Source organism: Zea mays, chromosome 1 (assembly GCF_902167145.1).
Source record: "Zea mays cultivar B73 chromosome 1, Zm-B73-REFERENCE-NAM-5.0, whole genome shotgun sequence".
NCBI lineage: Eukaryota > Viridiplantae > Streptophyta > Magnoliopsida > Poales > Poaceae > Zea > Zea mays.
Window position 1 is genome coordinate 13,770,494 of NC_050096.1, and position 71,464 is coordinate 13,841,957.

The 71,464-nt window shown below is 50.4% G+C and overlaps 1 protein-coding gene across 2 annotated transcripts; it reads right to left on the reverse strand.

The window, feature by feature from the left end:
• Positions 1–29,419: 29,419 nt before the first annotated feature.
• Positions 29,420–36,102, reverse strand: LOC100382452 (uncharacterized). Of its 2 annotated transcripts, none has more exons than XM_008645777.2 (19): positions 35,238–36,102; positions 34,631–34,726; positions 34,419–34,531; positions 34,224–34,290; positions 34,036–34,128; positions 33,541–33,684; positions 33,004–33,092; positions 32,720–32,825; positions 32,533–32,620; positions 32,189–32,307; positions 31,948–32,109; positions 31,642–31,820; positions 31,418–31,530; positions 31,199–31,308; positions 31,003–31,113; positions 30,809–30,922; positions 30,530–30,732; positions 30,105–30,441; positions 29,420–30,008 (listed from the first exon to the last, which is right to left on the reverse strand). In XM_008645777.2, the coding sequence occupies exons 1-19, from the start codon at positions 35,409–35,411 to the stop codon at positions 29,889–29,891; spliced, it is 2,538 nt and encodes an 845-aa protein (XP_008643999.1). In that variant the 5' UTR covers positions 35,412–36,102; the 3' UTR covers positions 29,420–29,888. The 2 variants fall into 2 exon arrangements, with proteins under 2 accessions (XP_008643999.1, NP_001168664.1); NM_001175193.1 differs by lacking the exon at positions 35,238–36,102 and adding an exon at positions 35,082–35,203 and having other exon boundaries at positions 29,548–30,008.
• Between the last annotated feature and the right edge of the window lie 35,362 nt (positions 36,103–71,464).

Genomic DNA, 71,464 nt, shown 5'->3' on the forward strand with positions numbered 1-71,464 from the left:
GAGATGCACCCGGCTTTGTCCCTTAAAACCGGGTGTGACAGAAGTGGTATCAGAGGAAATGTTGACTGTAGGACGAAACCTAGATAGAAATGGACAAACCCTTACCTACTTATCTTACTCTGATTCTTTCTATACTCATCTTGTCTTGATCCTGTCTCACCTTTTGCTATCATACTCTGATTACTCTTATCTTTTCTGCTCTAAGACAAGATGGATTTCACACCTTGGAATCCTACAACTATGAACTTTTTCAGAGATAGGGAACCTAAGATGAAATTAAAATTATTTTCTCTATTAAAAATGTTGGTTGATTGTTCTGATGATCAATGCCTGATTTGCTTCTTTGATTGATTGAAATAGTATAGACAGGCATCTTAGCATGTACCACCATAAGGTAATGTATTAGCGTTAGTAGGTGACACACTAATATACTTAGCTAACAAATCCCCCAAAGTAACATGCCTCGTCTACAATCCTTTCTTTCGTACCCTGTGTTTCTAACCCAGATGGGCTACCCCTATAGTGTTAGAAGAGAGCACTATAGACGTGATTCTTGGTATGTCATGGTTAAGAAAGGCAAAGTTAGTTTATACATTGTGCTAAAGGAACCATAGAACTCACCAGTTCCAAAGGAGAAAGATTTGAAGTTGGAATTGCAGTAACTACCGCCACAATACTAGCGGCATTCTTAGTTGATGGTAAGTTTGTTGGTGACAACATCCGTGTGGTTGAGGATTTTCCGGATGTCTTTCCAGAGGAGTTACCAGGGATGCCACCAGATACGGAAGTTGAGTTTGTCATAGATCTCTTACCTGGAACTGCTCCTATTTCTAAACGGTCATATAGGATGTTTGTAGAAGAGTTAAAAGAACTCAAGAAGCACTTAACGGAGTTGCAAGAGGCTGGGTACATTCGTCAGAGTCTTCACCTTGGAGAGCATCGATTTTGTTTGTACAGAAGAAAGATGGATTGCAAGGGATGTGCGTGGATTAAAGGTCCCTTAATGGTGTCACTATGAAGAACAAGTATCCATTACCCTGCATTGAAGATTTATTTGATCAGATGAGAGGTGCAAGGGTATTCTCGAAGATTGATCTCACCAAATGAAGATTAGGCCATCGGATATTCCCAAGACAACTTTCTCAACCCGATATGGATTATATGAGTTCATTGTTATGTCATTTGGATTAACTAATGCACCAGCTTATTTTATGAATTTGATGAATAAGGTGTTCATGGAGTATTTGGACATATTCGTCGTAGTATTTATCGACGATATTCTTATCTATTCTAAGAGTGAAAGTGATCATGAGGAACACCTGAGATTGGTGCTACAAAAGCTAAGGGATGATCAACTCTACGCCAAGTATAGCAAATGCGAGTTTTGGATTGGCGAGGTGCCATTCCTTGGACATATCATTTCTAATGGAGGGATATCAGTGGATCCTGCTAAAGTCAAGGAGATAGTGGCGTGGAGCATACCCACTACAGTTACGGAGATTCAGAGTATCTTGGGGCTTGTAGGATACTATCGGAGATTTATTGAAGGATTTTCTAAGATTGCTAAGCCCATGACCTCACTTATGGAGAAGGGAAGAGAGTTTAAGTGGGACGAGAAGTGCCAAGAAAGCTTTGATCAATTAAAGAAGAGATTGATGTCGCCCTAGTGTTGGTTATGCTAGATCTACAGAAGGGATTTGATATTTATTGTGATGCATGTGGCCAAGGCTTGGGATGTGTGCTCATGCAAGAAGGACATGTGATTGCCTACGTGTCTCGTCAGTTGTGGAAACACGAATTGAACTACCCACTCAAGACTTAGAACTGGCAGCCGTAGTGCATGCGCTTAAGATTTGCAGACATTATATCATGTGAACCAAGTGCCAAGTGTACACGGATCATAAGTGTTTGAAGTATATATTCATTCAGAAGGATCTCAACCTTAGGCAACGTCGTTGGTTGGAGCTTATTAGGGATTATGATTTGGAGACTCACTATCACCCGGGCAAGGCAAATTTGGTTGTAGATGCCTTGAGTCGAAAGGAGCATGTTCATTCAGTTGTTGTTGCCCAGCTACCCGATGAGATTGTTGAGGATTTCAGAAGACTTAACCTGGGGATAGTTGCTCACACTGAAGGAGTTACTATTGATGTGGAACCTACTTTGGAGCAAGAAATCCGCAAAGGACAAATTGGTGATGCTAAAATACAAGAGATCAAGGATCTTATTACTGAAGGTCGAGGTCCGGAATTCACGGAAGATGAGCAAGGCACCATATGGTTCAAGGACGGGATATGTGTTCCTGAGATTAAAAGCCTTCGTGAGACTATTTTAAAGGAAGCCCATGACTCGGATTATTCAATTCATCCTGGGAGTACCAAGATGTATCATGATTTGAAGCAGAAGTAATGGTGGTGTGGACTGAAGAGAGATGTGGCTGCACATGTGGCTATGTGCGATGGGTGTCAAAGAGTTAAGGCCGAACACCAAAGACCAGCTGGACTATTATACCCATTAAAGATACCCGAATGGAAGTGGGAAGAGATTGGTATGGATTTTATTACTGGATTGCCACGCACCTCGAAAGGATATGATTCTATATGGGTTATTATGGATAGACTGACCAAAGTGGCTCATTTCATTCCGGTCAAGACTACTTATAAGGTATCTCAATTGGCAGAGTTATATATGGCTCGGATTGTGTCTTTACATGGTGTACCGAAGAAGATCATTTTGGATAGAGGATCACAGTTTACCCCCAGATTTTGGAAAAGTTTTCATGAGAATATGGATGCGAAGTTGAATTTTAGTTCTGTCGGCGTTTCGACCCTGGGGGTCCCTGGACCGACGAGTAAATTGTCGCCGCGTGCCCCAGCCCAGATGGGTCGGCGCGAGACGGAGCGCGAAGGGGGGAAGAAGCCGGAGGAGACAGGCGTAAAAGGGGAAACCCGTGGCCTTCGTGTTTGTCCCGCGCCCAGGTCGGGTGCGCTTGCAGTAGGGGGTTACAAGCGTCCACGCGGGAGGGAGCGAGAGGCTTGCGCGAGCGCCGTCCCGTCCTTCCCCGCGCGGCCAACCCTCTGTAAGAGGGCCCTGGACCTTCCTTTTATAGGCGTAAGGAGAGGATCCAGGTGTACAATGGGGGGTGTAGCGGTGTGCTAACGTGTCTAGCGGAGAAGAGCTAGCGCCCTAAGTACATGTCGTCATGGCAGCCGGAGAGGTTTTGGCACCCGGTTCGTGTGGCGTCGTGGCCGTCGGAGGAGCGCTGGAGCTTGGTGGAAGGACAGCTGTTGGGGCTGTCGAGTCCTTGCTGACGTCTCCTTGCTTCTGTAAGGGGGCTGAGAGCCACCGTCGTCATGGAGCATGCGGGGCGCCATCATTACTTGTTTATCGGGGCGAGCCAGATGGGACTCCGGTCTTGTTCCCCGTAGCCTGAGTTAGCTTGGGGTAGGGTAATGATGGCGCCTCCTGTAACGTAGCCCCGGGTTGGGCGAGGCGGAGGCTCCTCCGAGGTTGAGGTCGAGTCTGTCTTCCGAGGCCGAGGCCGAGTCCGAGCCCCTGGGTCGGGCGAGGCGGAGACTGTCGGCTGAGGCCAGGGCTAAGTCCGAGCCCTGGGGTCAGGCGAGGCGGAGTTCGTCGTCTTCCGGGGCTGAGCCCGAGTCCGAGCCCTGGGTCGGGCGAGGCGGAGTTCGTCGTCTTCTGGGGCCGAGCCCGAGTCTGAGCCCTGGGGTCGGGCGAAGCGGAGTTCGTCGTCTTCTGGGGCTGAGCCCGAGTCCGAGCCCTGGAGTCGGGCGAAGCGAAGTTCGTCGTCTTCCGGGGCTGAGCCCGAGTCCGAGCCCTGGGTCGGGCGAGGCGGAGTTCATCGTCTTCCGGGGCCGAGCCCAAGTCCGAGCCCTGGGGTCGGGCGAAGCGGAGTTCGTCGTCTTCCGGGGCCGAGCCCGAGTCCGAGCCTTGGGGTCGGGCGAAGCAGAGTTCGTCGTCTTCCGGGGCTGAGCCCGAGTCCGAGCCCTGGGGTCGGGCGAAGCGGAGTTTCCTATGGCGCCTGAGGCTAGACTTGGCTGCTGTCAGCCTCACTCTGCCGAGTGGCACAGCAGTCGGAGCGGCGCAGGCGACGCTGTCCTCTTGTTAGGCCGGTCAGTGGAGCGGTGAAGTGACTGCGGTCACTTCGGCTCTGTCGACTGAAGGGCGCGTGTCAGGATAAGGTGTCAGGCCACCTTTGCATTAAAGGCTCCTGCGATACGGTCGGTCGGCGTGGCGGCTTGGCCAAGGTTGCTTCTTGGTGAAGTCTAGGCCTCGGGTGAGCCGAAGGTGTGTCCGTTGCTGGAGGGGGTCCTCGGGCGAGACGTAAATCCTCCGGGGTCGGCTGCCCTTGCCCGAGGCTGGGCTCGGGCGAGGCGAGATCGTGTCTCTTGAGTGGACCGACCCTTGACTTAATCGCACCCATCAGGCCTTTGTAGCTTTGTGCTGATGGGGGTTACCAGCTGAGATTAGGAGTCTTGAGGGTACCCCTAATTATGGTCCCCGACAGTAGCCCCCGAGCCTCGAAGGGAGTGTTAATACTCGCTTGGAGGCTTTTGTCGCACTTTTTTGCAAGGGGACCGGCCTTTCTCAGTTGCATTTTGTTCCGGGTGTAGCCCCCGAGGCCTCGGAGGAGTGGTTTGACTCCTTCGAGGTCTTAATGCGTTTCGCAATGCTTCGGCCGGTCTAGTTGTTCCCTCATGCGAGCTGGCCGTAGCCCGGGTGCACGGTCGGGTCCCAAGTTCTCGGGCTGGTATGTTGACGCTGTCAACGGTTTGGCCGGAGCCGGGTTTGCGAGAGCAGCCCCCGAGCCTCCGCACAGGGCGAGAGGACGGTCAAGGACAGACTCGAGTTCTTTACATACGCCCCTGCGTCGCCTTTCCACAAGGAGGAGGGGGGAAAAGCGCCATGTTGCCCTTGGAGGGCGTCGAACATGGTGTCTCTGGTGAGCTGCTAACGGGTAATCCGAGTGGACGCCCGTGCCCCATTTGTTAGGGGTCGGCTAGAGGCCCGGAGGCGCGCTCCAAAAGTACCTGCGGGTGATCTGCTGGACCCGGTCCCCTTTTGACGGGGTCCGAGGGCTCGATGCCTCCCTCTGATGGGATTCCGTTACAAGATCGTTCCCGCTGGTCTCGGAAATGTCCTAGGGTACCTCGGGAGCATAGCCCGAGCCTTGGTTATGTATCGAACGTACCCAGGGTCATCCCTCGCTCTGCGTCTGAGGCGGCTGTGAACCCTTCGAGGGCCAGCCTACGAACCCCTGATCAGTAGTGGGCGTGGAGCCCGAGTGGCCTGAGGCGGTCGTTGAACCCTTCCGAGGGGCCAACCTTTGAACCCCTGACCAGTAGTGGGCGCGGAGCCCGAGCGCTCTGAGGCGGCTGTTGAACCCCTCCGAGGGGCCAGCCTTCGAACCTCTGATCAGTAGGGGGGGCCCAGGGCCCGTTTCCTTCACGGAGAAGGATCCCTTTCAGGGTATCCCCTTTCTCAGTCCCTGTTGTAAGAGAGAGAAATAGGAACAGGAAAAGGATACGAAATCGAATGACGTGGCGTACCTTTTTGGACGCGGTCATTATGGCGAAGGTGAAGCGTCGCCCGCTTCTCTCGCCAAAGGTGCTGCTTGTCCCGCGGCAAAGTTATTGCGGCGGGACGAGTGGTTCGCGGGGCAGCCATTGCGCGTGCGCGAGCCGTTCGAGGAACTGGACACGGGCGCGCCGTCTTCATGCCGTGGGAGAGGGCTCTCCCGATGTCCCAGGAGGGGACGTGAGCTTGGCTGACGACTTGACCGCTGCTTTCGCTCGCCTGCCACCGCCATTACTGCCGGCCCATTTCTGGTCGCATCGATCGTCGCGCCTTCTCCTGCAGCTGACTGACCCGTGACCGATGTGCCTGGTTGGCACTGTTGGGTCATGCGCAGGGTTGCCTCGAGTCGCGGTACTGGTTCCGCAGTTGAGGAGGCACGGTAGTGGCGCGAGTGGCGGTGCGGTTTCTTGCACGTTACGACCGGTGCGCCGGTTGCATGACGCATGGGCCTGGGCCTCCATGCTGGGCGTGTCGAAGTCGAAAGGGTGCGCCCCTTCAGTGCGGTTGCATGCCGCCTGCACGGCGGTCCGCCCTCTCACCCGCTGGTCTGGGCGAAAGTGGGGGAATGCTTTTAACCGCTGGGCAGTTGCGCGCGCCGCGCGTGGTGGTTTGTCTTCTTCTGCCCTGGGCCAGCTTGCATGACGCGTGGGACCCAGCCCCCGTGTCGTAGGGGGAGGACCTTGGAGCGTGTTGGAGAAGACTCAGCCCACGACGACTGAGGACGCAAGTGGGGAGAGTTGCCTTTAAAAGGAGGGCGACCCCCTTGAAGGGCAACCATGTCTTCGCGCTCCCCTCATGCATCGTGTCTTTCCACCTTTCGAGCCCCCAGATGGGGAAGCCCGTGGTTCTTCCGCCTTGTCATTGTTGGGGAAACGCAACTTCGTGGAAGTTGGTACCTTTCAGCCATCGTTCGGCTTCAAGGATTTTCGTCAGGCAGCCCGGCCGCATCCCCTTGCCGGTGGTCACCCAAGACGGTGACCTCCAGTTCGGTGGTGGGGAGAAGCAAGCCAGGCTGTGATCTTGGTCCCGCCCCCAGCTTCAAGGATCTTCGTCATCCTGGCTGGGGTGGGGGCCTGGCTGAGCCGAAGCTCTACCTCCTGCACGGGTCGGCCGACCACCTCTTCTTCCAGCTTCTGGTGGTGGAAACCATCCTCCAGCTCTGTGGAGGAGGCGTCCTCCAGCCATGCCGGGGAAGGCGAACTGTTGCTGCCCAGCTAGGATGCAACATTCCATCCTCTGTCCTCGCTTTCGTGGCGAGGACGGGAGTGAGGGCCTGCCGGTGCGCTTTGGAGCGGCCTGCGCTTGCTGGTGCAGCATTGGTGGACAGGTGGACGTCGCCATCGGTGTCGACATGGTGGCAGCTGAAGAAAGCTTCTCCGCTGTCGGGGCCGTCAGCGCCGCCTACGGACCGACCTCTGGCTCTTTTGGCTTTAATGTCTGGTTCGCGTCCCTTGAGTGGGGACGCGAACGAGAGCCTTCCGGTGGCTGTGTCCGTCCTGGGACCATGGCTGCTGCTGCAGAGGTCGCTGGCGGGTCGCCCGGAGCTTGTTGCCCCGCAGGCTCTCCGGTGTGGAGGTTGTTCATACCCGCGGGGGCGGAACCGAAGTTCCGTTTGTAATGGCACCTTGAGTGCTGGCGTATGTTCATTGTGGCTATCGGGGCCTGAACATGTATGTATTTTCGGCACGGAGTCGTGTTTTTTCTTCATTCCGAGCACTAAGACTCGTCTGTCGGCTATCTGAACCGCTTCACCAAGCGTGAGTTGCCTCGTGCGAAGGTGACGAGTGAGGTATCCTTATCCCGGAGGCGTATGAGTCCCTCGGCTCGGTCGACCTTGCTGTCCGAGGTTTCTCTTGCTTAGTTAAAGAAACCCTCGGCCGCTCTTCGATGAGCCGAAGCCGGAGGTAGCGGTGTCAGCACAGACAGAGGCGGAGTTGACTCGAAAATAAGACTTCGTCGGCCAGAGCCCCGGCCGGGCCGTCCACTGGCGGGACCAGCGTCGGAGTTGAGTTGCCGAGGCCACGAGCCGGGCTGATGTCCTCGGGGGACAACTGGCTGAGGCTTCGGGGTGACCGGCCGAGCCGTCTGCTCGAGCCGGACTCCTGGAAGAGACCCTGGCGGCGATGGCCCGAGCGTGGTGCTGATGTCGTCCTTCGAAGTGGAGATCCTCCGACCGTGTCGCCGTCCGAGGCTAGGTCGGACCGCGCCGAAGGTGTAGTTGACGCCGAGGGTGCTGCTGCTCCCTTCAACCGTCAAGGTCCGAGCCTGCAGGATCGGGTTATCTTGTAGTGTGCGTATGTTTTCTGCGGCCGCCGAGGCCCAAACATACTGACGTCGTGTTGTAAATCTGCGTGTCTTTTCCCCTTGCTTCGAGTATCTGGACTTATTTGTCGGTAACAGAGTTGTTTGTCCAAGCGAGAGTTACTTTTCACGGAAGGTGATGAGTGAGGTATCCGTATCCCGGAGGCGTAGGAATCCCTCGGCTCGGTCGGCCTTGCCGCTTACGTGTACTCTTACTCGTCCGCCGGATTCTGCTGTCGATGTAGTCGAGAAGGCCCGAAAAATCGTTTCGGCAGAAGGGTCTTCGAGCGTTGGGACTTGTTCGATCAGCGAAATCGCTTATCCGAGCGTGAGTTACTTATCGCAGAAGGTGATGAGTGAGGTATCCGTATCCCGGAGGCGTAGGAGTCCCTCGGCTCGATCGGCCTTGGCTGCTTACGTGTACTCCATCGTTTTCAGGATCCACTTTCGAAGTAGTCGAAAAGCACGAGAGATATTCTGGCAGAAAAGATCTTTTTCCGAGGAAAAATTTTGACGCAGAGGGGTTCCCCCCTTCTAGCCCCCGAGGGAGGGTCGGGCTTTTTGCCGAGGCAAGGCCGACCCTTCCTTGATGGTTAGACTTTGTGTGTGAACGAGGTGTATGAACGACTTGAAAGCATCTTAAGGGTAGAAGCGACGTAGCTGTCAGATGTTCCAAGCGTTGCTGTAGACCTCGCCTTGATTGTTGGCCAGCTTGTACGTCCCGGGCTTCAGAACTTTGGCGATGACGAACGACCCTTCCCAGGGAGGCGTGAGCTTGTGCCGCCCTCGGGCGTCTTGTTGCAGCCGAAGCACCAGGTCGCCCACCTGGAGGTCTCGGGACCGAACCCCTCGGGCGTGGTAGCGTCGCAGGGACTGTTGATACCGCGCCGAGTGTAGCAAGGCCATGTCCCGAGCCTCCTCCAGCTGGTCCAGTGAGTCTTCTCGGTTAGCTCGGTTGCTTTGATCGTCGTAGGCCCTCGCCCTCGGGGAACCGTATTCTAAGTCTATGGGCAAGATGGCCTCGGCCCCATAGACTAGAAAGAACGGTGTGAAGCCCGTGGCTCGGCTCGACGTTGTCCTCAGACTCCAGACCACTGAGGGGAGCTCCTTCATCCATCGCTTGCCAAACTTGTTGAGGTTGTTGTAGATCCGCGGATTGAGCCCTTGCAGGATCATGCCGTTGGCACGCTCTTCTTGCCCATTCGTCATGGGGTGAGCCACGGCGGCCCAGTCCACCCGGATGTGGTAATCCTCGTAGAAGTCCAGGAACTTTCTACCGGTGAACTGGGTGCCGTTGTCGGTGATGATGGAGTTCGGGATCCCAAAGCGATGGATGATGTTGGTGAAGAACGCCACCGCCTGTTCGGGCCTGATGTTGTTTAGGGGCCGGACCTCGATCCACTTGGAGAATTTGTCGAGGGCGACCAGCAGGTGCGTGTAGCCCCTGGGTGCCTTCTGCAAGGGGCCGACGAGGTCCAGACCCCACATAGCAAACGGCCAGGTGATGGGTATGGTCTGCAGAGCCTGAGTGGGTAGGTGGGTCTGCCTTGCGTAGAATTGACACCCTTTGCAGGTGCGCACAATTCTAGTGGCGTCGGCCACCGCGGTCGGTCAGTAGAAGCCTTGTCGGAAGGCGTTTCCAACAAGGGCTCGAGGTGTTGCGTGATGACCGCAAGCCCCCGAGTGTATTTCTTGTAAGAGCTCCTGGCCTTCGGCGATGGATATGCATCGCTGGAGGATGCCTGAGGGGCTGCGGTGGTAGAGCTCCTTCCTGTCCCCCAGCAAGACGAACGACTTGGCGCGCCGCGCCAACCGCCGAGCTTCGGCTCGGTCGAGGGGTAGCTCTCCTCGGTGGAGATATTGCAGGTACGGGGTCTGCCAGTTTCGATTAGGCGTGACCCCGCTTCGCTCTTCCTCGACGCGTAGTGCCTCATCTTCGGGGGCCGAGGTTGCCTCTGGCCGAGCCGAGGGTGTCTCGGGCAGAGCTGAGGGTGCCTCGGGCTGAGCCGAGGCCTTCTCGGGCTCGGGCGTGTCGTCGGTCTTGACGGAGGGTTGGTGCAGGTCTCAGGAGAAGACGTCCGGGGAACCGTTGTTCGCCCCGAGGGTATCTTAGCCAGCTTGTCCGTAGTCTCGTTGTAGCGTCGGGCGATGTGGTTGAGCTCGAGCCCGTAGAACTTGTCTTCCAGGCGCCGAACCTCATCGTAGTAGGCTTCCATCTTCGGGTCGCGGCAGTGGGAGTTCTTCATGACTTGGTCGATGACGAGCTGTGAGTCACCGCGAGCGTCGAGGCGTTGGACCCCTAGCTCGATGGCGATGCGCAACCCGTTGACCAGAGCCTCGTACTCGGCCACATTGTTGGACGCTGGGAAGTGGAGGCGTAGCACGTAGCGTAGGTGCTTTCCGAGGGGCGAGATGAAGAGCAGGCCCGCGCCTGCCCCTGTCTTCATCAGCGACCCGTCAAAAAACATGGTCCAGAGTTCCGGTTGGATCGGAACTGTCGAGAGCTAGGTGTCGACCCATTCAGCCACAAAGTCCGCCAAGACCTGGGACTTGATGGCCTTCCGAGGGGCGAACGAGATCGTCTCGCCCATGATTTCCACCGCCCACTTTGCAATTCTACCCGAGGCCTCTCGGCACTGGATGATCTCCCCCAGGGGGAAGGATGACACCCCAGTCATCGGATGAGACTCGAAGTAGTGTCGCAACTTCCGCCACGTCAGGATTACCGCGTACAGCAGCTTCTGAATTTGTGGGTAGCGGATCTTGGTCTCGGACAGTACCTCACTGATGAAGTAGACTGGCCTCTAGACGGGCAATACATGCCCTTCTTCTTGTCTCTCAACCACGATCGCGGCGCTGACCACCTGAGTGGTAGCGGTGACGTAGATCAAGAGGTCTTCTCCGGCAGCGGAAGGCACCAAGATGGGCGCGTTCGTGAGGAGCGCCTTCAGGTTCCCGAGGGCTTCCTCAGCCTCAGGGGTCCAAGTGAAGCACTCGGCCTTCCTTAAGAGGCGGTACAGAGGCAGGCCTCTTTCGTCGAGGCGTGAGATGAAACGGCTCAGAGCCGCAAGGCATCCTGTGACCCTCTGTACGCCTTTCAAGTCCTTGATGGGCCCCATGTTGGTGATGGCCACGATTTTTTCCGGGTTGGCCTCGATGCCCTGCTCGGAGACGATGAACCCCAAGAGCATGCCTCGGGGGACCCCGAAAACGCACTTCTCGGGATTGAGCTTTACGCCTTTCGCCTTGAGACATCGGAATGACACTTCAAGGTCGGAAAGGAGGTCGGAGGCTTTCCTCGCCTTGACTACGATGTCATCGACGTAGGCCTCGATCGTTCGACCAATGTGTTCGCCAAACACGTGGTTCATGCACCTTTGGTATGTCGCACCCGCATTCCTCAACCCGAATCGGCATGGTAACATAGCAGTATATGCCGAAGGGTGTGATGAAAGAAGTCGCGAGCTGGTCGGACTCTTTCATCCTGATTTGGTGATACCCTGAGTAGGCATCGAGGAAAGACAGGGTTTCGCACCTAGCAGTGGAATCCACGATTTGATCGATGTGAGGCAGAGGGTAGGGAACTTTCGGACATGCTTTGTTTAGACCAGTGTAGTCTACACACATCCGACATTTCCCTCCTTTCTTTCTCACAAGCACAGGGTTGGCAAGCCATTCGGGATGGAATACCTCTTTGATGAACCCTGCTGCCATTAGCTTGTGGATCTCCTCGCCTATGGCTCTGCGCTTTTCTTCGTCAAATCGGCGCAGAGGCTGCTTCACGGGTCGGGCTCCAGCTCGGATATCCAGCGAGTGCTCGACGACAACCCTCGGTATGTCGGGCATGTCCGAGGGACTCCACGCGAAAACATCGGCGTTTGCGCGGAGAAAGTCGACGAGCACTGCTTCCTATTTGGGGTCGAGCTCAGAGCCGATCCGGATCCGCTTGGAGGCGTCGTTGCTGGGGTCGAGAGGGACGGACTTAACCATCTCCGCCGGCTCAAAGTTGCCGGCACGACGCTTCACGTCTGGCGCCTCCTTAGAGAGGCTCTCCAGGTCGGCGATGAGGGCCTCGGATTCGGCGAGGGCCTCGGCGTACACCACGCACTCCACGTCGCATTTGTTTGCGTGTCGATACGTGGGGTCGACGGTGATGACCCCGTTGGGGCCCGACATTTTGAGCTTGAGGTAGGTGTAGTTGGGGACGGCCATGAACTTGGCGTAGCATGGCCTCCCCAGCACTGCGTGGTAGGTTCCTCGAAACCCGACCACCTCGAACGTGAGGGTCTCCCTTCGGAAGTTGGAGGGTGTCCCAAAGCAAACGGGTAGATCGAGTTGTCCGAGGGGTTGGACGCGTTTCCCGAGGATGATCCCGTGAAAAGGCGCAGCACCTGCCCGGACCGAGGATAGGTCGATCCGTAGGAGCCCGAGGGTCTCGGCGTAGATGATGTTGAGGCTGCTGCCTCCGTCCATGAGGACCTTGGTGAGCCTGACGTTGCCGATGACGGGGTCGACAACGAGCGGGTATTTCCTCGGGCTCGGCACGCGGTCGGGGTGATCGCCCTGGTCGAAGGTGATGGGCTTGTCGGACTAGTCTAGGTAGACCGGCGCTGCCACCTTTACTGAGCAGACCTCCCAACGCTCTTGCTTGCGGTGCCGAGCCGAGGCGTTCGCCACTGGCCCACCGTAGATCATGAAGCAGTTGCGGACCTCGGGGAACTCTCCTGCCTTGTGATCCTCCTTCTTATCGTCGTCGCGGGCCCTGCCACCTTCCGCAGGTGGCCCGGCCTTGTGAAAGTGGCGCCGAAGCATGGCGCACTCCTCAAGGGTGTGCTTGACGGGCCCCTGATGATAGGGGCACGGCTCCTTGAGCATCTTGTCAAAGAGATTGGCACCTCCTGGAGGTTTCCGAGGGTTCTTGTACTCGGCAGCGGCGACAAGGTCCGCGTCGGCGGCGTCGCGTTTCGCTTGCGACTTCTTCCTGCCTTTCTTCTTGGTGCTGCGCTGAGTTGACGCCTCGGGGACATCTTCCGGTGGGTGGCCCTGGGGCTGCTTATCCTTCCAGAAGATGGCCTCAACCGCCTCCTGGCCAGAGGCGAACTTGGTGGCGATGTCCATCAGCTCGCTCGCCCTGGTGGGGGTCTTGCGATCCAGCTTGCTCACCAGGTCGCGGCAGGTGGTGCCAGCGAGGAACGCGCCGATGACATCCGAGTCGGTGACGTTGGGCAGCTCGGTGCGCTGCTTCGAGAATCGCCGGATGTAGTCCCGGAGGGACTCCCCTGGCTGCTGGCGGCAGCTTCGGAGATCCCAGGAGTTCCCAGGGCACACGTACGTGCCCTGGAAGTTGCCGGCGAAGGCTTGGACCAGGTCGTCCCAGTTGGAGATCTGCCTCGGAGGCAGATGCTCCAGCCAGGCCCGAGCGGAGTCGGAGAGGAATAGGGGGAGGTTACGGATGACGAGGTTGTCATCGTCCGTCCCACCTAGTTGGCAGGCCAGCCGATAGTCCTTGAGCCACAGTTCCGGTCTCGTCTCCCCCGAGTACTTTGTGATAGTAGTCGGGGTTCGGAACCGGGTCGGGAACGGCGCCCGTCGTATGGCTCGGCTGAAAGCCTGCGGACCGGGTGGTTCGGGCGAGGGACTCCGATCCTCCCCGCTGTCGTAGCGTCCCCCACGCCTGGGGTGGTAGCCTCGGCGCACCCTCTCGTCGAGGTGGGTTCGACGGTTGCGGTGAGGGTGTCCGTTGCCGAGGCGATCCGGGGCCGCAGGCGCTGTGTTGCGCGTGCGCCCGGTGTGGACCGAGGCTTCCCGCATGAATCGGGAAGTCGCAGCGCGATGTTCCGAGGGGTACCCCTGCCTTTGGGACATGGAGCTTTCGACCCGTCGGACCGCGGCATCCTCCAGGAGATTCTTGAGCTCTCCCTGGATACGCCGCCCCTCGGTGGTAGATGGCTCCGGCATCGCGCGGAGAAGTATTGCCGCTGCAGCCAGGTTCTGGCCGACCCCACTGGAAGCCGGTGGCGGCCTTGCCCTGACATCGTCGGCGATGCGGTGCTGGATGCCCTGGGGTAGATGACGCGCTTCTCCGGCTGGAGGTTGGCCTGCCCATTCCTGCCCGATGTCCCGGCGGAATGGCTCAAGTGTTCCTGCTCCCTCGTCGAGCCTGGCCTGCATCTCGCGGATTTGCTCGAGCTGTGGGTCGTGACCCCCCGCCGGGACGGGGACCACAGCTAGCTCCCGAAGGATGTCAACGCGAGGCGCAGACCTAGGGGGATCACCGTTTTCCGGCGTACCAAGATGGTTGCCTTTGCCGGGACCCCCTAGATCAACGTGGAAACATTCACGACTTGGGCCGCAGTCCTCGTCGTTGAGGCTGCGGCTACCGTCAGAACAATCGGAAAGGCAGTAGTCGCATGCGGTCATGAAGTCCCGCATGGCACTGGGGTTACCAAGTCCAGAGAAATCCCAACAAAAGTCAGGCTCGTCATCTTCCTCGGAACCCGAGGGCCCGTAGGTCGAGACGGCCGTCAGCCGGTCCTAGGGTGACCACATACAATACCCCAGAGGGTTTGGACTCGCCTCTATGAGAGCGTCCACCGAAGCGAAGTCGCTAGGTGGGTCGAGGCTGAATCCAAAAGGCACGAGATGGGAGTCGGTCAGTACCTCTTGGTCGACGGGCGGTGACGAAGTCGCGTCAGGGGCAGACTACACCGTCGTCTCAGGTACGAGGGTGACGCCCAGCAAGTCCTTTGCGAGCGTGCTGGCGTCGTCCGTTTGCTTGGAGTTGGCGTGTTGCGGGGAGACAGCGCTCGTCTTCGTCTCAGACGCGAGGTCGATGCCCGACGTGCCCCCTGTTGGGGCGTCGGCGCCGTCGACTCGCTCGACAGCCGATGAGATGCCGCCGCCTGCTTGGCCTTGGTTGCCCCGCCTCCTCCTCCGTCGGCGGGGGAGGGGACGAGACAAGCTCGAATGTCGTTCTTCCGCCACGTGGGGAAGACGTCGTCGATTCCGCCGCCGGCGGGTGGATTGTCGGCCGCCATTGTCGCTGTCGCGCGGCGGGGGAAGGAGTATCATGTCGTAGCTGTCGTCGAGGGACATGAACTCAAGACTCCCGAAACGGAGCACCGTCCCGGGCTGGAAAGGTTGCTGGAGACTACCCATCTGGAGCTTGACGGGAAGCTGTTCGTCAACACGCAGCAGGCCCCTACCTGGCGCGCCAACTGTCGGCGTTTTGACCCTGGGGGGTCCCTGGACCGACGAGTAAATTGTCGCCGCGTGCCCTAGCCTAGATGGGTCGGCGCGAGACGGAGCGCGAAGGGGGGAAGAAGCCGGAGGGAGACAGGCGTAAAAGGGGAAACCATCGGCCTTCGTGTTTGTCCCGTGCCCAGGTCGGGTGCGCTTGCAGTAGGGGGTTACAAGCGTCCACGCGGGAGGGAGCGAGAGGCTTGCGCGAGCGCCGTCCTGTCCTTCCCCGCGCGGCCAACCGTCTGTAAGAGGGCCCTGGACCTTCCTTTTATAGGCGTAAGGAGAGGATCCAGGTGTACAATGGGGGGTGTAGCGGTGTGCTAACGTGTCTAGCGGAGAAGAGCTAGCGCCCTAAGTACATGCCGTCGTGGCAGCCGGAGAGGTTTTGGCACCCGATTCGTGTGGCGTCGTGGCCGTCGGAGGAGCGCTGGAGCCTGGTGGAAGGACAGCTGTTGGGGCTGTCGAGTCCTTGCTGACGTCTCCTTGCTTCCGTAAGGGGGCTGAGAGCCGCCGTCGTCATGGAGCATGCGGGGCGCCATCATTACTTGTTTACCGGGGCGAGCCAGATGGGACGTCGGTCTTGTTCCCCGTAGCCTGAGTTAGCTTGGGGTAGGGTAATGATGGCGCCTCCTATGACGTGGTCGGTCCGAGCCCCGGGTTGGGCGAGGCGGAGGCTCCTCTGAGGTTGAGGTCGAGTCTGTCTTCCGAGGCCGAGGCCGAGTCCGAGCCCCTGGGTCGGGCGAGGCGAAGACTGTCGGCTGAGGCCAGGGCTAAGTCTGAGCCCTGGGGTCGGGCGAGGCGGAGTTTGTCATCTTCCGGGGCTGAGCCCGAGTCCGAGCCCTAGGTCGGGCGAGGCGGAGTTCGTCGTCTTCCGGGGCCGAGCCCGAGTCCGAGCCCTAGGGTCGGGCGAAGCGGAGTTCGTCGTCTTCCGGGGCTGAGCCTGAGTCCGAGCCCTGGAGTCGGGCGAAGCAGAGTTCGTCGTCTTCCGGGGCTGAGCCCGAGTCCGAGCCCTGGGTCGGGCGAGGCGGAGTCGTCTTCCGGGGCCGAGCCCGAGTCCGAGCCCTGGGGTCGGGCGAAGCGGAGTTCGTCGTCTTCCGGGGCTGAGCCCGAGTCTGAGCCCTGGGGTCGGGCAAAGCGGAGTTCGTCGTCTTCCGGGGCAGAGCCCGAGTCCGAGCCCTGGGGTCGGGCGAAGCGGAGTTCGTCGTCTTCCGGGGCTGAGCCCGAGTCCGAGCCCTGGGGTCGGGCGAAGCGGAGTTTCCTATGGCGCCTGAGGCCGGACTTGGCTGCTGTCAGCCTCACTCTGCCGAGTGGCACAGCAGTCGGAGCGGCGCAGGCGGCACTGTCCTCTTGTCAGGCCGGTCAGTGGAGCGGTGAAGTGACTGCGGTCACTTCGGCTCTGTCGACTGAAGGGCGCGCGTCAGGATAAGGTGTCAGGCCACCTTTGCATTAAAGGCTCCTGCGATACGGTCGGTCGGCGTGGCGGCTTGGCCAAGGTTGCTTCTTGGTGAAGTCTGGGCCTCGGGTGAGCCGAAGGTGTGTCCGTTGTTGGAGGGGGTCCTCGGGCGAGACGTAAATCCTCCAGGGTCGGCTGCCCTTGCCCGAGGCTGGGCTCGGGCGAGGCGAGATCGTGTCCCTTGAGTGGACCGACCCTTGACTTAATCGCACCCATCAGGCCTTTGCAGCTTTGTGCAGATGGGGGTTACCAGCTGAGATTAGGAGTCTTGAGGGTACCCCTAATTATGGTCCCCGACAAGTTCGGCCTACCTCAGACTGATGGACAGGCTGAAAGGACTAATCAAGTATTGGAAGACATGTTGAGAGCTTGTGCCCTTCAGCATGGTAGTAGTTGGGACAAGAGTCTACCTTATGCTGAGTTCTCATATAATAATAGTTACCAGGCCAGTCTGAAGATGTCACCGTTTGAGACTCTGTATGGCAGGAAATGCAGGACTCCTCTATTTTGGACCAGACTAGAGGAAGACAGTTCTTTGGACCTGAACTTATTCAAGAGGCAGGAGAACAAGTCCGTATAATTCGGGAGAATTTGAGGGTAGCTCAGACCAGGCAAAGGAGCTACGCAGATAATAGAAGAAGATCACTAGAGGTTGAGGAAGGTGATCATGTGTACCCCAAGGTGTCACTCCTTCGTGGAATGAGGAGATTTAAAGTCAAGGGAAAATTGTCCCCTCGCTTTATTGGACCCATTCTGAGTTTTTAGGCAAGTTGGAAAGATGGCCTATCAACTCGAGCTACTTGATAATCTATCTGATGTGCATATTGTGTTCCATGTGTCTCAACTTAAGAAGTGTCTCCGTGTCCCTGAGGAACAGTTACCAATGGAAGAACTTCGTGTTCAAGAAGATTTGACTTATACGGAGTATCCTGTCAAAATTCTTGATACTTTGACTTGAGTTACAAGAAATAAGGTAATAAAGATGTGCAAAGTGCAATGGAGTCACCAAGGAGAAGATGAAGCAACTTGGAAAAGAGAAGAAGAGCTTAAGCATAAATTTTCCCCATCTTTTCCCTCGTTCCTCCTAAATCTCGGGGACGAGATTATTTTTAAGGGGGGGTAGGATTTGTAATACCCAATTTGCAATTTGTTAGAAATAATATAAAAGGAGAAAAAATTCTCTTTATGTGAGTTTGACCTTTATGTACCATCACATATGAACACCATATTTTAAAAAAAACAAATAACTATTAAGATATATGCTACTAAAATATGCATCATGCTGGGTTTTCATGTTGTGTGCATGTTGTGACAACAAAAAAAATGTGACAAGAAATATATTAAGAAAAAAAGCCCAAAAGTGGAATTTAAGTTCTAAAGGAAATTTATAATTTGAGATTGGAGAAAAAAAAGAGAATACTATGCAAATGAGATAAAATAAATACATAAATAAGAATATATTTCCCCTTCCATTAATATTTGAATTGGTACATTTTGATCAATGGTGAATCTCATAACAAGAATTTAAATTCAAATGTGAATTCTAAAAATAAAGAGGAAAAAGAAATCAGATAACGGAGAGATGAAAAAGAAAAGGAAAAAAAGCCTGTTGGGCTGGAATAACTATTTTTGGCCCATTCTGAGCCTGATCCCACGCCAGCCCACCTCTTGATTCTGCGTCTGCCACGCGGGCCCGACCGGCCAGCCCCTCTTGCCGCTTCACTCTGCGTCCGTTGCACTGACGTATGGACCCCAATCGACAGAATCGTCTTTCACCGAGATTGGTTGACCGCGGCAACAAGTCACGCGGGGAATCTGGGATGCCACCGTGAATCTCGTCAGTAGCCTCGCCAAATCGTTGCTCGCGGTAGGATAAAGCTACACTGCGCCCTCCCCCTCTTTCTCTCCACGCACCAGGGGGGATCGAACCTGTCAGCCGCGGTTGACCCCGCCTGGGTGGCCGTTCGTGTGGGCCGTGAGGAAGAGAGGGAGGTGCTCGCGAGGCTGCCATTCAATCGAGCTTAGAAGCCCCGTCGAGTCCTGAGGATAGTATCTGGGTGCTCGCTGTGGAGGTTTGGCGACCGGGGGTCAAGTGTGTGCTCGCTGGGGTCCAAGAACCATGGCGGAGAGGCGCCATCACGTGGAACGGGGATTGCTCATCAGAGCGATTGAATCCTGCCCGCGATCCACCTCATGCCGCGGGCTGGGTACCGTCCGACTCAACGAACACGCCGGAGCATCGCTTCACCGAACCGCGCCCACAGAATCTTCGTCGAGCTTCGTCGCAAGGTCAGAACACCCTACACATGGATGTAATGTATTTTCTACACGAACTCTTCGTGGATCTCGGTCGTGCGTCCTAGGCAAGCTCATCACCTAACTCCAGTGGTGGCGGAACCGTGGCCGGGCTCCCCCTCGGTGTTTACCCGGCGGTCCTCGCTTGCGCGACCGTGCGGTTCATCGGAGGCCATACGGATGCCTGTGTGACGCGCAGTCGTCCTAGACCTGAGCGATAGGAGGAAGATGATCTTTGGCGCGTTGGATGGGTTATACACGGCGGGGATTAGATGTGGGTTGTCCACCGCTGGATCTTTGGCGAACGGGTCGGATTGGAGGTTGTCGTGGGCAGATTCTGGCCCTTGATCGGTAATCCAAGGGTTCGCGTAGAATTACAGGTTCTGACGTCTATGGATCTAATCCATACCGCCCACCATTGATCGAACGACCATGATTGGCCCATACCCCTTCGACCTAGGCATTTTGCGTAAAAGACCCCGTGAAATATCTGAATCAACCCGCCGTCCACTGTAGGGTTTGGCTGAGTCTGTGGATTACTTATGTTTTCGCCCCTGCACTTCTGTTTATTTAGCGCACAGTCCAGACACCTATTAAAACCAGGAAATTCATTTAGAAAATGGTTTTTCAGTTTAAATTAATTGTAGAAACATATTAAATTCCTAGAAAATTCATATTAGGTTCAAATTGACCCATTTTGGTTCCTATAATTTTATAATATTATTGTTTATCAGATAGTACCACTGTTTTCATATGAAAGTCACATTAAAATTTATTTCCTAACTAATCTTATATCAAATACATAAAACCTTAGGAAATTCATAACTTCCCCATTTTAATTCTGAATTGACTCGTTCAAGTTGCGTTAGTCTCGTAGCTTGGCGTAGATCATTGTTATATATTTTTTTCTTATGTTTGGTGTGATGTTAATTTTATCTATACCATGTTTGTTTGTATTGTTACGACTAGCGTGAGGACATGTGTCATCTGAAAAGCAAGTTGGTTCCTGGAATCTCAAGTGCCAGGCAAGTTGTGCCCTTGATTCACTTTTGTTACCCAATAATGTTCTTTATAATCATTTACCATGCATAGGTTTAATTTTGATGGGACCCAATAGGTCACCCTAGATTGTTTATCTCATTACCTTGTTTGCCCCTGAATCATATGGGTAGTTTTTGCTATTGCTTTATATGGTTTTGGGATAATCATTTATTATATCCATGTTCCAGTTATTATGTTATTTATTTATGTTCATGTCAAGATCATTATATTATTGTTAATTGGAACATGGAGCTTAACTTGAGAAACACGTGCCACCACAAGGGAGGAATGGCAACCCTTGGCTGACTAATTAGGAAATCTAGTGGAAGACTACCTTACCCGAAAGGGGCAAGGGCAGTAGGGGAGTTGCATGCAAGGAGGTTCTCGGGTTGATTTTGCTGCGATGGCAGTCAGACGAGGGATTCTTGCAAGTGCTCTTCCCATAAACTATAGCGGGTTTTCGGAAGTTAGTGGAACTTTGTAAAGGCCTCGTAGTGGATCCCTAGTCATTCACCTTGGTAGTGTCTAAGGGTCTAGCTAGCCCTGGCGACATGGGAAACACGGCTTGTGGGTAAAGGGTACAACCTCTGCAGAGTGTAAAACTGGTATACTAGCCGAGCTCGCGGTCATGAGCAGCTCAGGACTCTCCGATGATAAATTTATGGAACCTAAATTCAATTTTGTCATTTGCATTGCATGGGTTATTATTAATTTTGTTCTATTACTTTATTTAAGGTTTGGTATTTACTTACACTTAGTAACTGCTAATAAAATTTTGACCAACTTATAAAAGCAATGCTTAGCTTTGACCTCTACTGTTGATGAGCCTTACACTTCATGAACTCCCACCTTTGGTGAGTTCATGTCACATTATTCCCCACAACTTGTTGAGCGATGAACATGTGTGAGCTCACCCTTGCTGTCTCACACCCCCCCCACAGGTCAAGAACAGGTACCACTTGAGGAGGCGCATGGTGGTTGTTGCGCTGTGTTCGTGAGAGGTCTAGGTCGTCGTCTCCCAGTTGACTTTCTGGCGCCAAGGATGGATTCTAGATCCTGTTATATTTATCTTTTATTTTGTAAGACTTCCGCTATGTATTAAGTACTCTGATTATATTGTGACATTATCTCTATACACTCTGTTATTATATATGTTGTCTTCTTTGGCGCATGTATGAGATGCACCTGGCTTTGTCCCTTAAAACCGAGTGTGACACTTCCCTTTTATAGTTTAAGGGAGGCACATACAAGGATGCTGAGCCCCGACATGCGGGCCCAGGAGCATAATGGAAGGAATACCTTATGTGAGTAACTAATGCTAGTAACGCCTGAGCAATCATCGGGAGTCTTGATGACCGCAGTTCATGCAGCATTGATAGCTGAAACGTGTGAGTAATGGTGAGTAATAGCTCGGCCCACGTATCGTGGACTGAGCATGCCGCCTGTTAGTGGAATGGTCAGACGCACTTCTTATCTGCAATGAATGTGGAGGCGCGCGTAGCCCAGAGGCGCCATGCTAGGTTCCGCCCGTTGGCTTAAGCCGCGTGTAGTATGCCACGTGGCAGCATCGGGCCTCCGCCTGAGCGGGGAGTAGGAGTGTATGCATACAGGTCCGGATCCCACCAGACCAGGTCTGGACACGTGTCAGCATCGGACCCCCGCATGGGCCTTGTTCAAGGCCCGAGTATGTTCTGTCCTGGAACCTTGGGACCCCATTGTGGGCGGCCCGGACCCCATACGGGGGGGTCCGGATCCCATTCCAGGGGTCTGGCTTGCACACGTGGAGGTCCTGGACCAACCTTGGAGGTCCGGACTGTATATCTAGGGGTCCGGCACTCTCCCATGGGGGGTCCGGACTCACTGTTGATGCCTTGGAGTACATCACTTTTGGACACGTGGCGGCTCCGGACCCGCCCATGTGGTGGGGTCAGGCGCTGTTGTGGACCTAGAGTAGTCGCCCGAGGCTGGGGCGAGTCATGGCTTGGTCCCACATACAGCACTTTTACCACGCGACTAAGAGATAGCTGCGTGGATACTGTGTCTTTATACAGTAGCAGGGGTACCCTAGTTTCAGGGTACCGACAATCTTAGCTTTATGATGTTCTTGGTGCCTAAGCAAGTGTCTAGTACCAGACGAAGATCTAGCAGACAAGGTACTTTTGCAGTGTTTGCAAATGGCAGAGACCCTTACCTTCTTACCTTTGTTGTCTACACCAGTTACCTCATCGAAGTCAGCCCATACCCTGGACGTGGGTAGCCTCTTCCTCGTTCGGGTGTCATGAGCAGTGCTACCACTACCAGTGGCAGTGGGTCTCGAAGACCTCGTCACCGTCCCGGTCATGGTCGGTGTTGGCTCCATCGCATCGATGTCGACAACAACATCCACATTGTGATCCTCAAGTGCATGCTCCACCGCCTCAGCGATAGGATCAAGATCCATCTAGGGATTTTGAGCGGCTCCTCCACGGCGTCACCGGCTCCTCAATGGCCTTCAAATCATAGAAAAGCAAGAACAAATGAAAATAAAAAACAAGCAGGAGCACCACATAAGCATGAGCACCAAAAAAGTCATTGTCGACGGGCACCAGTTTAGGGTTAAGAGTTAAGACAGATCCGACTTACGGTTTCGACGGTGACACAACCGACAAGAACGCCGGAGCAAGAGGAAAGATCGCCGAAGTTAGAGTCGGAGCTGTTCAATCGAGGGAACACCGGAGTAAGAGGAGAGGGACGAGCGACGGTGCCAGAGAGCTGGGAATGGGAGGGCGTGTGACTAGGGTTGGCAGCGGGTCGGATTTTGTTCGGGTATAATAATATCCGACCCGAAATTGTACCCGAGACTTCTATAAATATCCATACCCACCAAGCTAATCGGGCGAGAAACTGTACCCGTACCCATGCCCATCGGGTATCCACTAGGTATCGGGTATCCAATGGATATGTTATTGTAGACTAAATAACATTCGAGCAGTGTTATAATAAATACATAAAATATTTTAGTTTCCATCTAAGCACCAATGCAACACGAGAACGAACTTCGATACAATATCTCAACTCATAATTATCACATCCAATAGATTTAAATTCGAGTACAGAAAATAAAAACTTAATGAGTTCATGACAGTTGTCAGTCATAACATTGTCAATATCTCATTAGTCTCGATTACATTACAGTTGACTGTTAACACAACACAAATTAATATTCATTAATCAACAACGCATGCGGGTGAGTTTTTCTAGTGGATGTAGCACATTTAAAGAGGTATATTGATATCTCGGGTATCCACTGGATACCCGTGGGTAAAGTATTTTACTCATACCCAACCCGATAGGACCCGTGGGTGAGTTTTTCTACCTGTATCCATATCCACCGGGCACGAAACCCGCGGTTATCCATACCCACGAGTCCTACTGCCATCCCTACGTGTGACTGACGGTGTAAAGCCGAGGAGGCAAGGATCGAGATATTTTGTCTCCCTCCCGAACGGGCCGTGAATGAGTCGGTGGCTAAACGGGTCGTACTCGGGCCTAGCACGCTGTGCCACACATGCGGTCCAAGCACGACATAGCTCGCGTGTCGGGCCGAGCCGGCACGAGCTTGTTAGCCACCGTGCCAGGCCGGGTGCGTGTCGAGCCATGTTCGTGCTGGGCTCCGGGCCGCATGACTGGCCCGACCCGTTTGGACAACACTAAGAGTGTCCCATTTATTGGTCCCTCTCTCCAACAATGAACTTTGACCCTTCCTCCAACAACACCTTCCATTGATCTTCTCTCGGCAGAGTCTCCAGCACACGCGGGACGGGATCTATTGCCGGCCACATGTCTTTGTTCCTCAGATCAGAATCTGATAGGTGTTGAGTAGATCAGAATCTACTGCTCTGAAGACGAAGAGGTTGAGACGCTCCACGCCGCCTAGGTAGAAATGTGAAGGTCACGTGCCTTGTTTCTGAAGAAACAAACAAAGCACGCACGCGCGCGCGCCCTAACAAGATTTAGTTACAGGCGTCCCATCAGACTGAACGGAGGAACCTGACCAGCTGCGGCGCATGCATCTGGTTCGGATGGATGGATGGATGACCCTCCTATTGCCACCCGACGCCATTGTCGGATCCTGACGTCTCTCTCTCTCTCTCTGCTCGCTGTCTTTTTCCGGGAAGGCGCCGGTGCAGAGAAGTTTCTGATCATGGCCCGCGCGCCTTCGTGGGAAGGGATGGGGACTATGGGAGTGGGAGAGAAACGCTGTTGCTGTTGGGTAACAGGCGACGAACTGCCCCGGCCGTGCTCTCAGTCCCGGCGCTGTGGAGGAGCAGTCCGCGGAAGGGGCGCTCGCTGTCTGGGATCCGATCATATTGACGACGACACAGGTGGCGGCTTCACGCAACGCAACTCGAGACGAGCGGGACAAGGCTTCGTGTTTCCTGGCCTGCTGGCCTGGCCTGCGCGAAAGTGTCTGAATCTTCCCTGGAGCGGTTAACAAATACTCCCTCCGTTTCTTTTTATTAGTCGCTGGATAGTGCAATTTTGCACTATCCAGCGACTAATAAAAAGAAACGGAGGGAGTAGCAGCATCTGAATAGCATAACATGTACACAGCTGAGCTCATGCATAGCTAGCTATTAAGCTGCCAATTCAACCTAAAAATTTAAGTTGATGGGAAGGGAGCGGACAATTTAATTATATTATATTATATTCTAACAATAACAACCGATGATGATGATGTCCCTTCATCCGTTGTTCAATTAGCGGCGACCAGTGCAGTCGAGAAGACAAGAAAAGAAAAGAAAAAGAAATTGCTAGTTGGGATCGCGTTCTGAAAATTTAAAAAATCGGCGGCTCTACCAAACGAGGACAAAAGAAGAATTTTTCTTGTCAGGTCACGTGAAACGCGCGCAGGAAGGGAAAGGGATATGGTGATGCCATGGATCGGCGGCTCATGGATGGGCAGCACAGCAGCCCAGCCAGCACAGCAGGCACATTGTCACTGTCACCAAACCCGTCTCAACGCCCGCGTCACACCTCACCATTTGATTGATTAATTCCCCCCTTTTCCCCATTATCCCAGAAACCATTATTGTTTTCTCTTGCGTGTACCAAAAAAAAAAAGATGGTGGTGGTGATGATGAAGCTTCAAGCATCTAGATCGAGTATCGTTGATTCATCCGTTCATCGGTGGCTACCAATGAGCGAGGCAATGATTGGTTTGGTTCCATTCCATTCCATTCCAAATTGGTCAGGTCAGCTGCTCTGACTGAACCCAAAGTCTGAAAACCGCATTCACCGCCCGCCTCAGGTACGGTTAGGTTCGGTTCGGATAAAACATTGACCCTAGCAGGCCTCAGACCTGCGGAGTACGCAGCTACCATTCACTGATGCTGTGTGGGTGTGGCAGTGCCGGGTTCATGCGCCATATATACATCCATTTCGAGTGAACCGTCACAGAGTTTCAGACAAAGTAAAAAAAAAAAAAATCAGCTGGCCTTACACAGCAGCAGGAGAGAGACAATATTAATATAGTAGTAAGCCATGCATGCACCGCGCTAGCTCGCCCTCTCTGTGCACCGGCCGGCGAACGTGCCGTGACCGGGACCGGGAGGGATGGGTCCCCAGTCCAGACGCTAGGCCCAGAACCGAAACCAAAACAAAGAGTATACATCTCACGCGGCTAGCAGCGTCGGCGTCGCTCTTTCGGTAGTCGTGCAGAGGGAATGGACGATGCAGGAGGCAAGGGGAGGAGCACCGCAAATGCAACGAAACATGGGGACGGACGGACACGGACAGCCCATGTGAGGAGCTGTCGGCGTGGGGGGTACGGTGCAGGGGAGGGGAGGCGGATTGCCGTGCATTCGTCGGCGGGGACCTCGTCCGGCCGCGGATGCTGGGGGCGTAGTGGGCGGCAGCGGCGGCCAGGGTTTAGGCTGGAATTTCCTCTTTTAACAAAATGAAATAACATTTTTTGAAATGAAATTTGTATTTGTTTGCAAGAAATTCTAAATTTTAAAATGTGTCCCCTGAAAACATAAATAACTTATATGCCCTTCCAAGAAAGAAAAGGGGAAATAAGGAAAGACGGCAAATACATAAATCTTATGATATCATGCATGTTACTAAAAAAAAAGCTAAAAAAATTTTGTGGTCAGTATTTGATCGGATGGACTAGCAAACGTTGCAGTCAAATATAAGACTACTTTTACGAGATACCTTTTTCTCAAGAGGATAAAGGTGTGTTAAGTTTGTCTTTTGATTTTGGCTTTTTGCCTTCTAAAGCTAAACAAGAGATAGTGTTCAGAAAACGGTTTTTTCTAAAATAAGACTCTCTGGTAGTACAAAACTGAAAGCACTTTTTGACCTGCTTTTACTGATTTTCGGATGGAACTATGAAAATATATATGGAATAACTTTTAGTGGCTTTAAGTGATTTCCACCGGTTGGTTTTTAGCTTTCTAACGCCTCACATCCTATATAAGTTTTTTTCATAGCTTACAGTTCACAATAACTTTTTTTCACATGCACAACGATATAGACCTGTACCCTCTATCCGGCGGTGAGAATCAGTCTATAAAAAAAATAACATTTACATCCCTACCGCTCCACCGAGCGACAACACCCATAGATAGATGTAAGGATTTAGAGGAGATAATTGGATTTTTGTCACTCACAATGTTGTCTTCTTATTATAATCTATGAATTTTCGATTATTTTTTAAAAAAATGTAAAAAGGAAAAAGATACACGTGTCGTGTGCTGTAGTTGTGCCTGATAGAAATATAGGTCCTGGCTGGCCACTGATCGTGGTCTGTGGAATAGGATGGAGTGGCAAGAGGCCTGGCCATTGATCTTGGGCCCCGTCGGCCTCAGTTGCAGAGACGGCATTTAAACAGGGCGATGGGCTTAATGGGCGGCCCATCTCTGAGGGCCCTCGGCTGCCCGTACGGTTGGGACTTGGGTCCGGAATCCGGATGCTGACCAGCAGCAGCCGGAGCTCGAGCGGTGCCTCGGAGGGGAGTTTATTGGAACCGCAGTGTCCCCAACAACGGGCTTCAGAAAAATGTTATCTCCAACATTGTAATTGGACTTTCGGTATTATAACAGTCTTTCCTTTGGTATTTCAGTATTCTGCACAGACTTAACCGTTGTCCACGTTCATCAACGACTAATCACCCGCAATCCTCCCTTGTTCAACTGAAAGACCCCGTTTCGCAAGACGCTTGGAGCAGACTTCGTCACATGCTCCAGATTCCCACAACAATGGCGACCGCGCTTTCCAAATCCCCCATCAAATCCCACCCTAGCTCGCCCACCACAACGCACATCCATCGCCGAACCCCGGCTTCAACGCCGCGTCGGCTGGCGGAGGGGCGGCGCCTCCGCCGCCGTTGTCGAGTGTTTGGAACGCGACTTCCCTTTCAGGAAACAGCCACCGACTCGCCGCGGCTGGCTGGGTGCGTGCGTGCTTGCCCAGATGCTGGCCTGCCGCTGACCATTTCGCGTGCCTAGATCAGAAGGTTGAAGGCTTCAACTTTCGAAAACCAAGCAAGTTCGAATCAGATGGATGCTCCAACATCAGATGAAAGCATCGGCAGGTCAAATCGAACCATGCCGGACAAGCAGCCACGCGCGCCTACGTCCACCAGATCACAGCACGGCGATGACGACGCCGCCGGGAGCGCGCTGTGCTGCTAGCTGGAGAGCACCCGGGCATCTCCACCAAAAGCACGCCCAGATCCAGCAAGAGCACAGGACTAGCGTTAGGATTGCAAGAATGACCAACCATATAATATCTCCTTACATTGCAAGAGAAGGTTACAGCAGGACAACTACTACTAGCACACTACTAGCGGCAGGATTACAACTAGAGGAGGCGGTGGCAATAACACAGCAAGCAACGGGAGGGGGAACAGAGCAACTAGCCTAGCACGGACACGGACTATTAACTCGCCTTGTTCGAACCGACGAGCTACTACTTAGCCGGGAAAACTTAGCATAGATCCAGACGGACGGATCTGTCTGGGGCTCAGATCATGCCGCACGTCCAGCGAATCGGGCCCCCTCTCCTTTCGCCGCCTTTGGGAGCGGCGTCTCGGGGGGCGGCGCGGTTGCTAGCCAAGTCAGGCGTACACGACGCTGGAGGAGAGCGCCATGAGCAGGATGGCCGCGCGCTCCTCCTCGCCCAGGCGGCGCCTCCGCCGCATCCGCCGCCGCTGCTTCAGCACCACCTTGTCGAACCCCACCGCGCGGAGCTCCACGGTGACCTCGTCCGCCTCCTTGTTCCGCTCCCGCTCCCTCTCCCGCTTGGAGGAGGCGGCGGCCGCCGCCGCGGTGGCCTTCTTCTTCCACTGCGAGTTAGCATGTGACGAAAGCGTCTTGCGAAACGGAGTCTTTCAGTTGAACAAGGGAGGATTGCGGGTGATTAGTCGTTGATGAACGTGGACAACGGTTAAGTCTGTGCAGGATACTGAAATACCAAAGGAAAGACTGTTATAATACCGAAAGTCCAATTACAATGTTGGGGATAACATTTTTCTGAAGCCCGTTGTTGGGGATACTACGGATCCAATAAACTCGAGGGGGGCGATCCCCGTGGCCAGTGCGTGGCCGTCACAGCCCGCAGTGCCGGCACTCGCGGTCGCGGGGGCAGGCAGGGACGCCGCCGGCATGTTCTGCCAGTAATCCGAGCGTTTCGGATCCGACGTCGGGCGGGCATGTTCGGTTGCAAACTTGCAATTGCAAGGGATTGATTCACCCAGACTCAGGGAGGGATTGAGCCATGGCCCATGGCCATGGGTGATGGGTATCTGCTTTCCACCGTGCATATTAAGGGCTTGTTCGGTTATTCCCAATACACATGGATTGGATGGGATTGGAAAAAATTGTGAAGAAGTTTGACTTGTTTGGGATTCAAACCCATCCAATCCCGCTCAATCCACATGGATTGAGAGCTAACCGAACAAGCCCTAAGCGTGCAGCCGCGCATGGACTCGTTACGCCGCACCGATGGGCGATGTCACAAGGGTACGACGGTCGTGCTCACGCCTCGAGTCAAAAGAACTAGGACTCTGTCTGACTACATGGTTGCGAGACAGATAAGACACAAACGTTCTCTAATGTTCTTTCTCGTCACTCCAATTTTGAAGGACAACATTAAGATAGTCTTGTCCTAACTTTTAACCATGAATCAAACAACTTTATTTAAGTGATCATCTCGTCCTATTATTGCACTGCATGGGTCCGCTGGCCTGGCAGGCTGGCACTCGTCTCTGGACGGAGACGCTGGCGGCAGCGGCATGGGTAGTCGTGCCGACAACCCGCAAGTGCGTCAGGGTCAAGGTCAGGTGGGTGGCACATCGTCAAAAAGGACTCCTCGCTCTGTTATTGCGAGCACGGTTGTCGCGTGCGTCGGCCACCCCTTCTTGTTTGTGTTTGCCAGCAGTGATTCCACGTGCCACGCGTCTGTCTAATTACAGTACAGCATTACAAATCAGAGTGCGAAAATCGATTCCTCAGGGTTCATGATTTTCCATGCACTATCAGATCTGAACTTGAGCTTCTGAGAACATCAAAGCCTGTTCTTTTTTTTTCCTCCCCCACCACACACAACACAATTGCAACAACAAAGGCACGATGCACGCTTCACCTGCGTCTTCCTCCGTTTCAAGAAAAACGAGATGTGTCACGGGTAGGTACACAGCTACTACTAACACACAACAGCAAAAGAACGCATGATCAGTCTTCTACTCCTACTCTCTCTACAGCTCCATCCCTGGACCCAGCTGGCCGCTTTGAACAGTTCATGGAGACGTAGCAGAGCACCAATCCTAATCCGGAATCAGACGGACGAATGCTAAACCTCCCTCCGACCAATGCAAGTCGATACTTACAGTTCCACTCTCCACACACATCGGTTTCGGCCTTCAAATCCGTTGCTCGGTGAGTCGGAGAAGTAGGGGCGGGCGGGCAGGCTAAGCCTAAGCGGCGGGAGAGCACACCGCCTCGACCGCCACCCTCTTCGTCACGCTCGGGCAGGGGTCTCCTCCGAAGTTGTCGGGGGAGATGGCGACGACGCATCTCTGGAGCCCAATGCATCTCTGTTCCAGTTCCAACATGAAGGGAGCATGGCGCGATGTTATGTTATTATGGATCTAAAACAACACGCCGCTAAGTAGTTGATCGCGGAGACACACCTTCTCTAGCACAGCGTGAGAGCTAGCCGAGTGGCAGCCTCCCTGCTGGAAGTTGCCGCAGGTGCCCACAGGCGTCCCGAAGCTCGCGAATCTGATCGCGGAGATGGACTGCCCGTGCGCGCACCTCAGGTGCACCTTGGCCCTGCGGTGCTCGCGCTCGCCGTAGCTCTCGATCTGCCACTTCTTGATGTTCGGATGGTCCTCGGACACGTCGGCACAGACGCTCGAGACCGACCTCTTGGCTAGGGCGATCTTCGACGAGTCCCCACCACCCAGTTCCTCCAAGACTACCAGTAGGTTTCTGCTGGGCTGCAGCCAGGACCTTGGCACATGGTACCTACACATATACTACCACAGTTTCAGTTTTGTTGGAGCGATCGAATAGGCGGGTAGGTAGTTCAGGAATCCATCCAAATGTCCCTTACCAACGCTGGGTGGGCTGGCCGCAGCCTGCTTGGCACTTGGGTGCCCGGAAGGTCCCGGTGTAGCTGCACCCTTTGCAGTCCCCGTCTGCATACGCTGTCCAGTAGCGTCCAATGCTTTGTCCGTTTATCCAGACCTGTCCCTTGCCCATGCTGCCCATATCCAAAGCCAATGGCTCGTCCCCGCTGGGAGTCTCGAAGTAAGCCTACAAAACCCAACTGCGGTGACAATCTGTTCATACCTTATAAATGGTATTTACCAACATGACATTCTGTTCATACCTTATACCAGGCCAACGGCTGTTGCTTCTGAGCTATCAGTGACCCTTGCATCCATTCAACTGAGCCTGAGCCTTCTACGGAGTTCAGATTCATCTGCTCGCCTTTCAGGCCAACCTAAGCATGGACAAAGGCAAGCTTAGCTTCTTCCTTGACAATAGCTCATCGACCAAGGCATGTGGTGCTGTTCAACATACCTGATAGGACCAGGTCTGCCAAGTAAGGTCTCGCGAACCTTCATTCAATCCATGAAGCACGACAGGACCACCGACGCCGGTGTTCCACGTCTCATAATGCACTCCAACATTCTGTATCAGGACAAAAGATCTGAATACTCATATACAACGTTATAAGATGACTGTATATAAGACTGTAAGCGGTGAAGGGACGGACCGGCAATCCGCAAGCAACACTCAGTAGTGCGATTTTGTTAGTACCAGCTCGAAGGTTAACATTGCCATTATATTTAATTCTTCGATCCTCCCTGGTACCATACGAAGAACCTACAGGAGGCGCGAAATATAATAAAGATCTGATTTACAAATCACGTCCCACGAGACAGACGACGCTAATGCTCAGATACAGATGTGTTCTTTTTTTTCCGGTAGATACCTTGAAGTTGTCCGTTGACAAAGACATGCAAGGCGTGACCAGCAGACTGAACACTCAGAGACGGAGGCTTGCCACCACCTTGTAGAAAGTTTTCAGATGGGCTTATGTCAACACTGTAGACATTAATAAAACCTCTTCAGATACAAAAACTATATGGAGCAGCTGCCTCTGGTGACATTAATAAGAGCTCTTCAGACATTAACAAGACATGGATACATCATTACCTGGTAATGTACCACAGATAATCACTGCTGTCTCTGGTGACGTTAAGCTGCTCAAGCAAACCAGTTGTGGTGAGCAATGGAGCAGCTGCCAGAGAATCAACCTCCTCATCGTACCTCTCCCACATCATCGATGTGGCACCATCTCCCCACATTTGCATCTGAGATGTCTGAACACCAACCTGCACAGGGTCAAACAATTGCAATCAGGTAAGCCAGGTTATCATACAGTTATGGGGAACAAAAGGGAGAGGAAACGCAAGAAGAGGAGAGTGTGCCGTACTGAAAATAAGCACAATCAAAACTTACTGTGGCACTGTTAAAAACTACATTCTTGCAATCAGGAAGGATGCTAATTGACCAAGGTGGGAGGCTGTATTGCTCATTGTTGAACACAACTTTTGCATGGGAGTTAGAATTGTAGTTTGCAAGGAAAGCTGCACAACCAGATGGAGATCGGAAGACATGGGCCTGATGAAGATGTATGTAAGTGACACACCGACCAATATATGATATACAGACCATTGGGAGAAAGGTTACCAAGACACACCTCTTGCATAGTTCCAAGGGTAGTAATTGTGGGGTCAACAGAAACCAAAGCCTGTTCACATAACTTAACAGCTCTGTGGAGTTCTTTAAGATGACTGTGCTTTGGTTCTCTAATAAGTCCTGAGCATAACAAAGCAAAGAATGAGTATTGGAAAATAACCAAACATATAAATTAAATTACTTTATAAAATGCAGTTACATACAAGCCTGGAAAGGCACCAATATGCTTAGAATGTGTAGCTGCATTTTTTTTTAAAATGATACCCTACCTTTTAATCGATAGAAAAAAGGTGACACACCGATCATGTTCACCCAAAAAAATCAACATTCTTCTAGTAAACTCACCATATTCATCAATTGGAGCATCATAATCATAGCTTGTTGTGATGAAGGGACCCCCAGCAGTGCGTCCAAAATTTGTTCCTCCATGATACTATCGACAAAAAACCAGTAAACCACCAACCATGAGTATCTCCCAAAGCATGAGATAAACTTCTTGCAACAATATAACAGCTGCCTTTTCATGTCATACCATGTAGTAATTGATAAAAGAGCCACCCTTTTGTACAAATCGAGCAACAGCAAATGCGAGATCTTCAACCGGTCGTTGGCGGATGGTCCCACCAAATTCTGTGAACCTAAAATGTTGCGAACAATTCTCAGGGCAGACGTTGCAAATATTAATGCATATGGCAGCTAAGATTAAACAGAAACAGTACATATCTGGACCAGATCAATGGTTATTGGATATTGCACTTGCAATAATTTGACAAAACAGTAACATTTCAAAAAAAGAAAAGGAAAGAGAAAACTTACCAGCCACTCCAAGCTTCAGTCCACATTGTGGGCTTGTAAGGTTTGTTAGGAGAAAATGCATCACAGTAGAAACCATTACACGCATTGATCTGTTAGGAGTTATTAAATCAAATTTCAAGAACCAGTTCTGCAAGAGAGTCAAAATTGCAAAATATAGCATGCTACAGTGCACAGTCATCATAATTAAAATAAGGTGAGCTGACATTGATTTGATCTTGGTCCTCCAAATGCATCCAGGATATGCATTGAGATTTAGTTTCCTTATTACGAATTACACAAGTAATATAACATAATATAAGCATTTGGATAAACATCGGAAGTCGCATTCTTAGAACAGAAGATGAGCCCCCTATATGACTATCGAGACCACAGCATCATTTTTACAGGAATTATGCTACTTCAGAAGTAAAGAAAACGGACAAGCTCCTGGGCACATTATCAGAAGCACATGGAAGTCATTTTACTAATTTGACCACACATTGACCATAAGTAACACAATGCAAATGGAGTTATTGGCATACTGCAAGATTACTGTACCACTGGATCAGGTGCATCCTCCTCCTTGCACATCACCCACGGCACACCAGTGTCCAGTCCCACTGCCATCTTTGCTGCCCAGTTGATATATGCCTGACCTGCGGCACCAAACTCCTTGCCTTCTGGCCCATACTCATTCTCAATCTGTGCAAGGAAATATCATGTAAGTTGTAAATTGATTTGCATGTGTCCAGTAATGAATAGCATGAAGTAGTGGGAACATGGGACAAGCAAATCAAGATGTATCAACTAGATATCACTATCCATCAGACGCTACTCCAGTTTCACACTTGTATCAAGGATTCAAGGTGTAACAGCACAAACTAGCAAGAGCGATGACTTGTGAATTTGCTAATACCAATAGTTAAAAAACTTGAAGAGAATTAAGCTATTAACATGATGTACTAGAAGATTAGGGGCAACTGTTTATCCCCATATGCAGTAACTGAACCCTAAACCTTTGCACCAAACCTAAGGAAAAAAGATTATACTTGCCTGAGAGAGGATAATTGGGCCACCTTGGGATGCAAAGAGGTTTTCGCTCTTCATCATTCCAACAATTTTCTCAGTGAAACCCTGCATTGCCGTCTGCACAAACAGAGAGCAGCATTACAACGATGACAAAAGAAAAGTTACCTCCAACTAGATCCAGAAATGTTGGTGAGGTGATTTCACTGACCGACCTTGAAAGGTTCGTTGTCTGTCCTGAAGCTGATGCCTGGTACATACTTCAACCAAACTGGGAAGCCACTACGAAATTGCATGCATCGCAACAGAAGTCAATCAACAGGAGTGGTGCATGCATACATATACACCAAAACCGGAAACGGTAATACTCCGTTTTATCGCAGAAGTGGTTTCAAGAAATGGGGAAATACCCGAAGTTCCACTCGCCGCAGATGTAGGGGCCGATGCGGAGATGTACAAACAGGCCGGCCTTCTGGACCGTCTTTACGAACCTGACCAAATCGTACCTCTCTTCGAAATAGTACTGCGCGAAGCGAAAAAAAAAACCATCCGAATCCTGTATGAGTTAATGATGACAGCTGCTGAATGGAACTGGAAGAGCAGAGGTGTAAAATTTCTCTACATTTCCAGGCGTAGGCTCATGTCCGTTCCAAAAGACATAGGTCTGAATCACATCCAAGCCTCCATCTTTAGCCTTCTGAATCAGTCCTTCCCACATCTGATGGAAAAGAAACACAATAAGGACCCGCTTCAGAACCAATAGACTCTAGGGATGTGCTCAGGGAGCCTCTGTGCTCGTATGGAATTGTTCATGCGGGCACGGAGACTCGTGTGGGCACAGCATATGTTCACGTACTCTTAAGAAAATACCACAAAACCAACCCAGATTTTTTTTCGTCGGAAACTTTTTTTAGCTTAGAATACAGGATTATCCAAACGCTGTGCAAGGAAGAACCAAGCAACATGGTTGGTTGCTTGAGAAAAAAAAACACACTAAGAAAGGGGAAAGGTAGTGGCGTAGTGCAAGAGAAAATGTGAAACCCCCTTTGTTAACCCCCATCCAATAAACTAACCGTGGAATAAAGAGGGACGGCTAAAGTAGGAAAGCAATTTGCTTTTGATAGCATTGCATCAAGAACACAGCTGACCACAGCCATGAACTCCCCGCCGCCCCGGGGAAGAAGGGGGGAAAAAAAGAAGGAGAGGTTTTGAAGAATGCAGCTTATTACATCAGGGGTGCTCCTGGGGTAGTGTATGGATCCGGAGAAGAGAATCCGCCTCTGCCCATCAATGAGCACCGCCTTCTTGTCGTACGTGACCGCGCATTCCACCACGGCGGCCGCCAGAACGGCCACCACCGCCACTGCGCAGCCCAGCAGGGCGGCCGGCCACCACCTCCCCATGGCCAAACTCCCCGCTCCGAGAAGGCGGTCAAAGAGGAAGACCACAGCACAGCACACCGGGTGCGCGAGAGACTCTGTGTGGTCTTCACACACTGGTCTTCCAGCACGGCAGCACCACCTCCTCCCCCTCCGCCCTCAGACCTGCAGCCCCCCCCGCCCCTTGTTTTTTGTTGCTGCCCTTCTTCTTGGATTCTAGGATTCTTTGGGCGGGTTCTTGGGAGAGGGCGACAGTGGGAGTACCTGCTCGGCTCCACTGCAGCTTTTGGCGTATGGCGTGCTATTATAATGGCTGTGCTGCCTCCTGTCCTGACTCCTCCCACCCAGGCCCTACAACAAGTGGGAGAAGACGGAGGAAAGAGAAAAGACGGGTGGAAAAAAAAAAGAGACTGTGGGAAGCCGCGGCCCGTGTGTCTCTGTAGTCTATGTACGGTGGCAGAGGCAGTGAGGCACCGCGCACCGGTCACCGCCTCACCGCCACCGGTGGTGGGGAGCAGGAGCGGTACGAAAGATGGCAGCTCATCACGCTAGCTGCTGGGTGGCTGCCCATGGCCCCTCTTCTCTTGCGACTGCGATCTAGGCGAGATGGCTAATCTTATGTGACAGTAGGGTCTTGCGCTCGTCTTTCCGTGGCAAACTTCGTACGAACCTGCTCTGAGCCGTGAGCACTAGTTGAAACTGTTTCCCAAGGTAGGAGTCAAGTCAAAGCAGCAACGGAAGAAGTTATTGAAGCTCGGTTTTTTTTTCTACCTGCAGGCAGCTGGTTGGCATCATTGATACATGAGGGTCGTGTGGATCGTCAACTGCAGTCTCGTCTCGTCACTCCTATTTCTGTGCTAGTGCCGACGACAGCGACAGGTTAGTTACATACGCCAGCCATGCCGGTAGTACGGTAACTAGAAACGGGATGGGGTTCTCTGGGAGATGCGCGATGCAAGGCTTCAAGTGAGCGGTTCGCTTCAATAGGAGGGAGGGAGTACGGTGTGTGCCGATGCTGTAATAAACGAGCAGGCATAGCACATGCCATTGAAGTCGGTCGGCGGGCGGGCATGCAGCATCGTCGTGAGGCAGAGCAGAGCAGAGCAGAGCAGGAGCTGGAAACCACCTCGGTGCCATTCGTTTCTTCTTCCACCTCTAGGCTCTAGTTGTCCTATATATGCGTGATCCTTTTGCTGAGACTGGCCAACAAAAAGAGTGAAAGCCTGTGCTTGTGCGACGTGTGTGAGCGAGCGTCCAAGATGATGAGAGGACACCACGTCGTCGGTCTATCTGCGTAGTGCACCAAGGCCAAGAGTGTTCCAAGGAAGAACCGTGCAGGCGGTGCTTGAGCGTGACCGCTCCTTTTGGTTTGCACGCGTTCGGAGACTCGACTGGAGACCGGGGACGAGACCTTTACCGTGAGTCCGTCCGTGACATGGGCGATGGGTCTGATCTGAGCGCATACGGCGGCTCATCTCTGTCGCCTGCGACCTGCCCACGTACGTACGTACGTACGTATCTCATCCGAGCCAAGCGGTGCCTGGACCACGGTAGCTGACGCGACCTCACACTAGCTAGCTTGGCTACGTGCCAGTGCCACGCCACTAGCTAGTCTACTCCCCATTTTCCGATTTCGGAGAAGAGGACACAGTCAGGATGTGAGAATTACTAATAAAAATGCTAGTGACGGCCGATCCATCCTGCGATCCCGATGGGACCATGAATTGGATTGATTTGATAGATGCAATATTCATAATATTGAATTGATTCAGTATTATCGGAATGCAAGTCTTCTCCTTGAATTTACAAGATACCCCTTTTTTCTCTCCATGGGATTGATTACATCCCTGAGTTATTGTGAAAAAATAAATAAATAAATAAAGAGGTTATGGAAGTATATATTCTCGCATTTATTGCTAACGGGCCGGTGAAAAGTGCTCGGAGTGGAACAGAATAGGGGATGGAACGGGACAGCCAAATACGCCAAGATGAGGCGAGTTCTCTCACGCGTACACACACGCTCAGCCTCATCAGTAGTCGCAGATAGAGGGTGTTAAAACAAAAGTTGTAGACACTACACCAAAATAGTAAACTTCCTAGAGCCTAAACCCTAGAAAGTTAGGCCTAAACTCTAGGAAGTTAGCTAAACTCTCGGAAGTTAAGTCATCCCGTCGGAAGTTTGGCTGTCGAAATTTTTTTGTCGGAAGTTAGCTTAGCTTCCTAGAGCTCTGTAGGAAGTTAGCTAACTTCCTACAGCCAAAAAAGTCTCTCGGAAGTTAGTAGCTTCACGCCGTCAGCGCCGTCAACTGACTAACTTCCTATGGCTGACTGTAGCCTCTAGGAAGTTAGCCAGCTAACTTCCTACGGCTGACTGTAGCCCCTAGGAAGTTAATTTGACCAGCATTACAAATGGTGATTATTTTTATTTTACACCACATTACACAACATAACAAATATATCAACATCTATATAGCACAACATAGTTTCGCATAAAACATCTCACACACAATCACATAACAATATTTAAATCCATAGTCTCATCAATTACATCACAAAAGTCTCATCCATAGTCATAATAAGACACATCTCATTATCCAGTACTAATAAAAGAAAATATCTCATACATAGTCATAATAAAAGTCTCAAGTATCAGAACGCAATAACATGGAAGCTCACGGTCGCCGATCACCATCGGGTTACAGTGACGAGTGGTGGTCGATACCTCCACTAGTGGAGAGGGTTTCGACAAAGTCTAACTCGTCTTCTTGTTCATGCGTCGGCAAGGTAGCCTACATGTACAAAATAATATATGATAATCACACACTCAACTGTTATTTTGTGTCTTTTCTGTGGTCCCCTACCTTTACATTTGTGTAAACTGAAATATTCTCGAAAGGTGAAACAATCAAAAGGCACTTGCATCTATCACTATATTCATCACTTTGAAGCTATCAGTGACTGCACAAAACAAAATTAAAATTACTGTAAGCAAAGGACTTTGCTTTTTACTAGGCCAACGCACACAAGAAGTGAAAAAGAAATGACATGGACTTACTGAATCAAGAAGCTTCAGACCAGCTCCACGTGGAAACTTCCTGGCAAAAAGGAAGCAGGGGGCTGGCTTTCCATTACTTGTACACCACTCCCTTCTATTTTCGGTCTCGTAATATATATTATCAATATCATAAAAGTGAGAAGAATATATCCTCAGCAAACAACAAGAATCGATGTTGATAACCCTGTTACAAAAGCATCAGCCTTCGAAAAAGACATTTGTTTAAGACATTGGTTCTTCGATTGATGAAGTATTTACCACCACAGGTGTTACGGGTTTAAGACACTCCACCTCCTTTTCCTATAAAAGCTGCTTGTTGCTTTATTCATTATAGCAAGTGATGTGACTGCATTACTTGTCAAATTAAGGCAAAACAAACCTAAATACAAAGGGTGATGGACCCTTTAGTTTCCCCTTTAATTGAGCATAAAACAACCCTAGCCAAGCTTGCTGGCGCCAAAAGTGTTGTCATTTTTTTAAGTTGTTTTAGCAAATATATATAAGTCCTAAACAAAAATAGTGTCCAGATTTGGAAAAAAAAACTATATACCTTTATGGATTTTATAAGTCTTGGAGTAGCATCAGAGACTTTATATGTTACAGGATGCCACCCGCGTCTTTCACGATCTTTAGAAGCTGAAAGATCCCATGCACTATATGTTACTGATCGCCGCGTAAGTTCTTCTTCTAGACCACTTTGCTGCATTGCAGAAGAGCTGAATGATCAAGGAACTATGCAAAGAATATTGTTATGATCAAGATCATTGACTTACTGCAAGCAACGTCTGAATATAGTGCTCGTCTGGTATGCAGTTATGGGCTTTCCATGCCTCCGCAGACTGCAAAAAAAGAGAAGATAAATGAAATTTAAATAAAAATAATTATCAACTGATTTTCCCTTGTAAAATACTATAATGTAGACACAAATAAATGCAAATATAGAGTTTGGAAAGTATTTTGATGTACAAGCATAATACTGTCACTATTTTATTTTGGAACATCAAAAACTAAATTATATAATTATTAGGAAGTTTGAATTTACTATAGTCCAGAAAATTAACCATATTAAAAAACTAAAAAAAAATAATGCAATTATTTTGGACTAGGTTGTTTCAACATAGCCGGTCCAAGTTTGGAACTAACAAGCTGTCAGGCTCTGCTGTTGATGATTATGGGATTTGCGATATACATTTTTATAAGTAAAAACTGCTAAAATGGCAATCCATAAATCATGCCATGATTAAGAAAGGGGATTGTTCAATAATATACAGAAATGTTTTTACTTACAATAGGACGATCCCAATCTCGCTAGAACTCTAGCAAGGGTCTCCTCTGCACTATACAGAAATATATAATTGGTCAATATTAGAAATTCAATAGATAAATGAGGTTAATGTAAATAAGACGAGAATTCAAAATTTGAGAACTGATGCTCTAAATAAAAACTCTAAAGAAAAATATTTGCTCTCTTGATTGCATACCAACCTAAAAAACTAGACAAAACAGGAAGAATAGCCTGAAACAAGACCAACAACAAGCTCTAAAGAAAAATATCTGCTCTCTTGATTGCAAATTAAGATGTATTAGTAAACAATGTAACCTTACTATTGTTCTCAAACTTATCGGCATACAAATATTGAGATATATACCATGCAATGCTTCTGGAATTCTGGTAACACCACTTCATCATCAACCACAAACCTCAACATGCGGCGGACCGGGCCGGAGGGGAGTCGAGGCGGGGGCGGCAGCGGCCACGGCGGAAGGGGCCGGGGCGGGAGTGAAAGCATCTAGGCCCCTGGTTGGTTTTAGTGATTAATGACAACGTAATATTATATGTGACTAACGTGTGTTTTGCAGAGACAAATGGTAAGTTAGGTCGCATGACAGGTAGAAGTACTACAACGGTGAAAACAATCCCGGAGATAAGAACTCGAAGCGACGGCTAAAACGACAGAACAAAAGGTGAAGGTCTACGGAGTCCGAGTGTCAAGGAGATGTGGACACTCGCGATTTAGTTAGGTCTTTTATTCTCTTTTAGCCGTACTATAAAGAGGGGTTGTCAATGAGTAGTTTGACCAAGAGAGTTCTAGTGTAGTGTTGGTGCACAATCACACTCATATACAGTGCTAGGTGTCACTCTAGAACTCACACACAAGTTAGAGCGAAAACCGATTTGAAAATCAGCTGAAAAACAAGAGTTAGTGTTTCTGGCTTTGGGGCACCGGACTGTCCGGTGTACACCGGACTGTCCGGTGCACCCTCTGCCAGGTGGGGCTAGGCTGGTCCACGGCAGAGTGTTTTCCCTTCGCAGAAACCCGAGAGCGCAGTTTTCAGAGTTGAATTTTAGTGGTGCACCGGACACCGCACCGGACTGTCCGGTGTGCACCGGACAGTGGACTGTTCACTGTCCGGTGCGCCATGAGTCCAACGGCTCTCTGTCAGAACTAGCCGTTGGAAACGACCGTTGGCGCACCGGTGGCGCACCGGTGGCGCACCGGACTGTCCGGTGCGCCATCGCGCAGTAAATTGCCTGTAACGGCTAGTTGGTGGGTGAGGGCTATTTATACCCCCTCCACCCACCATATTCAATGTCTTGCACTCCACATTTATTCCAGCACATTGCTAGAGCATTGCAAGCACCAAAAGCCTAGTGAGGAGATTAGAGAATCATAATCCGCGCTTGTTCCTGAAAGGGAATTAGGCTTACACCTAGTTCCTAAATAATTTTGGTGGTTGAATTGCCCAACACAAACAATTGGACTAACTAGTTTGCTCTAGTGCATAAGTTATACAGGTGCTAAAGGTTCACTCTCAGCCAATAAAAAGATCAAGTCTTGGATTCAACCAAGAAGCAAAGGGCCAACCGAAGGCACCTCTGGTCTGGCGCACCGGACTGTCCGGTGTGCCACCGGACAGTGTCCGTTGCACCACCGGACATGTCCGGTGCACCAGAGGACTCCAACGCAAACTCGCCACCTTCGGGAATTTCCAGAGGCACTCGCGCTATAATTCACCGGACTGTCCGGTGTACACCGGACAGTGTCCGGTGCGCCAAGGAGGAGCAGCCTCAGGAACTCGCCAGCTTCGGGAATCTCCAACGGCTAGTCCGCTATAATTCACCGGACATGTCCGGTGTGCACCGGACTGTCCGGTGCAACTCCGGAGCAACGGCTATTCGGCGCCAACGGCTACCTGCGAAGCATTAAATGCGCGCTCTGCGCGCGCAGAAGTCAGGCGTGCCCATACTGGCACACCAGACAAGGAACAGTGCATGTCCGGTGTGCACCGGACACCTAGGCGGGCCCACAAGTCAGAAGCTCCAACGGTCAGAATCCAACGGCAGTGATGACGTGGCGGAGGCACCGGACATGTCCGGTGTGCACCGGACTGTCCGGTGCACCATCAAACAGACAGCCTCCCAACGGCCACCTTTGGTGGTTGGGGCTATAAATACCCCAACCACCCCACCATTCATTGCATCCAAGTTTTCCACTTCCCAACTACTACAAGAGCTCTAGCATTCAATTCTAGACACACCAAAGAGATCAAATCCTCTCCAAATTCCACACAACGCCATAGTGACTAGAGAGAGTGATTTGCTTGTGTTCTTTCGAGCTCTTGCGCTTGGATTGCTTTCTTCTTTCTTGATTCTTTCATTGCGATCAAACTCACTTGTAATTGAGGCAAGAGACACCAAACTTGTGGTGGTCCTTGTGGGGACTCTGTGTTCCAAGTGATTGAGAAAAGAAAGCTCACTCGATCCGAGGGATCGTTTGAGAGAGGGAAGGGTTGAAAGAGACCCGGCCTTTGTGGCCTCCTCAACGGGGAGTAGGTTTGCAAGAACCGAACCTCGGTAAAACAAATCTGCGTGTCACACTCTTCATTTGCTTGCGATTTGTTTCCCACCCTCTCTCTGGGACTCGTTTCTTTATTACTAACGCTAACCCGGCTTGTAGTTGTGTTTATATTTGTAAATTTCAGTTTCGCCCTATTCACCCCCCCATCTAGGCAACTTTCAATTGGTATCGGAGCCCGGTGCTTCATTAGAGCCTAACCGCTCGAAGTGATGTCGGGAGATCACGCCAAGAAGGAGATGGAGACCGGCGAAAAGCCCACTACAAGCCACGGGAGCACTTCATCGGAAGAGTCCCGCACCAAGAGGAGGGAGAAGAAGAAGAGCTCCTCCAACAAAGGTAAGGAGAAGAAATCTTCTTCTCACCACAAAGAGAAGAAGGAAAAATCTTCTTCCCACAAGCCGCATCGGAGTGAGGACAAGCCAAAGAGGATGAGGAAAGTGGTCTACTACGAGACCGACACTTCATCAACATCGACCTCCGGCTCCGATGCGCCCTCCGTAACTTCTAAACGCCAAGAGCGTAAGAAGTTTAGTAAGATCCCCCTACACTATCCTCGCATTTCTAAACATGCACCTTTACTTTCCGTCCCATTAGGCAAACCACCAACTTTTGATGGTGAAGATTATGCTAGGTGGAGTGATTTAATGCGATTTCATCTAACCTCACTCCACAAAAGTATTTGGGATGTTGTTGAGTTTGGTGCACAGGTACCATCCGTAGGGGATAAAGATTATGATGAGGATGAGGTGGCCCAAATCGAGCACTTCAACTCTCAAGCGACAACAATACTCCTTGCCTCTTTAAGTAGAGAGGAGTATAACAAAGTCCAAGGGTTGAAGAGCGCCAAGGAGGTTTGGGATGTGCTCAAAACCGCGCACGAGGGAGATGAGCTCACAAAGATCACCAAGCGGGAAACGATCGAAGGGGAGCTCGGTCGGTTCCGGCTTCGCAAAGGGGAAGAGCCACAACACATGTACAACCGGCTCAAGACCTTGGTGAACCAAGTGCGCAACCTTGGGAGCAAAAAGTGGGATGACCACGAGGTGGTTAAGGTTATTCTAAGATCTCTTATTTTCCTTAACCCTACTCAAGTTCAATTAATTCGTGGTAATCCTAGATATACTAAAATGACCCCCGAGGAAGTTATCGGGAATTTTGTAAGTTTTGAGTGCATGATCGAAGGCTCAAGGAAGATCAACGAGCTTGATGATCCCTCCACATCCGAGGCTCAACCCGTCGCATTCAAGGCGACGGAGGAAAAGAAGGAGGAGTCTACATCAAGTCGACAACCAATAGACGCCTCCAAGCTCGACAATGAGGAAATGGCGCTCGTCATCAAGAGCTTCCGCCAAATCCTCAAGCAAAGGAGAGGGAAAGACTACAAGTCCCGCTCCAAGAAGGTTTGCTACAAGTGTGGTAAGCCCGGTCACTTTATTGCTAAATGTCCATTATCAAGTGATAGTGACAGGGGCGACGACAAGAAGGGGAGAAGAAAGGAGAAGAAGAGGTGCTACAAGAAGAAGGGCGGCGATGCCCATGTTTGTCGGGAGTGGGATTTCGACGAAAGCTCTAGCGACTCCTCCGACGACGAGGACGCCGCCAACATCGCCGTCACCAAGGGACTCCTCTTCCCCAACGTCGGCCACAAGTGCCTCATGGCAAAGGACGGCAAAAAGAAGGTTAAATCTAAATCCTCCACTAAATATGAATCTTCTAGTGATGAAAATGTTAGTGATGAGGAAGATAACTTGCGATCTCTTTTTGCCAACCTCAACATGCAACAAAAGGAAAAACTTAATGAATTAATTAGTGCCATCCATGAAAAGGATGATCTCTTGGACACCCAAGAGGACTTCCTAATCAAAGAAAATAAAAAGCATGTTAAGGTTAAAAATGCTTATGCTCTAGAAGTAGAAAAATGTCAAAAACTATCTAGTGAGCTAAGCACTTGCCGTGAGATGATTGACAACCTTAGAAATGAAAATGCTAATTTGTTAGCTAAGGTTGATACTTATGTTTGCAATGTTTCAATTCCCAACCCTAGAGATAATAATGATGATTTGCTTGCTAGGATTGAAGAATTAAACATTTCTCTTACTAGCCTTAGAGTAGAAAATGAAAATTTGATTGCTAAGGCTAAAGATTTTGATGTTTGCAAAGTTACAATTTCCGATCTTAGAGATAAAAATGATATTCTACATGCTAAGATTGTTGAACTTAATTCTTGCAAACCATCTACATCTACCATTGAGCATGTCACTATTTGTACTAGATGTAGAGATATTGATATTGATGCTATTCATGATCATATGGCCTTAATTAAACAACAAAATGATCATATAGCAATATTAGATGCTAAAATTGCCGAGCATAACTTAGAAAATGAAAAATTTAAATTTGCTAGAAGTATGCTCTATAATGGGAGACGCTCGGGCATCAAGGATGGCATTGGCTTCCAAAGGGGAGACAATGTCAAACTTAGTGCCCCTCCTAAAAGATTGTCAAATTTTGTTAAGGGCAAGGCTCCCATGCCTCAGGATAACGAGGGTTATATTTTATACCCTGCCGGTTATCCCGAGAGCAAAATTAGAAGAATTCATTCTAGGAAGTCTCACTCTGGCCTTAATCATGCTTTCATGTATAAGGGTGAGACATCTAGCTCTAGGCAACCAACCCGTGCTAAGTTGCCTAGAAAGAGAACTCCTAGTGCATCAAATGATCATGACATTTCATTTAAAACTTTTGATGCATCTTATGTTTTAACTAACAAATCCGGCAAGGTAGTTGCCAAATATGTTGGGGGCAAGCACAAGGGGTCAAAGACTTGTGTTTGGGTACCCAAAGTTCTTGTGTCTAATGCCAAAGGACCAAAAACCATTTGGGTACCTAAAGTCAAGAACTAAACTTGTTTTGTAGGTTTATGCATCCGGGGGCTCAAGTTGGATCATCGACAGCGGGCGCACAAACCACATGACAGGGGAGAAGAAGATGTTCTCCTCATATGAGAAAAATCAAGATCCCCAACGAGCTATCACATTCGAGGATGGAAATCAAGGTTTGGTCAAAGGATTGGGTAAAATTGCTATTTCACCTGACCATTCCATTTCCAATGTTTTTCTTGTTGATTCATTAGACTACAATTTGCTTTCTGTATCTCAATTATGCAAAATGGGCTACAACTGTCTATTCACTGATGTAGGTGTCACTGTCTTTAGAAGAAGTGATGATTCAATAGCATTTAAGGGAGTGTTAGAGGGTCAGCTATACTTGGTAGATTTTGATAGAGCTGAACTCGACACTTGCTTAATTGCTAAGACTAACATGGGTTGGCTCTGGCATCACCGACTAGCCCATGTTGGGATGAAGAATCTTCACAAGCTTCTAAAGGGAGAACACATTTTAGGATTAACAAATGTTCATTTTGAGAAAGACAGGATTTGTAGCGCATGCCAGGCAGGAAAGCAAGTTGGCACTCATCATCCGCATAAGAACATCATGACGACCGACAGGCCACTAGAGCTCCTACACATGGACCTATTCGGCCCGATTGCTTACATAAGCATTGGCGGGAGTAAGTACTGTCTAGTTATTGTGGATGATTATTCTCGCTTCACTTGGGTATTCTTTTTACAGGAAAAATCTCAAACCCAAGAGACCTTAAAGGGATTCTTGAGACGGGCTCAAAATGAGTTCGGCTTAAGGATCAAGAAAATTAGAAGCGATAACGGGACGGAGTTCAAGAATTCTCAAATTGAAGGCTTCCTTGAGGAGGAGGGCATCAAGCATGAGTTCTCTTCTCCCTACACGCCGCAACAAAATGGTGTAGTGGAGAGGAAGAATCGAACTCTATTGGACATGGCAAGGACCATGCTTGATGAGTACAAGACTTCGGATCGGTTTTGGGCTGAGGCGGTCAACACCGCTTTCTACGCCATCAACCGGTTGTATCTACACCGAATCCTCAAGAAGACATCATACGAACTCCTAACCGGTAAAAAGCCCAATATTTCATATTTTAGAGTTTTTGGTAGCAAATGCTTTATTCTTGTTAAAAGAGGTAGAAAATCTAAATTTGCTCCTAAAACTGTAGAAGGCTTTTTACTTGGTTATGACTCAAACACAAGGGCATATAGGGTCTTTAACAAGTCCACTGGACTAGTTGAAGTCTCATGTGACGTTGTGTTTGATGAGACTAACGGCTCTTAAGTAGAGCAAGTTGATCTTGATGAGATAGGTATTGAAGAGGCTCTGTGCATCGCGCTAAGGAACATGTCCATTGGGGATGTGTGTCCTAAGGAATCCGAAGAGCCTCCAAATGCACAAGATCAACCGTCCTCCTCCATGCAAGCATCTCCACCAACTCAAAATGAGGAAGAGGCTCAAGTTGACGAAGAAGAAGATCAATCAAATGAGCCACCTCAAGATGACGGCATAGATCAAGGGGGAGATGCAAATGATCAAGACAAGGAGGATGAAGAGCAAAGACCGCCACACCCAAGAGTCCACCAAGCAATCCAACGAGATCACCCCGTCGACACCATCCTCGGCGATATTCATAAGGGGGTAACTACTAGATCTCGGGTTGCACATTTTTGTGAACATTACTCGTTTGTTTCCTCTATTGAGCCACACAGGGTAGAGGAAGCGCTTCAAAATTCGTATTGGGTGGTGGCGATGCAAGAGGAGCTCAACAACTTTACTAGGAATGAGGTATGGCATTTAGTTCCACGTCCTAACCAAAATGTTGTAGGAACCAAATGGGTCTTCCGCAACAAGCAAGATGAGCATGGTGTGGTGACAAGGAACAAAGCTCGACTTGTGGCCAAGGGTTACTCCCAAGTCGAAGGTTTGGATTTCGGTGAAACCTATGCACCCGTAGCTAGGCTTGAGTCAATTCGCATATTATTGGCCTATGCTACTTACCATGGCTTTAAGCTTTATCAAATGGATGTGAAAAGTGCCTTCCTCAATTGACCAATCAAGGAAGAGGTCTATGTTGAGCAACCTCCCGGCTTTGAAGACAGTAAGTATCCTAACCATGTCTATAAGCTCTCTAAGGCGCTTTATGGGCTCAAGCAAGCCCCAAGAGCATGGTATGAATGCCTTAGAGATTTTCTTATTGCAAATGGATTCAAAGTCGGAAAGGCCGATCCTACTCTCTTCACTAAAACTCTTGAAAATGACTTGTTTGTATGCCAAATTTATGTTGATGATATTATATTTGGGTCTACTAACGAGTCTACATGTGAAGAATTTAGTAGAATCATGACACAAAAGTTCGAGATGTCTATGATGGGGGAGTTGAAGTATTTTCTAGGATTTCAAGTGAAGCAACTCCAAGAGGGCACCTTCATTAGCCAAACAAAGTATACTCAAGACATTCTAAGCAAGTTTGGAATGAAGGATGCCAAGCCCATCAAGACACCCATGGGAACTAATGGGCATCTCGACCTCGACACGGGAGGTAAGTCCGTGGATCAAAAGGTATACCGGTCGATGATTGGTTCATTACTCTATCTATGTGCATCTCGACCGGACATTATGCTTTCCGTTTGCATGTGTGCAAGATTCCAATCCGACCCTAAGGAATCCCATCTTACGGCCGTAAAGCGAATCTTGAGATATTTGGCTTATACTCCTAAGTTTGGGCTTTGGTACCCTCGGGGATCCACATTTGATTTGATTGGTTATTCGTATGCCGATTGGGCGGGGTGCAAAATCAATAGGAAGAGCACATCGGGGACTTGCCAGTTCTTGGGAAGATCCTTGGTGTCTTGGGCTTCAAAGAAGCAAAATTCGGTCGCTCTTTCCACCGCCGAAGCCGAGTACATTGCCGCAGGTCATTGTTGCGCGCAATTGCTTTGGATGAGGCAAACCCTGCGGGACTACGGTTACAAATTAACCAAAGTCCCTGTGCTATGTGATAATGAGAGTGCAATCAAAATGGCCGACAATCCCGTCGAGCATAGACGCACTAAGCACATAGCCATTCGATATCATTTTCTTAGGGATCACCAACAAAAGGGAGATATCGAGATTTCTTACATTAACACTAAAGATCAATTAGCCGATATCTTTACCAAGCCTCTTGATGAACAAACTTTTACCAAACTTAGGCATGATCTCAATATTCTTGATTCACGCAATTTCTTTTAACTTGCACACATAGCTCACTTATATACCTTTGATCATGTCTCTTTCATATGTTATGACTAATGTGCTTTCAAGTCTACTTCAAACCAAGTCATAGGTATATTGAAAGGGAATTGGAGTCTTCGGCGAAGACAAAGGCTTCCACTACGTAACTCATCCTTCGCCGACGCTCCAAGTCACTCTCCATTCTTGGGGGAGAACGCATGAGCACCAAGAAAAGGACTTTGTCTTTGGGGAGAAAGTAAGAGCCCAAGGCAAAAGGACCGGACTTCGTCTTTGGTATAATCTTAACTCACTCATTTATGACCAAAGAGGAAGAAAGTACTTCAAGGGCTCTAATGATTCCGTTTTTGGCGATTCATGCCAAAGGGGGAGAGAGTATGAGCCCAAAGCAAAAGGACCGCACCACCACCAATTTCAAAAACTTAGTGTTGAATATTTTCAATTGGTATCCTATTGTGTTCAAAAGGGGGAGAAAGTAGTATTTCAAAATGATATATCAAAACCCTCTTGAACACTAAGAGGAGGATCTCATTTAGGGGGAGTTTTGTTTAGTCAAAGGAGAAGCATTTGAAACAGGGGGAGAAAATTTCAAATCTTGAAAATGCTTTGCAAAATCTTATTCATTTACCTTTGACTATTTGCAAAAGAACTTTGAAAAAGATTTACAAAAAGAATTTGCAAAAACAAAACTATGGTGCAAGCGTGGTCCAAAATGTTATAAGTAAGAAACAATCCATGCATATCTTATAAGTATTTATATTGGCTCAATTCCAAGCAACCTTTGCACTTACATTATGCAAACTAGTTCAATTATGCACTTCCATATTTGCTTTGGTTTGTGTTGGCATCAATCACCAAAAAGGGGGAGATTGAAAGGGAATTAGGCTTACACCTAGTTCCTAAATAATTTTGGTGGTTGAATTGCCCAACACAAACAATTGGACTAACTAGTTTGCTCTAGTGCATAAGTTATACAGGTGCTAAAGGTTCACTCTCAGCCAATAAAAAGATCAAGTCTTGGATTCAACCAAGAAGCAAAGGGCCAACCGAAGGCACCTCTGGTCTGGCGCATCGGACTGTCCGGTGTGCCACCGGACAGTGTCCGGTGCACCACCGGACATGTCCGGTGCACCAGAGGACTCCAACGCAAACTCGCCACCTTCGGGAATTTCCAGAGGCACTCGCGCTATAATTCACCGGACTGTCCGGTGTACACCGGACAGTGTCCGGTGCGCCAAGGAGGAGCAGCCTCAGGAACTCGCCAGCTTCGGGAATCTCCAACGGCTAGTCCGCTATAATTCACCGGACATGTTCGGTGTGCACCGGACTGTCCGGTGCAACTCCGGAGCAACGGCTATTCGGCGCCAACGGCTACCTGCGAAGCATTAAATGCGCGCTCTGCGCGCGCAGAAGTCAGGCGTGCCCATACTGGCACACCGGACAAGGAACAGTGCATGTCCGGTGTGCACCGGACACCTAGGCGGGCCCACAAGTCAGAAGCTCCAACGGTCAGAATCCAACGGCAGTGATGACGTGGCGGGGGCACCGGACATGTCCGGTGTGCACCGGACATGTCCGGTGTGCACCGGACTGTCCGGTGCACCATCGAACAGACAGCCTCCCAACGGCCACCTTTGGTGGTTGGGGCTATAAATACCCCAACCACCCCACCATTCATTGCATCCAAGTTTTCCACTTCCCAACTACTACAAGAGCCCTAGCATTCAATTCTAGACACACCAAAGAGATCAAATCCTCTCCAAATTCCACACAACGCCATAGTGACTAGAGAGAGTGATTTGCTTGTGTTCTTTCGAGCTCTTGCGCTTGGATTGCTTTCTTCTTTCTTGATTCTTTCATTGCGATCAAACTCACTTGTAATTGAGGCAAGAGACACCAAACTTGTGGTGGTCCTTGTGGGGACTCTGTGTTCCAAGTGATTGAGAAAAGAAAGCTCACTCGATCCGAGGGATCGTTTGAGAGAGGGAAGGGTTGAAAGAGACCCGGCCTTTGTGGCCTCCTCAACGGGGAGTAGGTTTGCAAGAACCGAACCTCGGTAAAACAAATCCGCGTGTCACACTCTTCATTTGCTTGCGATTTGTTTCCCACCCTCTCTCTGGGACTCGTTTCTTTATTACTAACGCTAACCCGGCTTGTAGTTGTGTTTATATTTGTAAATTTCAGTTTCGCCCTATTCACCCCCCCCCTCTAGGCAACTTTCAGTTCCTCATTAGCGCTAGTGAGAGCCACCTAGAGCACACACCACTTGCATTAGGCTTCTCTTGGTCAAGCGAAAGTCTACGGCTTGTTACTCTTGGTGATCGGCATCACCTAGACGGCTTGGTGGCGTTGGGAGCTCGGTGATCACCGTGAAGATCTTGTTGGTGACCCGACTCAAGTTTGTAAGTGGTCTCGAGGGATCCACCGCGTCGGAGTGGCAAAGGATCATCTCGTAGTGAGCACTTGGTTCTTGCGAGGACCAAGGGGGAGCGATACCCTTGCGCGGGTGCTCCAACGAGGACTAGTGGAGAGTGCCGACTCTTCGATACCTCGGGAAAAATTGGAGGAGTCTTCTAAACTTTGCTTTACATTCCGCACTTAATTCAAGCACTTTACATTGTGTATTTGTTTAGCAAGTATTTGAAGTATTATCTTAGCTTTGTTACATTTCTAGTATTATATTCTTAGTGCTAGTTGTTGGGGTGAAGTTGGGCTCTTGTTTAGCTCTTGCTTAGGTTTTAATTAGTGTTGATTTTTAGAAAAGCCCAATTCACCCCCCTCTTGGGCATCGTGATCCTTTCAATTGGTATCAGAGCCTTGTTGCTCATAGATTAGCTTAACCGCTAGAGTTACGATGTCCGGTGGGGATGGACCTCCTCCCGTTTTTTATGGTGACGATTTTCCTTATTGGAAAATTCGTATGGAAGCATACTTAGAGGCTATAGACATTGGTGTCTATAAAGCCGCCACAGAAGGGTTCCCCGAACCTAGAGATCCCACAAATCTTGTAGGTGATGAGTTCAATTATGAGAAATGGAATGCTAAGGCCAAAAACACCCTTTTTAGAGGCCTTTGCAAAGATGTGTTCAATAGAGTAAGGAATCATAAAAATGCTCATGATTTGTGGATGGACATTTGTGCTCTACACGAAGGAACTAGAAGTGAACGTGAGGAAAGATATCACATAGCCATGCGAAAGTTAAATTCTTTTGAAATGCTTACTAATGAAAATGCAAATGCTATGTACTCACGACTTAATATTCTTGTAGAGGAAGTAAATGGATTGGGGCTTACTCAAATCTCACAACCGGATGTTGTGAGGAAGATTCTCAGTGTCCTCCCAATAGACAAATATGGACACATTGTCACTGTGCTGCATCAAATGGATCTTTCAGTTACCACACCTACACAAATTTTGGGAAAGATCAATGCCCATGAAATGTACATGCACATCAACAACAAAGAAGAATCATCTTCCAAAAGAAAGGATTTGGCTCTCAAAGCAAATCATGAAAGAAAAGGAAAAGCAAAAATACAAGTTGAGGAAGAATCCTCAAGTGATGATGACCTTGATGCAAACATTGCCTTGATGGTAAGGAAGACCACCAAGATGTTGAAGAAGCTAAATAGAGAAGGCATCAAATTTGATTCAAGAAAGAAGAAGTTCTTTTCCAACAAAAGAAAGCCCATTTCTGAGATGGACTGCTACAACTGTGGTGAGCTTGGTCATCTTGCTCATCAATGCAACAAGCCCAAGAAGAACAAGTTCAAGGGCAAGAAAGAAGATGACAGCGATGATGAAAAGAAGGAAAAGAAATTTTTCAAGAGGAAGGATGGAAAGCAAAAGAGGTTTCACAAGAAGAAGAATGGAAAGGCATATATTGTTGGCGACTGGCTCACCGACATCGAATCATCAAGTGGGTCTTCTTCAAGTGAAGAAGAGAATGATGAAAAAGTTGCTGCCATCGCCGGGGACTTCTCTTCACCACCACCATCGCCTTCATCCACTTCTCACCTATGCCTCATGGCTAGGGGTGAACGGAAGGTACAAAATGATATTGATATTGATAATGATAGTGATGAAGAATTTGCTTCACCTTGATATGATGAGTTAGCTGACTTACTTAAAGAATATACTCAAATCATTAGAAAGTCAAAAGCTGAAAGGGAATTAGGCTTACACCTAGTCCCTAATTAATTTTGGTGGTTGAAATGCCAACACAAATAATTGGACTAACTAGTTTACCCAAGTGTATAGATTATACAGGTGTAAAAGGTTCACACTCAGCCAATAAAAAGATCAAGTTTTGGATTCAACCAAGGATCAAAGGGCCAACCGAAGGCACCTCTGGTCGGGCGCACCGGACTGTCCGGTGTGCCACCGGACAGTGTCCGGTGCACCACCGGACATGTCCGGTGCACCAGAGGACTCCAACGTGAACTTGCTACCTTCGGGAATTTCCAGAGGCGACTCCGCTATAATTCACCGGACAGTGTCCGGTGCGCCAAGGAAGGTCAGCCTCAGGAACTCGCCAGCTTCGGGAAAACTCCAACGGCTAGTCCGCTAAAATTCACCGGACTGTCCGGTGTGCACCGGACTGTCCGGTGCGACTCCGGAGCAACGGCTACCTCCGCGCCAACGGCTCTCTGCCGCGCATTTAATGCGCGCTCTGCGCGCGCAGAGGTCAGGCGCGCCCATTCCGGCACACCGGACAAGGAATAGTTGTTGTCCGGTGTGCACCGGACACCCTGGCGGGCCCACAAGTCAGAAGCTCCAACGGTCAGAATCCAACGACAGTGATGACGTGGCAGGGGGCACCGGACTGTCCGGTGTGCACCGGACTGTCCGGTGCGCCATCGAACAGACAGTCTCCCAACGGTCACATTTGGTGGTTGGGGCTATAAATACCTCAACCACCCCACCATTCATTGTATCCAAGTTTTCCACTTCCCAACTACTACAAGAGCTCTAGCATTCAATTCTAGACACACCAAAGAGATCAAATCCTCTCCAAATTCCACACCACGCCATAGTGACTAGAGAGAGTGATTTGCTTGTGTTCTTTCGAGCTCTTGCGCTTGGATTGCTTTCTTCTTTCTTGATTCTTTCTTTGCAATCAAACTCACTTGTAATTGAGGCAAGAGACACCAATCTTGTGGTGGTCCTTGTGGGAACTTTGTGTTCCAAGTGATTGAGAAGAAAAAGCTCACTCGATCCGTGGATCGTTTGAGAGAGGGAAGGGTTGAAAGAGACCCGGCCTTTGTGGCCTCCTCAACGGGGAGTAGGTTTGCGAGAACCGAACCTCGGTAAAACAAATCTGCGTGTCTCACTTGTTTATTTGCTTGCGATTTGTTTTGCGCCCTCTCTCGCGGACTCGTTTTTATTTCTAACGCTAACCCGACTTGTAGTTGTGTTTATATTTGTAAATTTCAGTTTCGCCCTATTCACCCCCCCTCTAGGCGACTATCAATTGGTATCAAAGCCCGGTGCTTCATTAGAGCCTAACCGCTCGAAGTGATGTCGGGAGATCACGCCAAGAAGGAGATGGAGACCGGCGAAAAGCCCACTACAAGCAACGGGAGCACTTCATCGGAACAGTCCCGCACCAAACGGAGGGAGAAGAAGAAGAGCTCCTCCAACAAAGGGAAGGAGAAGAAATCTTCTTCTCACCACAAAGAGAAGAAGGAAAAATCTTCTTCCCACGATCCGCATCGGAGTGGGGACAAACAAAAGAGGATGAGGAAAGTAGTCTACTACGAGACCGACACTTCATCAACATCAACCTCCGGCTCCGACGCGCCCTCCGTAACTTCTAAACGCCAAGAGCGTAAGAAGTTTAGTAAGATCCCCCTACACTACCCTCGCATTTCTAAACATGCACCTTTACTTTCCGTCCCATTAGGCAAACCACCAACTTTTGATGGTGAAGATTATGCTAGGTGGAGTGATTTAATGCGATTTCATCTAACCTCACTCCACAAAAGTATATGGGATGTTGTTGAGTTTGGTGCACAGGTACCATCGGTAGGGGATAAGGACTATGATGAGGATGAGGTGGCCCAAATCGAGCACTTCAACTCTCAAGCGACAACGATACTCCTCGCCTCTTTAAGTAGAGAGGAGTATAACAAAGTGCAAGGGTTGAAAAGCGCCAAGGAGGTTTGGGATGTGCTCAAAACCGCGCACGAAGGAGATGAGCTCACCAAGATCACCAAGCGGGAAACGATCGAGGGGGAGCTCGGTCGGTTCCGGCTTCGCAAAGGAGAAGAGCCACAACACATGTACAACCGGCTCAAGACCTTGGTGAACCAAGTGCGCAACCTCGGGAGCATAAAATGGGACGACCACGAGGTGGTTAAGGTTATTCTAAGATCACTTATTTTCCTTAACCCTACTCAAGTTCAATTAATCCGTGGTAATCCTAGATATACTAAAATGACCCCCGAGGAAGTTATCGGGCATTTTGTAAGTTTTGAGTGCATGATCGAAGGCTCGAGGAAGATCAATGAGCTTGATGATCCATCTACATCCGAAGCTCAACCCGTCGCATTCAAGGCGACGGAAGAGAAGAAGGAGTCTACCCCAAGTCGACAACCAATAGACGCCTCCAAGCTTGACAATGAGGAAATGGCACTCGTCATCAAGAGCTTCCGCCAAATCCTCAAACAAAGGAGAGGGAAAGACTACAAGTCCCGCTCCAAGAAGGTTTGCTACAAATGTGGTAAGCCCGGTCATTTTATTGCTAAATGTCCATTATCAAGTGATAGTGACAGGGGCGACGACAAGAAAGGGAGAAGAAAGGAGAAGAAAAGGTACTACAAGAAGAAGGGCGGCGATGCCCATGTTTTCGAGAGTGGGACTCCGACGAAAGCTCAAGCGACTCCTCCGACGACGAGGACGCCGCCAACATCGCCGTCACCAAGGGACTTCTCTTCCCCAACGTCGGCCACAAATGCCTCATGGAAAAAGACGGCAAAAGGAAGAAGGTAAAATCAAGATCCTCCACTAAATATGAAACCTCTAGTGATGAAAATGCTAGTGATGAGGAGGATAACTTGCGTACTCTTTTTGCCAATCTTAACATGGAACAAAAGGAAAAATTAAATGAATTAATTAGTGCTATTCATGAAAAGGATGACCTTTTGGATTCTCAAGAGGACTGTCTAATTAAAGAAAACAAGAAACATGTTAAGGTTAAAAATGCTTATGCTCTAGAAATTGAGAAATGTGAAAAATTATCTAGTGAGCTAAGCACTTGCCGTGAGATGATTGACAACCTTAGGAATGAAAATGCTAGTTTAAATGCTAAGGTTGATTCACATGTTTGTAATGTTTCAATTCCTAATCCTAGAGATAATAATGATGATCTGCTTGCTAGGATTGAAGAATTAAACATTTCTCTTGCTAGCCTTAGAGTAGAAAATGAAAATTTAAATGCTAAGGCTAAAGATTTTGATGTTTGCAAAGTTACAATTTCCGATCTTAGAGATAAAAATGATATTCTTCATGCTAAGATTGTTGAGCTTAATTCTTGCAAACCATCTACATCTACCATTGAGCATGTCACTATTTGTACTAGATGTAGAGATATTAATGTTGATGCTATTCATGATCATATGACTTTAATTAAACAACAAAATGATCATATAGCAAAACTAGATGCAAAAATTGTCGAGCATAACTTAGAAAATGAAAAATTTAAATTTGCTCGTAGTATGCTTTATAATGGGAGACGCCCTGGCATCAAGGATGGCATTGGCTTCCAAAGGGGAGACAATGTCAAACTTAGTGCTCCTTCTAAAAGATTGTCTAATTTTGTAAAGGGCAAGGCTCCCATGCCTCAGGATAACGAAGGTTACATTTTGTACCCTGCCGGTTATCCCGAGAGCAAAATTAGGAGAATTCATTCTAGGAAGTCTCACTCTGGCCCTAATCATGCTTTCATGTATAAGGGTGAGACATCTAGTTCTAGGCAACCAACCCATGCTAAGTTACCTAGAAAGAAAATTCCTAGTGCATCAAATGATCATAACATTTCATTTAAAACTTTTGATGCATCTTATGTGTTGACTAACAAATCCGGCAAAGTAGTTGCCAAATATGTTGGGGGCAAGCACAAGGGGTCAAAGACTTGTGTTTGGGTACCCAAAGTTCTTGTGTCTAATGCCAAAGGACCCAAAACCATTTGGGTACCTAAAGTCAAGAACTAAACTTGTTTTGTAGGTTTATGCATCCGGGGGCTCAAGTTGGATACTCGACAGCGGGTGCACAAACCACATGACAGGGGAGAAGAAGATGTTCTCCTCCTATGAGAAAAACCAGGATCCCCAACGAGCTATCACATTCAGGGATGGAAATCAAGGTTTGGTCAAAGGTCTTGGTAAAATAGCTATATCTCCTGACCATTCTATTTCCAATGTTTTTCTTGTAGATTCTTTAGATTACAATTTGCTTTCCGTTTCACAATTATGTCAAATGGGCTACAACTGTCTTTTCACTGATATAGGTGTCACTGTCTTTAGAAGAAGTGATGATTCAATAGCATTTAAGGGTGTGTTAGAGGGTCAGCTATACTTAGTAGATTTTGATAGAGCTGAACTCGACACATGCTTAATTGCTAAGACTAACATGGGTTGGCTCTGGCACCGCCGACTAGCCCATGTTGGGATGAAGAATCTTCACAAGCTTCTAAAGGGAGAACACATTTTAGGATTAACAAATGTTCATTTTGAGAAAGACAGGATTTGTAGCGCATGCCAAGCAGGGAAGCAAGTTGGCTCTCATCATCCGCATAAGAACATAATGACGACCGACAGGCCACTGGAGCTCCTACACATGGACCTATTCGGCCCGATCGCTTACATAAGCATCGGCGGGAGTAAGTACTGTCTAGTTATTGTGGATGATTATTCTCGCTTCACTTGGGTATTCTTTTTGCAGGAAAAATCTCAAACCCAAGAGACCTTAAAGGGATTCTTAAGACGGGCTCAAAATGAGTTCGACTTAAGGATCAAGAAGATTAGAAGCGACAACGGAACGGAGTTCAAGAACTCTCAAATCGAAGGCTTCCTTGAGGAGGAGGGCATCAAGCATGAGTTCTCTTCTCCCTACACGCCTCAACAAAATGGTGTAGTGGAGAGGAAGAATAGAACTCTATTGGACATGGCAAGGACCATGCTTGATGAGTACAAAACTTCGGATCGGTTTTGGGCCGAGGCGGTCAACACCGCCTGCTACGCCATCAACCGGTTGTATCTACACCGAATCCTCAAGAAGACATCATATGAACTCCTCACCGGTAAAAAACTCAACATTTCATATTTTAGAGTTTTTGGTAGCAAATGCTTTATTCTTGTTAACAGAGGTAGAAAATCTAAATTTGCTCCTAAAACTGTAGAAGGCTTTTTACTTAGTTATGACTCAAACACAAGGGCATATAGGGTCTTTAACAAGTCCACTGGACTAGTTGAAGTCTCATGTGACGTTGTGTTTGATGAAACTAACGGCTCTCAAGTAGAGCAAGTTGATCTTGATGAGATAGGTGAAGAAGAGGCTCCATGCATCGCGCTAAGGAACATGTCCATTGGGGATGTGTGTCCTAAGGAATCCGAAGAGTCTCCAAATGCACAAGATCAACCATCCTCCTCCACGCAAGCATCTCCACCGACTCAAAATGAGGAAGAGGCTCAAGCTGATGAAGAAGAAGATCAATCGAATGAGCCACCTCAAGATGACGGCATAGATCGAGGGGGAGATGCAAATGATCAAGACAAGGAGGATGAAGAACCAAGACCGCCACACCCAAGAGTCCACCAAGCAATACAACGAGATCACCCCGTCGACACCATCCTTGGCGACATTCATAAGGGGGTAACTACTCGATCTCGTGTTGCACATTTTTGTGAACATTACTCTTTTGTTTCCTCTATTGAGCCACACAAGGTAGAGGAAGCACTTCAAGATTCGGATTGGGTGGTGGCGATGCAAGAGGAGCTCAACAACTTCACTAGGAATGAGGTATGGCATTTAGTTCCACGTCCTAATCAAAATGTTGTAGGAACCAAATGGGTCTTCCGCAACAAGCAAGATGAGCATGGTGTGGTGACAAGGAACAAAGCCCGACTTGTGGCCAAGGGATACTCCCAAGTCGAAGGTTTGGATTTCGGTGAAACCTATGCACCCGTAGCTAGGCTTGAGTCAATTCGCATATTATTAGCCTATGCTACTTACCATGGCTTTAAGCTTTATCAAATGGACGTGAAAAGTGCCTTCCTCAATGGACCAATCAAGGAAGAGGTCTATGTTGAGCAACCTCCCGGCTTTGAAGACAGTGAGTATCCTAATCATGTCTATAAGCTCTCTAAGGCGCTTTATGGGCTCAAGCAAGCCCCAAGAGCATGGTATGAATGCCTTAGAGATTTTCTTATTGCAAATGGCTTCAAAGTCGGAAAAGCCGATCCTACACTCTTTACTAAAACTCTTGAAAATGACTTGTTTGTATGCCAAATTTATGTTGATGATATCATATTTGGGTCTACTAACGAGTCTACATGTGAAGAGTTTAGTAGGATCATGACACAAAAGTTCGAAATGTCTATGATGGGGGAGTTGAAGTATTTTCTAGGATTTCAAGTGAAGCAACTCCAAGAGGGCACCTTCCTAAGCCAAACCAAGTACACTCAAGATATTCTAAGCAAGTTTGGAATGAAGGATGCCAAGCCCATCAAGACACCCATGGGAACCAATGGGCATCTCGACCTCGACACGGGAGGTAAGTCCGTGGATCAAAAGGTATACCGGTCGATGATAGGTTCTTTACTCTATTTATGTGCATCTCGACCGGACATTATGCTTTCCGTATGCATGTGTGCAAGATTCCAATCCGACCCTAAGGAATCCCACCTTGTAAAACGAATCTTGAGATATTTGGCTGATACTCCTAAGTTTGGGCTTTGGTACCCTCGGGGATCCACATTTGATTTGATTGGTTATTCGGATGCCGATTGGGCGGGGTGCAAAATCAATAGGAAGAGCACATCGGGGACTTGCCAGTTCTTGGGAAGATCCTTGGTGTCTTGGGCTTCAAAGAAGCAAAATTCGGTTGCTCTTTCCACCGCCGAAGCCGAGTATATTGCCGCAGGCCACTGTTGCGCGCAATTGCTTTGGATGAGGCAAACCCTACGGGACTACGGTTACAAATTAACCAAGGTCCCTTTGCTATGTGATAATGAGAGTGCAATCAAGATGGCCGACAATCCCGTCGAGCATAGCCGCACTAAGCACATAGCCATTCGGTATCATTTTCTTAGGGATCACCAACAAAAGGGAGATATCGAGATTTCTTATATTAACACTAAAGATCAATTAGCCGATATCTTTACCAAGCCTCTTGATGAACAAACTTTTACCAAACTTAGGCATGAGCTCAATATTCTTGATTCGCGCAATTTCTTTTGCTAGATTGCACACAGCATTTTATATACCTTTGATCATGTCTCTTTTATATGCTATGACTAATGTGTTTTTTTCAAGTCTATCTCAAACCAAGTCATAGGTATATTGAAAGGGAATTGGAGTCTTCGGCAAAGACAAAGGCTTCCACTCCGTAACTCATGCTTCGCCGACGCTCCAAGCCACTCTCCACTCAAGGGGGAGAAGAGCATCAAAGAAGAGGTCTTTTTCTTTGGGAGAGAAAGTAAGAGCCCAAGGCAAAAGGACTTATTCATTTATGACCAAAGGGGAACAAAGCACTTAAGAGGGCTCTAATGATTCCGTTTTTGGCGATTCATGCCAAAGGGGGAGAAAGAAAGAGCCCAAAGCAAAAGGACCGCACCACCACCAAATTCAAAAACTTAGTGTTGAATATTTATCAATTGGTTTTCCTATTATGATCAAAAGGGAGAGAAAGTAGTATTTCAAAAAGGACATATCAAAATCCTCTTGAACACTAAGAGGAGTATCTCTTTTAGGGGGAGTTTTGTTCAGTCAAAGGAGAAGCATTTGAAACAAGGGGAGAAGAATTTCAAATCTTGAAAATGCCTTGCAAAATCTTATTCATTTGCCTTTGACTGTTTGCAAAAGAACTTTGAAAAGTATTTACAAAATAGTTTGCAAAAACAAAACATGTGGTGCAAGCGTGGTCCAAAATGTTATACAAGAAAGAAACAATCCATGCATATCTTGTAAGTATTAATATTGGCTAAATTCCAAGCAACCTTTACACTTACATTATGCAAACTAGTTCAATTATGCACTTCTATATTTGCTTTGGTTTGTGTTGGCATCAATCACCAAAAAGGGGGAGATTGAAAGGGAATTAGGCTTACACCTAGTCCCTAATTAATTTTGGTGGTTGAAATGCCCAACACAAATAATTGGACTAACTAGTTTACCCAAGTGTATAGATTATACAGGTGTAAAAGGTTCACACTCAGCCAATAAAAATATCAAGTTTTGGATTCAACCAAGGAGCAAAGGGCCAACCGAAGGCACCTCTGGTCGGGCGCACCGGACTGTCCGGTGTGCCACCGGACAGTGTCCGGTGCACCACCGGACATGTCCGGTGCACCAGAGGACTCCAACGTGAACTTGCTACCTTCGGGAATTTCCAGAGGCGACTCCGCTATAATTCACCGGACTGTCCGGTGTACACCGGACAGTGTCCGGTGCGCCAAGGAAGGTCAGCCTCAGGAACTCGCCAGCTTCGGGAAAACTCCAACGGCTAGTCCGCTAAAATTCACCGGACTGTCCGGTGTGCATCGGACTGTCCGGTGCGACTCCGGAGCAACGGCTACCTCTGCGCCAACGGCTCTCTGCCGCGCATTTAATGCACGCTCTGCGCGCGCAGAGGTCAGGCGCGCCCATTCCGGCACACCGGACAAGGAACAGTTGTTGTCCGGTGTGCACCGGACACCCTGGCGGGCCCACAAGTCAGAAGCTCCAACGGTCAGAATCCAACGGCAGTGATGACGTGGCAGGGGGCACCGGACTGTCCGGTGTGCACCGGACTGTCCGGTGCGCCATCGAACAGACAGCCTCCCAACGGCCACATTTGGTGGTTGGGGCTATAAATACCTCAACCACCCCACCATTCATTGTATCCAAGTTTTCCACTTCCCAACTACTACAAGAGCTCTAGCATTCAATTCTAGACACACCAAAGAGATCAAATCCTCTCCAAATTCCACACCACGCCATAGTGACTAGAGAGAGTGATTTGCTTGTGTTCTTTCGAGCTCTTGCGCTTGGATTGCTTTCTTCTTTCTTGATTCTTTCTTTGCAATCAAACTCACTTGTAATTGAGGCAAGAGACACCAATCTTGTGGTGGTCCTTGTGGGAACTTTGTGTTCCAAGTGATTGAGAAGAAAAGGCTCACTCGATCCGTGGATCGTTTGAGAGAGGGAAGGGTTGAAAGAGACCCGGCCTTTGTGGCCTCCTCAACGGGGAGTAGGTTTGCGAGAACCGAACCTCGGTAAAACAAATCCGCGTGTCTCACTTGTTTATTTGCTTGCGATTTGTTTTGCGCCCTCTCTCGCGGACTCGTTTTTATTTCTAACGCTAACCCGACTTGTAGTTGTGTTTATATTTGTAAATTTCAGTTTCGCCCTATTCACCCCCCCCCTCTAGGCGACTATCAAAAGCTAAATGTGATAGGTTGAAAAATGAAAATGAATCTTTAAATGCCAAGTATGACATAGTTATAAAGGCTAGTGATGAAATAAAAGAAGAAAATAAAACTATGTCATCAACTGTAAATGAGCTCAGAAACTCCCTAAAAGATGCTAAGGAAAAATATGACAAATTAAATGAAGCTAATAGGGAGTTGCAAAATAGACTAGTAAAGATCAAGGAAGACTATACTCAAATTAAATTTGATCATGACAATCTTCTTGTTGAAAATGAACTTTTATCTTGCAAAACACATGAGGCTATTAACCCTGTTGTTAAGCTTGATGTAGCAACCTCATGTGATGACTTGATTCAAGAAGAGCAAACTAGTCTACATGCTGAATTGACTGAAAAAGTTGAAGTCCTGACTTTAGACAACCAAAAATTGAAGAATTACTTGACTGATGCAACTACTAGAGGAAAAGTTGCTATTGAGAACAATGATTTCAACAATGAGTTGGCAGTGGATAATCAAAGGCTTAAGAATGAGGTCAAGAAACTAAAAAGTGAAAATGAACATCTTGCAACAAGTGTGCAAAAGTTCAACAAGGGTCAATACCTCCAAAATGAGCTGCTTATGAACACTGTTATGAAAAATAACAAGAGTGGTATTGGATACAATGCTTTTGTGCAAAAGAAAGCTATCACTCAATACAAGCCAAAGTAGACTCACAAGCCTATCAAATGCTTTGAGTGTGGAAATGAAGGTCATTTTGCCCACAACTGCAAAGCTAAACCACCAACTCCCTTGCCTAAGCACTCAAGACCATTTGCTTTCAATGCTCACTATGTTCTAAGAAAGGTTGCAAATGGAAAGATTAAGGTTACATTCCTAGGTCCACCAAATAAGAGTAGACCTAGACAAATCTGGGTGGCAAAGTCCTTAATTGAGAGAGTCACTGGTCCTATGCAATATAGGGCCCTCAAAACTCAAGCTTGAATTGTCTGTGAATGTAGGTGAACTACAAGACCGGTGGGAGCCATTGGGTTATTGACAGTGGATGCACACAACATATGACAGGCAACCCACGGATGTTCACCTCACTAGATGAGAATGTTGATGGTCAAGATAAAATCACATTTGGAGACAATTCAAAAGGAAAAGTGCAAGGACTTGGCAAGGTGGCAATCTCAAATGATTTATCAATATCAAATGTTCTCTTAGTTGCACCCTTGAGCTTCAATTTATTATCAGTGGGACAACTCTGTGATCTTGGACTTCAATGCTTATTCACTCCATCAGAGGTTATTGTAACAAAAATGGATGATGAATCAATGGTATTCAAGGGATTTAGATACAACAACCTTTACTTAGTGGATTTCACTTCAGAAGATGCAGACTTAAGAACTTGCCTCTTCACCAAAGCTTCTCTTGGATGGCTTTGGCATAGGAGGCTTGCACATGTTGGAATGAGCACACTCAAGAAGGTATTAAAGAAAGATATGGTTAGAGGATTAAAGGATGTGGTGTTTGAAAAAGACAAGCCATGCAGTGCATGTCAAGCTGGAAAGCAAGTTGCTAATACACATCCCACTAAAGCTTTCATGTCAACATCAAGGCCACTGGAACTACTTCATATGGACTTATTTGGACCTACAAATTATGTCAGTGCCGGTGGCAACCTCTACTGTCTAGTGATTGTTGATGACTTCTCAAGATACACTTGGGTGTTCTTTCTCCATGACAAATCTGAAGTTGCATCTATATTCAAGAAGTTTGCCAAGAAAGCACAAAATGAATTTGATTGCAAGATTAAGAAGATTAGAAGTGACAATGGTAAAGAATTTGACAACACCAACATTCATGAGTACTGTGATGAAATTGGGATCAAGCATGTAGTATCTGCCACATATACACCTCAACAAAATGGAGTTGTTGAAAGGAAAAATAGGACCTTGATCACCCTTGCAAGAACAATGATTGATGAGTATAACACACCGGAGAGGTTTTGGGCCGAAGCTGTCAACACTGCTTGTTATGCATCAAACAGGCTATTTCCTCACCGGCTACTTGCGAAGACTCCTTATGAACTGCTAAATGGGAAAACGCCAGACGTCTCTTTCTTCCGGGTATTTGGGTGCAAATGCTACATCTACAAGAAACGCCATCACCTAGGGAAGTTTCAAAGACGTTGTGATATTGGTTTTCTTTTGGGTTATTCATTAAAGTCCAAAGCATATCGAGTATTCAACCATGCCACTGGCGTGGTAGAAGAAACATATGATGTGGAATTTGATGAGACTAATGGCTCCCAAGGAGCACTTGAAAATCTTGATGATGTAGGTGATGAGCCACTTAGGGAAGCAATGAAGAACATGCCTATTGGAGCTATCAAACCAAAAGAAGATGAAGAAGAGGTGCAAATCATTGACAGGCCTTCTTCATCAAATGTACCACAAGATGATGAAAAAGATGAGAGGCATGCAAATGAAGATACATTTGTCTCTCATGAACAAGCAAGGGTACAAGCCGAAGATGTTGATGCTCCAGGATCTTCTTCCCAAGTGGTTGACAGGAGAAACTCATCACTACTTCAAGCTTGTCGGGGACCATAATTAGGGGTACCCTCAAGACGCCTAATTCTCAGCTGGTAACCCCCATCAGCATAAAGCTGCAGAGGCCTGATGGGTGCGATTAAGTCAGGGATCAGTCCATACGAGTGACTCGATCACGCTTCGCCCGAGCCTAGCCTCGGCCAAGGGCAGCCGACCTCGAGGGACTTCCGTCTCGCCCGAGGCCCCCCTTTTTAACGGCGGACGCATCTCCGGCTCGCCCGAGGCCTTGGCTTCGCTAAGAAGCAACCCTGACTAAATCGCCGCACCGACTGACCGAGTTGCAGGAGCATTTAACGCAAAGGTGGCCTGACACCTTTATCCTGACGCGCGCCCCCCAGCAGAGCCGAAGTGACCGTCGTCACTCCGCCGCACCACTGACCGGCCTGACAGAAGGACAGCGCCACCTGCGCCACTCCGACTGCAGTGCCACTCGACAGAGTGAGTCTGACAGGCAGTCAGGCCTTGCCAAAGGCGCCATAGGAAGCTCCGCTCCGCCCGACCCAGGGCTCGGACTTGGGCTAAGACCCAGAAGACGACGAACTCCGCTTCGCCCGACCCCAGGGCTCGGACTCGGGCTAAGACCCGGAAGACGACGAACTCCGCTCCGCCCGACCCCAGGGCTCGGACTTGGGCTAAGACCCGGAAGACGGCGAACTCCGCTCCGCCCGACCCCAGGGCTCGGACTCGGGCTAAGACCCGGAAGACGGCGAACTCCGCTCCGCCCGACCCCAGGGCTCGGACTCGGGCTAAGACCCGGAAGACGACGAGCTCTGCTTCGCCTGACCCCAGGGCTCGGACTCGGGCTAAGACCCGGAAGACGACGAACTCCGCTTCGCCCGACCCCAGGGCTCGGACTCCGCCCGGGCCTCTGCCGAACGATCTCCGCCTCGCCCGACCCGGGGGCTCGGGCTCGGCCTCGGCCACGGAAGACAGACTCGACCTCGACTTCGGAGGAGCCCCCACGTCGCCCGACCTAGGGCACAGGCCCGCCACGTCAACAGGAAGCGCCATCATCATCCTACCCCGAGCCGACTCGGGTCATGGAGAACAAGACCGGTGTCCCATCTGGCTAGCTCCGCCAGATGGGCAATGATGGCGCCCCACAAGCTCTGTGACGACGGCGGCTCTCAGCTCTCTTACGGAAGCAGGTGGACGTCAGCAAGGACTCGACCGCTCCGACAGCTGTCCCTCCGCCAGGCTCCGTTGCTCCTCCGACAGCCACGACATCACGCCAGCAGGGTGCCAAGATCTCTCCGGCTGCCATATTGGCATGTACTTAGGGCGCTAGCTCTCCCTCCGCTAGACACGTAGCACTCTGCTACACCCCCATTGTACACCTGGATCCTCTCCTTACGCCTATAAAAGGAAGGACTAGGGCCTTCTTAGAGAAGGTTGGCCGCGCGGGACAAGGACGGGACAGGCGCTCTCTTAGGTTCGCTCGCTTCCCTCACCCGCGTGGACGCTTGTAACCCCCCTACTGCAAGCGCACCCGACCTGGGCGCGGGACGAACACGAAGGCTGCGGGATTTCCACCTCTCTCACGCCCGTCTCCGGCCACCTCGCTTCTCCCCCCTTCGCGCTCGCCCACGCGCTCGACCCATCTGGGCTGGGGCACGCGGCACACTCACTCGTCGGCTCGGGGACCCCCCGGTCTCGAAACGCCGACAGTTGGCGCGCCAGGTAGGGGCCTGCTGCGTGCTGACGAACAGCTTCCCGTCAAGCTCCAGATGGGCAGTCTCCAGCAACCTCTCCGGCCCGGGACGGTGCTCCGTTTCGGGAGTCTTGAGTTCATGTCCTTCGACGGCAGCTACGACATGATACTCCTTCCACCGCCGCGCGACAACGACAATGGCGGCCGACATCCCGCCCGCCGGCGGCGGAACCGACGACATCTTCCCCGCGCGGTGGAAGAACAACATTCGAGCTCGCCCCGTCCTCTCCCCCGCCAACGGAGGAGGAGGCGGGGCAACCAAGGCCAAGCGGAAGGCCGCGCTTCGTCGGCCGTCGAGCGAATCGACGCCCCCGACGCCCCAGCGGAAGGCACGCCGGGCGTCGACCTCGCGTTCGAGACGAAGGCAAGCGCCGTCCCCCCGCGACACGCTGATCCCGAGCAAGAAGACGACGTCGACGCGCTTGCGGAGAGCTTGCGGGACGTCGCCCTCGTACCTGAGACGACGGTGCAACCAGTCCCCGATGTGACTACGTCGCTCCTCGTCGACCAAAAGGTACTGACTAACTCCCATCTTACGTCTTTTCGACTCGGCCTCAACCCGCCAAGCGACCACGCTTTGGCGGGCGCTCTCATTGAGGCGAGTGCAACCCCACTGGGGTTTCGTATGCGGTCGCCTTGGGACCGATTGGCGGACGTCTCGACCTACGGGCCCTCTGGGTCTGAGGAAGACGACGATCCCAGCATCTGTTGGGATTTCTCTGGATTTGGAAACCCTAGTGCCATGCGGGACTTCATGACCGCATGTGACTACTGCCTCTCCGACTGTTCCGACGGAAGCCGCAGCCCTGGCGACGAGGACTGCGGCCCAAGCCGCGAATGTTTCCACGTCGAGCTAGGGGATCCCTCCGAAGGCAACCATCTTGGCATGCCGGAGGACGGTGATTTTCCTAGGCCGGCGCCTCGCGCCGACATCCCGCGGGAGCTAGCTGTGGTCCCCGTTCCGGCGGGGGGTCACGACCCACAGCTCGAGCAAGTCCGTGGGGCGCAGGCCAGGCTCGACGAGGGAACAGGGGCGCTTGAGACGATCCGCCGGGACGTCGGGCAGGTATGGGCGGGCCAACCCCCGGCCGGAGAAATACGTCACCTGCCCCAAGGTCTCCAGCACCGCGTCGCCAACGATGTCAGGCTCAGGCCGCCGCCCGCATCCAGCGGGGTTGGTCAGAACCTGGCAGCCGCAACGATGCTCCTCCGCACGATGCCGGAGCCATCAACCACCGAGGGTCGGCGAATCCAGGGAGAGCTCAAGAATCTCCTGGAAGGCGCTGCGGCCCGACGGGCCGAGAGCACTGCCTCCCGAAGGCAGGGATACCCCTCGGAGCCTCACGCCGCGACTTCCCGATTTATGCGGGAAGCCTCGGTCTACACCGGGCGCACGCGCAACACCGCGCCTGCGGCCCCGGGCCACCTCGGCAACGAGCACCATCGACGCGACCGTCGAGCCCACCTCGACGAAAGGGTGCGCCGAGGCTACCACCCCAGGCGTGGGGGCGCTACGACAGCGGGGAGGATCGGAGTCCCTCGCCCGAACCACCCGGTCCGCAGGCCTTCAGTCGGGCCATCCGACGGGCGCCGTTCCCGACCCGGTTCCGACCCCCGACTACTATCACAAAGTACTCGGGGGAAACGAGGCCGGAACTGTGGCTCGCGGACTACCGCCTGGCCTGCCAACTGGGTGGAACGGACGACGACAACCTCATCATCCGCGACCTTCCCCTGTTCCTCTCCGACACTGCTCGCGCCTGGTTGGAGCACCTGCCTCCGGGGCAGATCTCCAACTGGGACGACTTGGTCCAAGCCTTCGCCGGCAATTTCCAGGGCACGTACGTGCGCCCCGGAAATTCCTAGGACCTTCGGAGCTGCCGGCAACAGCCGGGAGAGTCGCTCCGGGACTACATCCGGCGATTCTCGAAGCAGCGCACCGAGCTGCCCAACATCACCGACTCGGATGTCATCGGCGCGTTCCTTGCCGGCACCACCTGCCGCGACCTGGTGAGTAAGTTGGGTCGCAAGACCCCCACCAGGGCGAGCGAGCTGATGGACATCGCCACCAAGTTCGCCTCTGGCCAGGAGGCGGTTGAGGCTATCTTCCGAAAGGACAAGCAGCCCCAGGGCCGCCCATCGGAAGAGGCTCCCGAGGCGTCTACTCCGCGCGACGCCAAGAAGAAGGGCAACAAGAAGTCGCAATCGAAACGCGACGCCGCTGACGCGGACCTTGTCGCCGCCGCCGAGTACAAGAACCCTCGGAAGCCCCCCGGAGGTGCTAACCTCTTCGACAAGATGCTCAAGGAGCCGTGCCCCTACCATCAGGGGCCCGTCAAGCACACTCTCGAGGAGTGTGTCATGCTTCGGCGCCACTTCCACAGGGCCGGGCCACCCGCGGAGAGTGGCAGGGCCCACGACGACGACAAGAAAGAAGATCACCAAGCAGGAGAGTTCCCCGAGGTCCGCGACTGCTTCATGATCTACGGTGGGCATGCGGCGAATACCTCGGCTCGGCATCGCAAGCAAGAGCGCCGGGAGGTCTGCTCGGTGAAGGTGGCGGCGCCAGTCTACCTAGACTGGTCCGACAAGCCCATCACCTTCAACCAGGCTGACCACCCCGACCATGTGCCAAGCCCGGGGAAATACCCGCTCGTCGTCGACCCCATCGTCGGCAACGTCAGGCTCACCAAGGTCCTGATGGATGGGGGCAGCTGCCTCAACATCATCTACGCCGAGACCCTCAAGCTCCTGCGCGTCGATCTGTCCTCCGTCCGAGCAGGCGCTGCGCCCTTCCACGAGATCATCCCTGGGAAGCGCGTCCAGCCCCTCGGACGACTCGACCTCCCCGTCTGCTTCGGAACGCCCTCCAACTTCCGAAGGGAGACCTTGACGTTCGAGGTGGTCGGGTTCCGAGGAACCTACCACGCGGTACTGGGAAGGCCATGCTACGCGAAGTTCATGGCCGTCCCCAACTACACCTACCTGAAGCTCAAGATGCCGGGCCCCAACGGGGTTATCACCGTCGGCCCCACGTACAAACACGCGTTCGAATGCGACGTGGAGTGCGTGGAGTATGCCGAGGCCCTCGCCGAGTCCGAGGCCCTCATCGCCGACCTGGAGAACCTCTCCAAAGAGGTGCCAGACGTGAAGCGTCATGCCGGCAACTTCGAGCCAGCGGAGACGGTTAAGGCCGTCCCTCTCGACCCCTGTGGCGACACCTCCAAGCAGATCCGGATTGGTTCCGGGCTCGACCCCAAATAGGAAGCAGTGCTCGTCGACTTTCTCCGCGCAAACGCCGACGTCTTTGCGTGGAGTCCCTCGGACATGCCCGGCATACCGAGGGATGTCGCCGAGCACTCGCTGGATATTCGGGCCGGAGCCCGGCCCGTCAGGCAGCCTCTGCACCGATTCGACGAGGAGAAGCGCAGAGCGATAGGCGAGGAGATCCACAAGCTAATGGCAGCGGGGTTCATCAAAGAGGTATTCCATCCCGAATGGCTTGCCAACCCTGTGCTTGTGAGGAAAAAAGGGGGGAAATGGCGGATGTGTGTAGACTACACTGGTCTCAACAAAGCATGTCCGAAGGTTCCCTACCCTCTGCCTCGCATCGATCAAATCGTGGATTCCACTGCTGGGTGCGAAACCCTGTCCTTCCTCGATGCCTACTCAGGGTATCACCAGATCCGGATGAAAGAGTCCGACCAACTCGCGACTTCTTTCATCATGCCGTTCGGCATGTACTGCTATGTCACCATGCCGTTCGGTCTGAGGAATGCAGGCGCGACGTACCAGCGGTGCATGAACCATGTGTTTGGCGAACACATCGGTCGCACAGTCGAGGCCTACGTCGATGACATCGTAGTCAAGACAAGGAAGGCTTCTGACCTCCTCTCCGACCTTGGAGTGACATTCCGATGTCTCAAGGCGAAAGGAGTCAAGCTCAATCCTGAGAAGTGTGTCTTCGGGGTGCCCCGGGGCATGCTCCTGGGGTTCATCGTCTCCGAGCGAGGCATCGAAGCCAACCCGGAGAAGATCGCAGCTATCACCAGCATGGGACCCATCAAGGACTTAAAAGGCGTACAGAGGGTCATGGGATGCCTCGCGGCCATGAGCCGCTTCATCTCACGCCTCGGCGAAAGAGGTCTGCCTCTGTACCGCCTCTTAAGGAAGGCCGAGAGTTTCGCTGGGACCCCTGAGGCCGAGGAAGCCCTCGGGAACCTGAAGGCGCTCCTTACAAAGGCGCCTGTCTTGGTGCCCCCAGCTGATGGAGAAGCCCTCTTGGTCTACGTCGCCGCTACCACTCAGGTGGTTAGCGCCGCGATTGTAGTCGAGAGGCAAGAAGAAGGGCATGCATTGCCCGTTCAGAGGCCAGTCTACTTCGTCAGCGAAGTATTGTCCGAGACCAAGATCCGCTACCCACAAGTTCAGAAGCTGCTGTATGCTGTGATCCTGACAAGGCGGAAGTTACGACACTACTTCGAGTCTCATCCGGTAACTGTGGTGTCATCCTTCCCCCTGGGGGAGATCATCCAGTGCCGAGAGGCCTCGGGCAGGATCGCAAAGTGGGCAGTGGAAATCATGGGCGAAACGATCTCGTTCGCCCCTCGGAAGGCCATCAAGTCCCAGGTGTTGGCGGACTTCGTAGCTGAATGGGTCGACACCCAGCTGCCGACGGCTCCGATCCAACCGGAGCTCTGGACCATGTTTTTCGACGGGTCGCTGATGAAGACGGGAGCCGGCGCGGGCCTGCTCTTCATCTCGCCCCTCGGGAAGCACCTACGCTACGTGCTACGCCTCCATTTCCCGGCGTCCAACAATGTGGCCGAGTACGAGGCTCTGGTCAACGGGTTGCGGATCGCCATCGAGCTAGGGGTCAGGCGCCTCGATGCCCGCGGTGACTCGCAGCTCGTCATCGACCAAGTCATGAAGAACTCCCACTGCCGCGACCCGAAGATGGAGGCCTACTGCGATGAGGTTCGGCGCCTGGAAGACAAGTTCTTCGGGCTCGAGCTCAACCACATCGCTCGGCGCTACAACGAGACTGCATACGAGCTGGCTAAAATAGC

Bases quoted from the DNA above. Each gene is read 5' to 3' on its own strand.
- LOC100382452 (XM_008645777.2), bottom strand. From the start codon at position 35,411: ATGGGGAGGTGGTGGCCGGCCGCCCTGCTGGGCTGCGCAGTGGCGGTG. The intron at 34,727-35,237 runs GTAATAAGCTGC...CTTTTCCATCAG, and splicing joins ACCCCAGGAGCACCCCTGAT to ATGTGGGAAGGACTGATTCA. The intron at 32,110-32,188 runs GTGTGTCTTGGT...CATCTTCATCAG, and splicing joins CCCTTGGAACTATGCAAGAG to GCCCATGTCTTCCGATCTCC.